Genomic DNA, 72,089 nt, shown 5'->3' with positions numbered 1-72,089 from the left:
GTGAAGTACGCTCAGGGCTGGAGGAAGGCCTAAAAACTACCATAATTTGGATGCTACTGTTCTCGAGACCTCATTAGTACCCTAGGCTGAAGAGGCCTGCTGACAGTGGCTTATGTCCTCATAAGGTGGGAGCTGCTATAGAGAACACTTAATTATATTCCTGTGATTCATCTGCTCTCTGCATATTCCACTGGGAGGCAACTTGGAGCAGAAAGATAACGGGTTCTGGGGCCAGATGATCCACTTGTTAGTGTATAATCTTTGACAAGTTGTTTATGCTCTCTGATCCTCATTTCCCACATTTTTTAAAAATGAGAATAATAATAGCAATATCTCTCTCATAACTGTTTTGAAAATGTAAAGAGGTCATTTATAGTGGACTTTTAAGACAATGAAACTACTCTGTATGATACTGAAGTGGTGGATATGTGTCCTTATACGTGTGTCCAAACCCATGGAATGTACAGCACCAAGAGTGAACCCTAATGTGAACTATGGACTTTGGGTGGTTGATGGGTCAATGTAGGTTCATCAGTTGTAACACATGTAGCACTCTGGTGGGGGATATTGATAATGGGGTCTTCCCTATCCACGAGTGGAGAATCTCTGTACCATCCCCTCAATTTTGCTATGAACCTAAAACTGCTCTAAAAAATAAAATCTATCAAAAAAAATAAAAGAGGTTATATCATCTAATACATTCCTGGCTCATAGGGAACCCTTGCCCAGTATTAGCTACATTTCATTCACAGATGACAGAGAACATTTATACATTGTTCTGCTGTCTGTCTATCCTGTGGTATGTATCTGACTTGCCTCCTTGCTATCAAAGGCTCTGGCGCAAAGAACCATGAACCCATGTCAGAAATTCTTCCAGTATTACTAATAGGGGTATTATTATTGCCTAGCCATAATAATCTTATTAATAACAACATCAACCACGGTAAACATGTATTAAATATTAGTGTACCTGCATTTTTCCACAATTTCCATCATATATACTAACTCAATAACCTGCAAAGGAAATTCTATTATTACCCCATTTAACAGATTAATTGAGGTGCAAATGGGTTAATTGTGCAGTGTCACACAGTTGAAAAGTGGGGGGAACAGGAGTTGAAAAACACAGACACCTGCCATGGAAGTGCATCTTCTTAACCCCCGGGCCACAGTGTGATGTCAGGTCACCGTTTTGGTCACTCCCTCAAGAAACACACATTGAACAGTTATTTTGCTCTGGGCACTGACATTCTGAGCGAAGATGGATGAGACATCCTTGCAGTCCTCAAAGAGTTCACAGTGTAGTAGGGGGGGACAGATAGACATGTAAAAACAAATGATTTCCATGTAATGTCATAAAAACACCAATAGAAGCTGGGGCTAAGGACAGCAGAAGCACCGATATGGCAGGTCTCCGGGTCATGTCCTCCTGAGAGAGGAAGGGGCCCCTTGAATGAACCAAATAGATGAACGGCCTTGCAATAGTAATGAGCACTTAGCGACAGGTGTGGCCCGTCAGACACAGGTAACTCCCGATAAACTTGGCCTGAAACCTACCTGGAGATAATTTAGGTTTTCGTCAGTCACTCAGCCCATTATTTTACTGCCGGGATTATCTTTGCAAAAAAAAAAAAAAAGAAAAGGTAATAAAATATTCTGTGACTTACAAGCAAGGCGGTTGCTGATATTTGTCCTGAGTATCAATAGAACTGATAAACCGTGAAGCAGGTACTCAACTTGTTTTATAAAAATTAAAAGTGCGGTCCTTTGATGTTTATGTCTTCCGACGAGACTGTATTTTCAGTATTAGACTGCAACAGGGTCTCAAGCTTTGTTCTGACTGGAGGAAATTAGAAAGAAATGTCTCAGGTTATGTCCTTCTTCTGTGAGGCCATCTTCTATGTTTCGGATACTCGTTTTCTGAGTTTGTTAGGGAAAATGTGAGATGGCAGGACACTTTCAGGAAGGTGGCCCACCAAGTATATTTGTGCTCTTCTAATTTTCACTGATGGCCTGGGAGGGAACTGTGGTCTCAGAGAAAAAGCCATTATTCTAGCAATGCCCGCAGGGGGGCTCCGACAGGCAGAGAAGCAGGCTCCCCGGTGAGCAGGGACCCCGATGCGGGACTCGATCCCAGGACCCTGGGATCACGACCCGAGCCAAAGGCAGACGCTTAACGACTGAGCCCCACCCAGGCGCCCCAGCACTGTGGCTTTCAACCAACACATCACTTAAAGGATGGAAAACTGGGATGTGTACTCAGCACGCGTGGCTTTCCTTCCATCTGAGGGGAGAAGTGAGCTCCCCTGGATTCTAATGTTGCAATTTGGCAAAACAGGCCTTTCCCCACCAAAAAAGATTATGAATTTAGGGAGACTTCTTACGTTGTCGGATCTCCTAGGTAGCTGGATTTAAAATATGTAGGAGGAGTTTTAAGCATTTAGAAAAAAAAGCCAATAAGAGAGGATTCCAAGCATAGTGAAATTGCCCTCGTTATGAAACGAGGTCTTGTGCTATGAAAGGAGATATTCCGCGGGGCTGTGCTGGTGGCCCTGGAATGACCAGGGGCTGTCAGGGGACCAGAGCCCTGCTGAGGGGGGAAGCGACGCGTGTCCACTCCCTTCTCTCGTACTAACAGAAGGCTTTTCAATGATCCAGGGCAGTGCCTCTCAAGCCTTTTTTTTTTTTTTTCCCTCTGTCCCAAACCCCTGGCAGACACGAAATATTTATAGTAAAAACCAGGGTTGGGTATCAGAAACTCTGGGGAGAGGGATGAGGTTGGCAGGAAGGGATGAGGTGGGGAAAGCAAGGCAGTTTTAAAAGAACAAACCCAGCAGGTGAGTGGGAATTAACATCCTCAGCTGTGAGGAGACACGGCTGTTCCAGTGAGAGCCACTCTCCTTTGGGACACCTGTGACGGAAGCCACCACCCGCAAAGGTTATACTGGTTCAGACGTAGGCCGCTCCTACATATCTGTTGGCAGGCTCCCTGGTGAGCAGGGAAAGTCCAGAGAACAAACTCTAACATGGCTACTATCCCTTTCCGCGTGACTGTTCTTCAAATACTGGGAGTCAGATCCCCTCACACTTCTCTTTTCTAGCTTGAACTTCAGCTGTTTTTTTCTTGCCCATCCTACATCTCTTCCTCAGGTCCCCACTCTGTGCCAGGTGAAGCCAGGTAATCTGAAAACCAAATCCATGATAGTGTGTCACCAGCGGTCGTAAGTTACTCCTATGTCTCCAATCACAAAACAGGAAGGGACCTTGGAGGTCAGCTCTAACCAGTTCCGCCAAAGAACTAAAGAATGCCCTAAAGGAAGAAAGGGCAAGATATGAATAGGCAACTCACAAAAGAAGAAAGAGAAATTATTAATGTTCAAATTAATAACAAAATGAATGCTAATAAAAACAACAAATGATCACTTTTTTACCTATCAAATGTGTAGATTAAAAAGATCCTCAAAACACAGAGCTGGCAAGGGTAGAGGGAAATGGGCACACTCCTTCACTGTTGATGGCAGCATAAATTGGTATATACTTTATCCATGGAAAACAGTGGAGACTCCGTGTCACACAAGTAGTTGGTGGGTAAATTTGGACCAAAATGCAAGTTTCCGAGCTCTCAGCGTAGCAGGGTTTGTGCCAGACCACATTCCTGGGAAACATTCTAACGGGCAACAAATCAAAGAGTAACTAACTAGGATAAACTAACAATACAATAAAGAAACCAGCCTGCTGTAGCTTTCTGCCTATTTCAACCCACTCCATATCATTTAATTTTACAGAACAAGATCATCCTCAGATCAGTGGGGCTCCCGTTTGTTTCTTCTTATTAAGATAATCGTTTGTTATTATTGTTTTGTTTGATGAAATACACACAAAAAGTGAGATGCTTTTTCTCTTATTTTCGGTTGGTAATATTTTAGCTTCAAAGATGTAATTCTATGGATGCAACTAATTTCCAAAATTGAAGGATCCTTAAAGGACCAAATAAAATTACATAGCAGCCATATCATTTACTAGGAAGGAAGCAGAGGGAAAAAAATTCAAAGCAATATTATTGGAGTGAATATTTTGCCTGGAAATACACAAAAGTTCATTTTTTAAAACAAACCCTTAATTTTAGAATAGTTTAAGATTTATAGCAAAATTGCAAACATAACAGAGAGAGTTCCATATACCCCACACCCAATTTCCACTATTATTAACATCTTACATTAGTATGGTACCTATGACACAATTAATGAACTAATATGGATACATTATTATTCACTAAGGTCTTTTCTTTCTTCACATTTCCCTTGTTTTTATCTAATGTCCTTTTTCTGTTCCAGGATTCAATCCAGGATATAACATTACATGTAGTCATCATGTCTTCTTAGGTTATGGTATGTTTGGTTATGGCAGTTTCTTTAACTTTCCTTGTTTTTGCTGGCTTTCACAATTTTGAGAGGTATTGATGAGGTATTTTGTAGAAGGTCTCTCAGTTGGGACTTGTCTGATTTTTCCTTATGATTAGACTAGGCTTATGAATTTTATGGAGGAAGACTAACAACAAATTTTATCAGGAGTATATGCTATCAACATGACTTGCAGCTGTTGATGTTGACCTTGATCACCTGGCTGAGGTGGTGTTTGTCAGGTTTCTCCACCATAAAGTTACTCTTTTTTTTCCCCTTTTCATAATGTACTCTTTGGAAGGAAGTCACTACTAAACGTAGCCCACACTTAAGAGATAAGGAGTTATACTCGACCTCCTATGAGCCATTTTGAGTTAATTTTTGTGAAATGTGTAGGGTCTGTGTCTAGTTTTATTTATTTATTTTGCATATGAATGTCCACTTGTTGCAGCACCATTTAAAGACTATCCTTTCTCCACTGACTTGCCTTTGTGCCCTTGTAAAAATCAGTCAACTAGATTTGTGTGGGTCATCCATGTGACACTGAAGATTCATTTGAAGGTGATTCTTGAGAAAATTAGGTGGCTTTTATTTTATTTCACTGGTTTATTTTATTTTAATAGTTTATTTTAATTCACTAGTTCACAAATAATTTAATTTTATTGAAATCTTCTATCTCCACATATGGAGTTATCATGGCAGCCTTTGAAAATGGCACCTCTTAATAAGAAACAAGAAGTCTTGGGGCACCTGGGTGGCTCAGTAGCTTAAGCGTCCAATTATTATTATTGTTTTTAAAGATTTTATTTATTTTTGACAGAGAGAGAAAGAGTGTACAAGCAGGGGAAGCAGCAGGCAGAGGGAGAGGGAGAAGCAGACTCCCCGCTGAGCAGGGAGCCCGATGCGGGGCTTGATCCCAGAACCCTGGGATCATGACCTGAGCTGAAGGCAGATGCTTAACTGTCTGAGCCACCGAGGCGCCCCTTAAGTGTCCAATTTTTGATTTTGGCTCAGGTCATGATCTCAGGGTGGTGAGATCAGGCTCCATGCCCCGTGTGGAGCCTTCTTAAGATTCTTTCTCTCCCTCTCTGTCACCTCTCTCTCTGCCCCCCCCACCCCGTGCTCACATGCAAGTGAGCGCTCATGCTCTCTCTCTCTCTCTCAATAAATAAATAAATAAATAAATAAAATCTTTAAAAACATTAAAAAAAGAAAGAAAAGGTCTTTAACTTCAATTTCCTCTTCTGTAAACAAGATTAGCAGAATGTTAGGGTGAGAAAGGGTATTGAGAAACCCTCCACTGTAACAATATTGTTTGTCCTGTGAGAAAGGCAAGATGCTCATGAATTACATGCTCAAGATCAAACACCTGGTAAGTGATTAGGCCACTGACCAATGATCAGTGACTCACTGAGTAGTCCAGTCAGGCCTGTCCCCCTACATGGTATCCTAGTATAAACAGAGACTCTGCCTTTCTGGATCTTTCTCTCCAGTCACACTAATTCATGGATATACACGCTTCTTAGCTGACTGAGCAAACATTGCATCATCCACAAAGCTAACCAGAAAACTAGCCCAAGTATAATCATTCTGAGAAGCCACGTTGGTAAGAGCATGGCACTAATGACGTAACTCCTGAATTCTTGCACCCTGGGAGACAATTGGCTTATTTTTGATCTGTAGCCAAACTACATTTTGAAAACCTCTTAACAACCTTGAAAGGGTTTGCTTCTGGTCACAAATGGAACTCAGTGAGAAAATGTTGGAGTTTTATATATAATCTATTGCTGTTATTGGAAAAAAATAGCTCACCGGGCATATCCTGCTGATAATAAATCAGGAAGATAATTTGCATATGAGAAAAACAATAGTGCACCTAACCCTTTGGTTAGGTTGCCCATCACGTGTCGGTGGGCGTGATGTTAGGTGATTGCTTTGTTCACAAGTAAATAGACATATGAAGAGATCGTGGATTACTGGATAAGTGGAAAGGAAAGATTTTAACTATAAACTTGACGTTTTGGTTCCACCAGAATTTCTTAAATGATTAAATGGATTTATAAATCTACGAATATTTGCATGCTACGAAGGTTTGCATGCTAAACAATGAGATCACAAGATGCATCCTAGTCTTTCATACATCATCCAAAGTGGCAAAAATGATGTTGGACAGTGACAGCTAGCTTTGTGAGTTGAGGGTTTCATTTGACTCTTTCATTAAACTTCATTCAGATCTACTACCGTAACTGTCTTGCCATCTTTTCAAACATATTTGATTCCTTGAAATTTCTCCATTATTGCCAAAGCCATCATAATTAATTATAAAAGCCATCATTTATTAAGCACCTACTGTGTGTCTCATATTATCCTAAAGCGTATTTATGCTCATTATGTTCATGCAATCTTCACAACAATTCTAAGAGGTAGATTTTATTACTGTCTTCATTTTGAGTGATTAAGAAAACAATAGTCCTGTACTTTATGTTCAAAAATTGTCATGACTTGTACTTACTGCATCCCAGTCAAAACACCAACTTCCCGTGTCCCTGATCACAGCTGGCCATGCATGAGATTGAGTCATTCATTAATTCATACTAAGTAAAAATGATGACAAAGGTTGATTGACTGTTTAGAAGAGACTTGGAGAAATCAAGTCAAATGGTAAATTTTTCTGGTAGTGAAAATACATGGTTGGAAAAAGAAGTGCAGGAGTCAGGGAGGAATTTCATGCTGAGGAGTCCACTGTCCTTTCAAGTACATTTCTTAAATGTTTATCTGGTAAGATGGTAAACCATCTCTTCTGTCAATAAGAACAGTGTGTACCAAAGAATGGAGACTTGGTTTATTCAGAGAGTACTGCTAGAAAAAGTAGAGACCTATGTATGTGGTGGAATTTTCAGTCCAAATTATCCACCCACAGGTGGGATAAATGAATTAGCTGTAGTTCTGCAGCTAAGAATTCACAGGTGGCAATTATAATAATTAAAGCCTGTCCAGGCAAAAGCGTACAAAAGTAATTTAGGTGATGGTTAATACTGAGCACTATTTTTGATCAAATTTCACATACTTGTTTTTATTTTCTATTTTTTGTCTACCTAAAATTAGACACATTTCTTCTGAGTTTCTAGTACTTGCAGACAAGCATTATTGGGAGCATGGCTTCAAGAATACATCTCTGTGCAATTTTGGCTAAACTGGACTGCTCACATTCTCATGGTTTGAGGCCATGAGAAAACAGAAAACATTTTGGTGACCTAAATAATTTGAACTGTCAGGGTCCTACATCTCTCTCTCTTTTTTTAAAGATTTTATTTATTTATTTGACAGAGAGAGAGAGATGGCAAGAGAGGGAACACAAGCAGGGGGAGTGAGAGAGGGAGAAGCAGGTTCCCCGCTGAGCAAAGAGCCCAAAGAGGGACTCGGTCCCAGGACCCTGGGATCATGACCTGAGCTGATGGCAGACGCTTAACTGAGCCACCCAGGCGCCCCAGGGCCCTACATCTCTTTACCCAAAACATGATCATCTGTGGCTGTAACAGTTGGAGAAGATGGATACTCTAGATAGCATTGTGACTCAAAGCAAGGGCTCTGGGGTTGGACTACCTGAGTTCAAATTCTACTTCTGCCATTGACTAGTCATTTGACCATAAGCATTTATTTAACCATCTTTTACCTCAGTTTCCTCATTTGTAAAGTGAGGGCAATAATAGTATAGTATTTATTTCACAGGATTGTTGTGAGAAATTGAAGAATCACTTAGAACAATGCTTGGCACAAAATTAGCATTCAATCAATGTGAAATACTATCATTGCTAGTTTTTTGATATATGTTGCACTCCACAGTTCATATCTATATTTAAACCAATAATATACATTCTTTTCATCTGTTTTTCCTGAGTACACTCATCATACTTATTTTAAATGTTTTTGACAACTAAAATATCTGGATTAATATGTCTATTTCTATTTTTTCTTTATGGTTTTTAGTAATTGTTTCCGTTTCCTGGAATGTCTGTCAAATGTCTCCTGAATATACTAGACATTGTATTTTAAACATTGTAGAGGCTTAGGGGTGAAATCTTTCTCCAGAGAGGCTTTACCCCTTCCTCTGCTAGGGAGCTGACCACTTTAATCCAATCAAAGATAGATCTGACTGCAGGCTGCATTACAGGGTTTTTGTTTTTTGTTTTTTTAGCTTTTATTTTTTGGAACAGTGTTAAGTTCACAGAAAAGTTGAGCAGAAAGTACAGAGTTCCTGTATTCCCTCGCCCCTACACACGCATAGCCTCCCCTGCTATCAACATCCCTTGCCAGAAGGGTGCATTTTTTTTTTTTTTTTTTTTACCAAGAGTGACTCTACAATGACGCATCATTATACTCAGAGTCTGTAGTTTACGTTAGAGTTCACCCTAGGTGAGTGAACCCATTATCTGGGTTTTGACAAATGTATATGACAGGGATCAACCATCATAGTATCATAAAGAATAGTTTCACTGCTGGGGCACTTGGGTGGCTCAGTTGGTTAAACGTCTGCCTTAGGCTCCAGTCCTGATCCGTCCCTGCTCAGTGGGGAGTCTGCTTTTCTCTCTGCCCCTCCTCCAGCTCGTGCTCTCTCTCTCTCTCTCTCTCAAATAAATAAATACAATCTTTAAAGAAACAAAAAAAGGATAATTTCACTGCCTTAAAAATCCTCTGTGCTCCACCTATTCATGCCTCCCAAGCCCAAACGCCTGGCAACTACTGATCTTATTTTTGTCCTCATAGTTCTGTCTTTTCCAGAATGTCACACAGTACATTACAGTTTTTGTAGTTCTTTCCCATCTCTGATCTATCCCTGTTTCTAGAAAGGAAGCCTTTGCTATAGAGTGAATGTTTATGTCTCCCCAAAATTCTTATGCTGAAATTCTCACCTCTAATGTGACAGTATGAGGTGGGGGCTTTGGAAGGAATTAGGTCCCGAGGGTGGAGTTCTTATGAGTGGGAGTGGTGCCTTACAGAAGAGACCCTGGAGAGCTCCCTCGTCTCTCCCACCGTGTGAGGACACAGCGGGAGATGATTGTCTATGAACCAGGAGGTCAGCTCTCACCAGACACTGAACTTGTCAACGCCTTGACCTTGGACTTCGCAGCCTCCAGAACTATGAGAAATAATGTGTAATATGTTTGGTATAGCAACACACCCTGCTAAGATTCCACCTGAGGATCTGGGGTGCCTACTGTGACCTTTGCCTCCTGGTGACTCCTTTGAGACTGCAAAATCTCAGCTGTACCTTCACAGATGTTCTGCTCAGTTTCTTTTTTTTTTTTAAAGATTTTATTTATTCATTTGAGACACAGAGATACAGAGAGAGAGAGCATGAGCAGGGAGAGAGGCAGAGGGAGAAGGAGAAGCAGGCTCCCTGCTGAGCCAGGAGCCCGATGTGGGGCTCGATCCCAGGACCCTGGAATCATGACCTGAGCCGAAGGCAGATGCTTAACCATCTGAGCCACCCAGGCGCCCCTGTTCTGCTCAGTTTCTTACTACTGTTCAGGCAGCATCGGAATTTGGGAAAATAGGTCAAATGTCAGGCTCAACGTTCCACCCACCCATCTCACCGGCATCCCAGACTCATAAGATTCCAATTTTTCTCTCCAGCTCCCAAAACTGCCAAAAATTCTGTTGCCTTCTCTGCCTCTTGGTGACCTCCTGCCCACATCCATGGCCTGGTCCTTGGCCTCGTGCTCAGTGCCCGGAGTACGCAGATGCTATCTTACCAGAGGAAAAATCAATCGCACAACGCCAACTCTCTTCTCCAAGTTTCTTCTTTCTCCGGAATCTTGTTGCTCAAGGCCAAGTTTCCCCAGAAGTTCCTTAATGCCTTCAAGCAGATATTGTTTTGTGTACTTCATGCAGCTTTTGCAGCCATTCTCGGAGAGAGTGCTGGCCTTCACCTTGGCTGGAGGTGGCCGTCCTAACATACACTCCTGAGAGAGGTTTCTGTATTCCTTAGTTATTCCATTAAGATTAACAATATAAACAGTTTAGCCAAGTAATCTACCTATTCTACAAACCATTGGTTGATTTCATGGATGATTTGTCATTTGCAAGTAAATCTGTACTTCAATTTAGCATGGTGTTACCTTAACATATTTGTTCATCTCATGTATAAATACTTGTGAATTTTTAAAGAATTTTAAGATGAATAATATGGTGATCATCATCACCATATTTGTTCAGCATATATGAACTTCAACTAACCAGTACAGATATTGTGAAAATGTAATTTTATTATTTTGTAAGTCAACTTAATTTCAATCTTGGGCTCCCATTTTACTCGGGTGGCAGAAATGCAGTCTCAGTTCATTTGTGGATTTCCCTAGGATTGTGTTTAAGTAACAAGGGACTTACATAGTGCCAAAGCATCCGGGTTGGGAGGAATCTAATGCTCAATGTCATCTGTCCATGATGTATCCAGTGACATAAGCATCATCCTGTCTCTCCATTCAGTGGTCCAGTCTGGCATTTCTTAACCTTCACTCTTATTTATAAGGCCCCTTTAGATCTGCGAGCTTTCTCCATTTACCTTGTTTTCATTCTTGAGTGTGCAAGAAACTTTCCGGTGCTCCTGAGCCATTCTAGTGGAATGAAATTGTCCTGACTCTCTAGACACACTGCCTGTTTTTTCTATAGGACTTGCTGCCTCCCGGGGAGCTAAGCTCTGACTCTCTTTTGGATCAATCTTCCAATTCCAGGGGAAACGTAGAGGGATGCTTCACAGTATTTTGCCCCAATATTTTGTTTATACTATGAGGCCTTTCAATTTTCCCAAACACTTAAACTTTTGAAACTCAAAATCCAGCAATAGTTTGCTTTCTGTTGTCCCACGCATTCCCTGAAACCATGACAACACGTTAGCCTAACTGGAAAGGGGAAAATGAAATACTGGTGAGAAAAACAAAGCAAAACATTGGTTAATATTTCAAAAAAAAAAAAATGACTGTACTACATTCATTCAGTAAACTCTTACTTACTGAGCTCCTAATGTATGCCAGGCAAAATGTTGGACACTAGACTGCAATGATGAATGAGATGCAGTCCTCAACTCAGCTGCCTCCAGAACCAGCAGGGGACACACATGGACAAGGAAGAGACAGTTTCAAGACTTTTGGTGAAATACGGCAAAGTAACCACACATTTACTCACCCTCCCTCCCCAAATTGCATAAAAGTGACAGTATAGAGTTTTTTGTTGTTTGTCTGTTTGGCACAAACCTATAAAGGCAAAGAAAAAAAAAGAGAGAAATACCTATAAGTAGAAGATATGGTGGCAATGGAATATTGGAAACTAGAAAGCAGATGGACTAGCAGCAAAGCTGAATTAACAATGAAAAGCAAAGCTGGTGGGAAGGAAAGCTAAGAAGGCTGACTGAGCTACAGGAGCCCCTAAAGGTTTAGAAATATCAGAATAGGGGTGAAGGTGGTGCTCACAGTGGGAAGGTTAGTTGCAGGTCTGTAAGAGAAATGAATTGTCAGTCAAACTTCTACTTTCCAGGTGAGAATGTGGTTGAGTCTGCTATGGGAAGCTAACTAAATACAAACACAAAGAAACAAACAAAAAACAATAAAACAACCTAGCCAGAGCACCCTACAGAAATGTGTACCTGCCTGTTCCAGTCAGATTCTTTTCTTCCTTTATTTTTAAATATGAACAGACAACCAAAGATTACCAATTACCAAGGCAATTAAGGAAAGCCTATGCCATGACAGAGAGAACCAAATCAAACAAACATGTGAAGAAAATAGAAATTATGGATGGAGCAGAAAAAAACTTTAAAAAACAAACAAACTTTATAGTTCATATCCCCATGTGGTAGGAAGAGATATAGCATCTGGACAACAATGACAAAAGGCTATAGAATGAAACTATTCAGAGAACAAAAATTGCTCTTTGAAGTTAAATAGAAAGTTTTGGAAGAAAGTTTAGAAGATACATTTGAAACAGTCTTCCAGAAAGTCAATCAAAAATAAAGAAATGGAAAATGGAAGAGGAAAGGAAAAGATTAGAGTTCAGGAGGCCCAACACTCTAATAAACAGGAGTTCTAGAAAGAAAGAATACAACAAGATTAGGGTAGGATACTTTTGAAGAAATAATCAAGAAGATTCCCTGAATAGATGATATGAGCTTATAGATTGAGAGAGCTCACTTATGCCCTGCATAATGCATGCAACAACAAAAACTCACAGTAAGGCATGCCATTGTAACATTTCAGAACCTTGGAAATAAAGAAAAGATCCTACAAATTCTCAGAGATTAAAAACATACAAAAGATCCAGAATCAGAAAAGCACCAGACTTCTCACCTGCCCCACGGAAAGCTAGAAGTCAGTGGAGTAATCCTTTCAACATTCAGATGGAAAATTATTCCAAATCTTGATTTCCGTTCTGTCAAATTTTCTAACAAGTGTGAAGGCAGAATAAAAACATTTCAGACATGCAAGTTTTATTTATTATTTATTTATTTATTTATTTTTAAAGATTTTATTTATTTATTTGTCAGAGAGAGAGACAGAGAGCACAAGAGGGGAAGAGGCAGGCAGAGGGAGAAGCAGGCCCCCCGCTGAGCAAGGAGCCAGATGTGGGACTCAATCCCCGGACCCTGGGATCAGGACCTAAGCCGAAGGCAGCCGCTTAACCGACTGAGCCATCCAGGCATCCCCAGACAGGCAAGTTTTAAAACTTTTTACCTCCTTAAGATATTTGCAAATGACTTATCAGATAAAGGGCTAGTATCTAAAATATATGAAGACTTATCAAGCTCAACACCCCCAAAACAAAAAATCCAGTCAAGAAATGGGCAGAAGGCATGAACAGACATTTTTCCAAAGAAGACACACAAATGGCTAACAGACACATGAAAAAATGCTCAACATCACTCAGCATTAGGGAAATCCAAATCGAAACCACAGTGAGATACCACCTCACACCGGTCAGTATGGCTAAAATTAACAAGTCAGGAAATGACAGATGTTGGCACAGATGTGGAGAAAGGGGAACCCTCTTACACTGTTGGTGGGAATGCAAACTGGTGCAGCCACTCTGGAAAACAGTATGGAGGTTCCTCAAAAAGTTAAAAATAGAACTACCCTATGACCCAGCACTTGTACAACAAGGTATTTATCCAAAGGATACAAACAGTGATTCGAAGGGGCACATGCACCCCAATGTTTATAGCAGCAATGTCCACAGTAGCCAAAATATGGAAGAGCCCGGATGTCCATCAACAGATGAGTAGATAAAGAAGATGTGGTATATATATACAATGGGATATTACTCAGTCATCAAAAAAAAAAAAAAAAAAAAATCTTGCCATTTGCAACAACATGGATGGAACTAGAGGGTATTATGCTAAGTGAAATAAGTCAGCTAGAGAAAGACAAGTGCCATATGATTTCACTCATATGTGGAATTTAAGAAACAAAACAGATGAACATAGGGGAAGAGAAGGAAAAATAAAATGAGATGAAAACAGAGAAGGAGGCAAACCATAAGAGACTCTTAACTGTAGGAAATGAACTGAGGGTTGCTGGAGGGGTGGGGGTGGGGAATGGGATAACTGGGTGATGGGCATTAAGGAGGGCACGTGATGGAATGAGCACTGGGTGTTACATGCAACTCATGAATCGCTAAATTCTACCTCTGAAACTAATAATGCAGTATATGTTACCTAAATTGAATTTAAAGAAAAAAGAAAAAAAATTATGTCCTTTTTAGGAAAACACTGGAGAATGGGTTCTACAAAATAAGGAAAGAAACCAAGAAGAAGAGATAGGATCCAGGAAACAAGACCTGAACCAAGAATGAGGCAAAGGGATGTCCAGGTAGGTTGACCAATTGTTCCAATTTGTCTGGGCCTGAGGGGGGTGCCAGATGTGAGACTTTCAGCTTTAAAACCAGGCCAGTCCCTGGCGAATTGGGATGAGTTGGTCATCCTATGTCTAGGATAGCAGTGAGAAGTCTTGGGCAGAGAGTGGCAGCAGACATGAGACAACTGGACCAGACAGGGAGGAGGATGGTCTGGAAAATACATCCAGGGGAAAACACATACATACATACTTACATACGTGTGTGTGTGTGTATTTCCTGGTGAATTTGAATGTATTCAATATTAAAAAAATTCCTCTTTTGGGAGGGAGTTTAGAGATCAATAAAGGCACACAGGCAATGAAACCAATGAGGGTAGTGGAGACAATAGAGAAAACAAAAAGTTATAGATGAAAGAAAGTGAAATTGAGACATTTACATGGCTCTTTTGTGAATTATATTTCCATAATCATGCTAATGTAAGCACGGGATATTGCTCCACTTCTAGCCAATAGATAGAAGTTCTATCTATTGAGATGGTGGACAAAGAGGAGCAAGAGAGTGTGTGTGTGACGAAAGCTCATAAATCATTGCCTTCAATGGTGTGGAGTCAATAGGTACTATCCTAAAAAAAGTACATGTTTAAAAAACATGGAAGCTAATTCCAGAAAAAAAAAAGTTAAAAGAGTTGAAAAAATCTACTTCTGAAGAATAGAACTTAATAGTAGGAGCAAGTAAGGGAAGAGACTTTTAAATTTTAAACATATTAAAAAACTTGGCTTTTAGAATTATGAACACGAATATTTTTGAAACAATAATTATTTTTAGAAGAGGCAATTATAGTCAGCAGCTTACATTTTAACTTCATTTATGTAATATTTTATCGTTCAGAGTTTTTAATTTTAATGCGGTGAAATGGGTTAGTTTTTCTTTTATGATTTGTTCTTTGATGTCTTCATTTCTTCATGAATATATCAAAACATAAGGTACAGTGAAAGAATTGTTAATGTGTAGTAAATTACTAATTATATTAAATTTGAAACACACCAAGAAATACTAAAAATGCTATATATTGTTTTTGATTAAAAACATAAATAACTGGGGTGCCTGGGTGGCTCAGTTGGTTAAGCCTCTGTCTTCGGCTGGGGTCATGATCCCGGGGGGTCCTGGGACTGAGCCCCACAATGGACTCCTTGCTCAGTGGGGAGTCTGCTTCCCCCTCAGCCCCTCCCTCCCCCCTCATGCTCTCTCTCTCTCTCAAATAAATAAATAAAATCTTTAAGGAAAAACATAAATAACTAAGATATATAAGCAGGGAATAACAATGGTAGTACTATTCTGTGTCTGTAACATTTTATTTATTTTAAAATATGTATAATTAACAAGGTATTAATTGTAAGAAGGTTTTTTTTTTTTAAGATTTTACTTATTTATTTGGCAGAGAGAGAGAGAGAGAGAGAACAAGCAGGGGGAGCGGCAGGCAGAGGGAAAGGGAGAAGCAGGCTCCCGGCTGAGCAAAGAGAAGGAAGTGGGGCTCAATCCCAGGACCCCGGGATCATGACCCAAGACGAAGGCAGACTGAGCCACCCAGGTGCCCCTGTAACAAGGTTTTATTGGCAACAAACCATCGTTTTAAACTTTTCTACAGTTTGAGATATTTCACAATTAAAAAAAGAAAATAATCAACAGGCAGCCACAATACACAGAGGCCAGGTTTTACCACAGCGGAGGAAGGTGCTTGGTGCTAGGGAGCCCCGAGTAAAGCACCTAATCCGGGCTAGGGGCGTTGATTAGGAAAGACTTCCCAAAGCAAGGTCTTTGGAGCTACCACGTTAGGGAGACACAGACGAGCTGGAGGTGGGGGGCTGCAGGTAGAGCTGTATTTCCCTGAGAAAGTAAGGGGCATTTGTGATACGCGTCTTGGGGAAAAATAACAAAGACCCTACAAACCGTGTTCCTGAGTCTGAATCTAATCCCGGGGTAAGGGTGAATCGAATTGAGCAGCATGGCCAAAGCGGATCCTGGGAGACCAGGTGAGGAATCTGGTGTCTGTATTTAATTGGTAGAGACTCGAATTCTATACAAAATTGTCCCACCCCCGACCCCCTCAATGATGCTTCTGCCTTCCCCTTCGCAGATGGGAACACCGTGCATTTGTCCCTGATTGCTTTCCCCTTTTGTGGCGCGCAGGCCCCTGGTCTTCTCAGGTCTGGACCAAGTGTGTCAAATGCTCCCTTTCGGGTCCAGCAGCAGCTCCCACGTGCCCCTCTGCAGCCCCACTTCACAACTGTGAAGGCTTTGTCAATATGCTTTTTCCCTTTTAGTCTCCTTTCTGTGCCAGAACCTCTCCTCCTCCGCACGTGTGGGATTCCTGGACGCGGAGTCACGCGCGCGGCGCGGGGACACCTGCCCACTGCCGGCGACTTGTTTGCTGGGCTCCGCTCCATGCGCCTTTCTGGAGGGTCCGCTTCCTGTGTCTACTGTGTGTGTGCTGAACAGGGCAGTCTCAGAAGTGAGCAGAAGTGAATGCTTTTCTACCCAAGTCCAGCCTGAGAGGAATGGGCTGGTGCTAAGAATCAGCGGGTAGTTATCCTGGCTCTGGCGGCTGAGGTTTATTTTCCTCAAAGGTAGTTTTTGGAAATACTTACTTAGGTTCACTTGTGTGATGTAAAGGCTCTTTCAGTGTGGTGTTCTGAATCCCCTGTTTATACCTTCTAAAAGAGAGGTTATCCTTCTAACGGGGAAACATAATTAGATTTTGGTATATGCACTCTTTTTTAATGCTGTCTTTTTTAGAATGAGGTAAAATTTACATACAGTGAAATGAACATAAGCAAATCCTAAATCATGAGTTTTGATAACATATACACCCATGTAGTTGTCACTCAAATCAAGATGAAGAACGTTTCCATCACTCCCAGAAAGTTCTCCTGTTCCTTCTTTTAGTCCACTTTACCCCTACAAAAACTGCTCTTGGTTTCTATCACTATAGCTTAGTTTTCATGTTCTTGAACTTCATGTAAGTGAGATCAGATAGAATGTATCTTTTTGTGTCGTCTTTTGTTCAACATGTTTTTGAGATTATTCCATGTTGTTGTGTTCTTTTCTATTGCTGAATACCATTCCATTACATGAATATTCAATTCATTTATCTATTCCCATTTTGGTGACCATTTTAGTTGTTCCTACACACTGAATTTTAAAATAAGTAAAATGTTTTAAAAAATTTAGAACTTTTCTTTATAGTGGAGAGTTTTTTTTTTTTTTTATGAAATCAAAATTACATTCCTAACTGATTAACTAGAAAATTGGAATTAGATTCTCTGTCCCTATTCTGTAGACTGTTTCTTTGAAAGACAGAAATTTGAATGTAAAGGAAAATGTGTCTGGATGATCCCTCAGTTCCCATTCTGAATCTTTAAAGCCACATTAAATAATAATAGAATTTTGAACTCTTCCTTTGCAAGTTACTCTATGAATATTGAGCAGCTAATTCACTCAAACACATTTTTTAGAGGCAGAAGGGGCAGAGGGATAGGGAAAGAGAGAATCTTAAGCAGGCTTCATGCCCAGCGTTAGCCGCAGGAGTGGCTGGATCTCACAACCTTGAGATCCTGACCTGAGCTGAAATCAAGAGTTGGACACTTAACCGACTGAGCCACCCAGGCGCCCCCATTCAAACACATTTTTTAACACAATTATTTTTCCTGTGTTTCAAAATGAAAGTGGAGAAATAAAACAATTCATAGGTATCATTCAAAAGCAAGGTGAAGCTTGAGCTAGAAAGATTGAGCCCCTTAAACTTGGAACTTGGGTCTAGAATTTCATTCATGTTGACCTCTGTGACTAAACTATTTGAATTAATCATCTGTTGCTCTGTAACAAATTACCCCCAAACTTGGCAGCTTAAAATAGCAAATAATTTTTTGACCTCACCATTTCTTTGGGTCAGAAATTTAGGAGCTGGTTAGCTGGGTAGAGGTGGCTCAGGGCCTTTCACGAAGTTGCTGTCAAGATATCAGGACATATGGTTAAGAGGAACCTTAAGAAAGAAAAATAAGAGAAAAGATGTTTACAACAGGTCTTGAAGGAGGAATAGGATTTCACCCCCTGAACTAAGAGAATGTAGGGGAAGGTAGAGGCAGGCAGGGGAGGTAACAAATGCAAAATCACGAACTTTTAAGTAGTTTGTTAGCAAGAAAGCAAAGGGTGGGAGTAAAACTGGAGGAAAAGTTCAGAAAGGTCATTATGCACATTGCTAAAGAATTCTATTTTCCACAAGCAGTTTGGATCTGCTAAAAATCTATCGATTTTTCAGCATGGAGTAACACAATCGGATTTGCATTCAGAAGGTATTAGAGGAGAAAGTAAGAGGCTAGTAGAAGACTATTGTAATAGTAAGTGGGGAAAGGGAGCCAATGCAAGACAAGGAGAGCAGTTATTAGCATCTGCTCCCTCACATGTGGTGGTAGATGGGGTTGATGAGGGAAAGTGAAGGATCTAGAAGTACTGCTAGGATTCTGCGTGAGAGATTGACCCCGATGTCTTTAACCAGGGCAGAGAATGTGAAAGGAAGAGTTAATCTTAGAGGGAAAATGATGAGTTAGGTTTGGGCATGTTGGTTTTGAGTTAGCTTTAGGATGTCCCGGTTGAGATATGAGTAGCAGATGGGTAGATAAATGAGTCTAGAGTTCACTTGGTGATTCAGGAGGGTAGTTGGCGATGGACAGGCTGCTTGCAGGCTGGGTGACATGGGAACAAAGGGAACACGGAGCTGTGGCTCAGCAAGAAATCAGTGGTTCTCAACTGGGGACAATCCTGCCCCACAGGGGCCATTTGCCAAAATTGGGAGATATTTTTGTTTGTCACAACGTGTGTGTGGGAGGGGCCCCTGACAAATAGTGGGTAGAAGCTGGAAATGCTGCTAAACATCCTACAATGCACAGGACAGCTCTCTTTGTCCCCCACAACCAATAATTATCTAGCCCAAAATGTCAATAGTGCCATGGTTAAGGGATGCCTGGCTGGCTCAGTCAGAAGAGCACGTGACTTTTGATCTCAGGGTTGTGAGTTCAAGGCCCACATTAGTTGTAGAGATTACTTAAAAAAAAAAAAAAGTGCTATGGTTGAGAAGCCATGATTTACAAAAATAATCTCTTCTAGGAAATACTCCACCAGATCATGTGATTATGGTGGGTGGGGGGTGTGACTAGGGTCTGTGACTTTGCTGGTCAGTCAGATTTTTCCAAGTTGAACTTGGGAAAGAAAGCTTTTGTAGAGCTGGAAGGACGTGATCCTGAGGTAATGGTAGCCATGTTCTTGCCATAAAGAGAAAGCTGGTGTATGAGAGAGAAAAATGAGACAGAGAGAGCTGTGCGTATGTCATCTGTCATACTTCCCCTTTATTGGCATTTCTGGCTTTTTTCTTTTCCCCCTATGAACTTAATGTGGGAGTGAAGTTTCCTGCTTCCATAAAGCTGAAGCTGCAGCTTACTTCCCAGGCACCTTAAGGTTAGAGAGGGCATGTGATTAGGTTCTACCAGTCAGAACCGACTACGGGAGACTGATTCAGGAGAGGGTAACCTTGTCAGGGCTGGACCAGGCCTGCCTTCTCAGTCCCCCTTGGCCCCTAAACATTGTGTATAGTTGCAAAATGACTGTGTACCTCATGGGAAAATTGTGGACAAAGTAGCAGCAGGCTCATGATAGTGGCAGAAAAAAGAAATCATCCAGAGCTTAGAGGTTAGATCCCTGTGGTTTGTGAAAGGGAAAGATAACGTGCTGTGGTGTCGCAGTGATATGGTTGGATCAGTCTGGCAGGACGTCGCCCTAAATAGACAAAATGCCATCACCGCAAACCCAGGCATGTCTCCCATGAGGCCTGGGGACATTTGAGAAGCCCCCTTCCCCCCAGACATCTCCCAAATTGCTGTCTCCTGGTATGTTTTGCTGATGGCATCTCCTTTATGTTATTTTACTGTAACCGCCAAATTTATGCAGCAGCATGCTTATTTTTGCCAAGGCTCCAACTCAGTTGAATCTGTGTGGGTTCAGTTAAGAAAAGAAAGGCCACTCTGTTCAATACAGTTATGAAAAGCTTACTATAGGGTATTAGTGGCTTCACCAACTGCTGGAAAGACAGCGGTGCAGATCAGGGAAGTGCCACTGAATACCTCAGTCCGAAGTGCCAAAGACAGTAGGGGTTCTCAAGAGCTGGCCAGGAAGCTGCCGCAATCCTCAGGAAGTCCACTGTCTTGTTCTGCAGCCCTGGACTGGGAGCCACCGGTTCACCAGACCTTATCGGGAACTTGCTAGGAATTTCACGTCCGGCCCATGCCTCTGAGTGCAACTCTCACCTCTGCTATTTTCCAAATCTTGGCAAATGCTTCTCATTGACAAATTCTAGCAAAGCGTTCTGGGGAATGTAGTTCCAGGCTCTTCATCCACGGTGGAGCAGAGACCTTGTAAAGAGATGTGGATGGTGCCCAGCACTCCAGTAGTGTGCACGGTATGACCGGGCTGTGACCACTTCAGCAAAGTAAGGACACAAACGTTCCACGGATCCACCTTCTGAGATCTTGGCAGAGTAGTGTGGAGAGATGCAAGCTTTCAGAGGCAATAGGGCCACGTTCTAGCGGGTTTATGTGCAGCATTAGTTTGCCGGCGGTAGCTTCTTTCCTGGAGAAGTTGGCAGTGTGATTTGGGCATTGTCCAGCCGGCGTGCCCATCAAGGATGATTTCTTAGTCTTGCCAGACATTGTGCCAAGGTGCCTAAAATCCTTTAATAATTCTTTGCTGACCATAGTTAGAATGGGTTCTTATTTTTTACAGTTAAAGATCTTGCCAGACACCTTAAAAAAAAAAATCCCTCTTTTTACCTAAGCTGGCTTGAGTTGGGTTTCCGTCACTTGAAACTAAGAGAGTCCTGATTTAAACAGCTTTGTTAATTTGGGCTGAGAGGACGAAGAGAGTAGAGGGAAAAGATTTAAATATAGGTAAGAGTAAGATCATAATCCTGGAGAATGAACCTTAAACCTCAGGGAGGAAGAGGATCTTCTCACCCTCTGAGCAAGAAGGGAAGTAAGAATGGGTGTGGACACGACGCATTTGTAGGAGAAGGATGAGAATTCAGGGCAAGTGGGCCTGTTGAGCAGGAATTATGGCCATCTGCTGGGACAAATGGGAAAGCTAGGATCTTAAGGAGAACAGTGAAAGACTAAAATCAATATCATGCCAGGTGGGGAAAGAGCTGAACAAGGACATATTAAAGGGTTGCTAAGAAATGCTGAGGGTCCCACTGAGACTGATAACCCCATATGTGTTGCAGGGCCAATCTGTGGTATGATTGGTTGTGTCCAGTGACACTCAGCAGCCCACATGTTGGGCAGATGATGGTGTGGTCAGGTCCATGGGGCATGTGAAGACAGTAGACAGGACAGAGAAGGGTGGGAACAATGACAAGATGGTGGCTGTTATGACTCTGACTGGCTGTGATGTGAGGCTGGGGGCTGGACAGAGAAGACAGTGGAAGTAGAATGGTCGGTAGGCTGGGTGGAAAGAGAGGAACTAGAGGTTTGCGTGATGTCCGAGAGTAATAGGAGACGTGGCTGGAATGGTGGGAGAATGTGGAAGACAGGAGGAAGCAGCAAGGGAGTGGGGATTAGATTGGAAGATTTTAGAGGAGAATGGCAGTGTCCGGGGTGTGGGGGTGACTATTACAGCATCCTTCAGAGGGTGGGTCCTCTCCCTCGCCTTTCTCAGGCAAAATCCCTCCTCAGTTGTTCTTCCCCGAATGTTCATTCTCATCTTATCCAAGTAATAAGATTGCATAAAGGGGAAAAAAAGAGGAATATTGTAGTTCCATCCATCACATGCTTTGATCCATGCTAGGCTGACTGCTGGGACGGGCATACACCCATCCTGCAAAGGCTTTCCTTGTATAAGCCTACCTCCTACCCTCTTACCTCTACCCAGATGTTAGTAGAATTCTGCTTTGTCACCTCATTTAGCCTGTTAGACGGAGTGCTCTAACCGGACAGATCCTGTGTATCTTTTTTTTTTTTTTTAAATCACTGTATACTCAGTTAATATGCCAGGGGTTGACACAGTACATTTGTTGAAGGAGTGAAGAAAACCCCCAGATAAAGAAACCAATGCTGAGAGGACCATAAATTGACCCCAGGAGTGGGAGTGGCCTGGGGCTGGGGGGGTGAGTGCTGAGAAATTGGAAAGTCCTGCAGCAGTGGGGTAAAGATTCATGGGGACTTAATTTTGGTTTTTGAGTGGGATGGGTGGGGACTGAATCATCAGCATGGAAGATGAGGGTGGGGTTTAGCGGTGAGAGTTTTTTGGAAGAAGGAGGGATGAGAAATTAAAACCAGTCTTCCTGTTTATTTTTAGGCATTAAATAAGTGAACTCATCTAATCCTAACCACCACCCCATATTAGGAAAAATCAAATCATTGTCCAAGGTCACACACTAGTGAAGTCATAAAGCAAAACTTTACCCACCCAGGGACAAGTCTGCTCTAGAATTCAGAATCCTTGTCTGAGAATATTATCTATTTCTCTGGCAAAATTCTCTTCCAAGGTTTCCTTTTAACTTTTTTTTCAATCTTCCTCATCATTCTGAATATCAATGATTTTCAGTTAATAGCAACCACTGTTAAATTGTAAAAACCCCACAGCACACCACAATGGATTCATTCATCCATTCGCTCATTCTTTCAAAATATTGAATGTGCAGCTACTAAGTGCTGGGCACCATGCTAGGTGCCAGGGATTCAGCAATAAAAGAGAAAAAGAGAGTCAGGATGCTTGTGCTTTTATAAGTAGGCTGAGTATTTTTACTCTTTGTTACTACTAATAGCTCTGAAGGTTTCAATCAAGCTTAAAACATTCTGTCTGAAAGATTCCTATGAGAATCTTCTTTACCTAATATTTATCGAAGACCTACATTCCAGTCTCCTGCTAAGGAAATTGATGTACATTTTACTGGATAAATAGAAATATTGTTTGGAATAAAAACAGTGGAAAGACGTCTATAGCTAAACATCTCCTGGGAAGTCTCTGCTTTTAATTTCTGGTGTGCACATGGATCTCAGTAAGGGTAGATTAAAGGATCTTCTAATAATTTAGCACTGTTGGCTCAGGACAAGGTTCTGAAAGTAAATCTGGACCTATTTTCCCTAAGGACACTACAATCACTTTAAATCTAAAGGGCAAGGATGGGGGGCCACCAGAATGCTGGCTGCATCCCAGTGTTACTGCTGGGATGTCGAAGTGATGGGGGAAAGAGCAAAATCTGCAGACGGATGCACCTCCTTTTCTCACCCCAAGATACTCATGGATGGATGAGCTGAGGCCAGGTGGTGGCTTGAATTAAATTCCAAGTGCTTCTGGTGTCCTTGCACCATCTGATGGGGACCGTGGGGGCTTGCTTATGGAGCAGAGTCTAGTTTAGCTGTATGTCAATAGGGGCCACTGATGGAAGACTCTGGATGGAAATGGTACCAGGAATTACCAGGTTGGCTCCCAAATGTTGGGGGCTGCCAGGCATGAATCGGCAGGTGATAGGACAGGTCCTGCTGCAGTAGAGCTGTGGGACCACAGGAGATTAATTTTGTTTTCATTGTGAGGGTGGGGGCTGAATCATCAGAATAGGAGCTGAGAATCATAATGTTTTTGGAAGGAGAATCAACCATGGAAGAATGAAACTGAGCTAACAAATTGTTAGGCATTTTCACAATTTAGCTCATTTAATCCTAACCACCAGTTTAGATAAGGAAACCTAGGATCACACACCTGGTGTGCAGCACAGTGGGGGTTTGAACCCAATTCTCCCTGACCTCAGCAGAGGTGCTCTTTCCAGCTCTAGTCTGAGAGGTAGGGCATTCCTACTTTCACTTGGTATCTATCCCCTATCTTCCTTCTCAGGCAATTAAGTAATTACAATTTGTAGCAACTCTATTTATTAAACAAAAACAATTTTATTTTATTTCTTTAAAAGATTTTATTGAGAGAGCATGCGTGAGCAGGGGGAGGGGCAGAGGGAGAGAGAGAGAATCTCAAGCAGACTCTGCACGGAGCGAGGAGCCTGATGCAGGGCTCGATCTCATGACCCTGAGATCATGACCTAAGCCGAAATCAAGAGTCTGATGCTTAACCAACTGAGCCACCCAGGCCTCCTTAAACAAAATCAATTTTAAAATCAGAGTAGTTGAAAATTTTATAATCCTTTAAAACATAAGACTCCCACTCTTCTAAAATTAGGGAAAAGTTGTCTTGTATTTACTTATGCAAAGCCTATTACCCATTTTTCTCTCTTTATCGATCATTATGTTTAAGGGAAACAGTGGGTCAGTGGATATATGATCAAAATATTAGAGTTGGAAGGTGTAGAAACTGCAACACCAAGAAGCCTAGTGACTTGTTTAGAATAAAATAGCTAATTCCTGAATGATCCAAATAATGGAGGGCAAGAGTGAAAGTGGGAAAATCCTGAGTTTACAAAGAAAATTGAGTTTCAAAAGTTTGTTTGTAAATCAGTTATTCGACATTTAGTATATTTCTTCAATGAAAAGAAAATTTTAGGTAGGAATGCCACCTGATTATCTCATCAGAAAACAGCCGAAATCTATTATTTGTACCCAAGAACAGTACAACAATCAACCCCAAATTATTATGCAGTAGTTAAATTTAACACAATATAAAGACAACACACTGAGTGAGAAGGATTTTAATTTTAAATGCATGAAAGAGAAGCTTAGGAGGATGAATGAGTTAACTGAAGGGTCTGGTGGAGATTCTGAGAATGACTTTTGGACACTGATCAGGGCCTTTTGGAAATGGATAATAGATATTTGTTTTTAAGAGATATGAAAGGAAATTTTCTGAGTGCCCACTATTTATTATAACCAGGAGTTTAAAAAAATCAGTCATTCAAAATCCATCAGTTAAATATACCATTCAAAGCAGCATCTAAGTGGCAGTTACTCTTTATGCACTTTTCCCTCCATGCACAAAAGAGCACTTTCCTTCTTTTGGTTTTGCTGTTCACCTAACCAGGGACCATCCTTTCTTTTCTTCATTGCCCTATAAAATATCCTCCAAGTCCAATTCAAATGTCATATCAATTTTTAGAATCCCCTGACAAGATATTAGTGGTCCTTCCTCTGAAACCAGTTGCATTTTGATTGCATTTCTTTTATGATGTACAGTTTGTCTCCTGTTTTAGTTTTGGGGTGCCCCGTAAATAGTGGTCAAATACAATTAAATTGTAATAATTCAGGTTTCTCCTCAAGAAATGCCTTCAGACCATCTTTGCAAAATAATGTTCCCACACCCTCAGTCCCTAGCCCTGCTTTATTTTCTTTATAGCATGTATCATACTGGACATAATAGATATTTGTTTATTGCCTGTCTCCTCCAACAGAATTTCTGACCTACTTTGTTTCATTTCCCCAGCACCTAGAACTGTGCCTGGTCCAGAGTAGGGGTTGAATAAATCGATGTAACTGGAAGTGAAAGAAATACCAACTGGGATATATCAAGACACTGGATCTGATCATTCATTAGTTCTATCAGTACTTAGCTGCAGGACACAGAGTAAGTCATTAACCCATGATGGGCATATCCTTATAGAATCAATAAGATTGTTAGGTCTTATGTCATTTCATTACTCTGAAAGCAGGACACAAGAGAGGCAATGAATAAATGGAGTTCAGGTAGATGTGTGTGGGAAAAAGAATGTTCTAGGTCAGTTACAGGAGCTACCCTTGGTGAAAGGCAGAAAGAAAGGACAGAGCATAAGTGAGGAGAGAAAGATGCGAAGAAAGGGCTGCCTTCGGGTGCATGGGCCTGTCAAGAATGCTGGGGGAGCTGTGAAGTGGAGAGCTGGGGGACATACAGAGATGTTGGGCTGCTTGAGGAGAGGCTCCCAGAGACAGGGAAGGCAAGCTAAAAGGGGAGGGTATGTGTATGTTGCAAGCTCCACATACTTTTCAATTTTGGCTCCCTTTCCAGTAAACAAGCCCTCTGCTGTGACTTTGTCAGGGCCTGATTAAGCAGGTGGCTCCCATGTGAAAGCAAATGAGATGTTCTATACCAAGAATCACATTAGTTCTCCATTTAATTTGACAAGGCTTCTTCTTTGTTCCCCAAAGCAGACTAGGTTCTAATCTCTTATCCTGAAACCTCCACAGCATTGCTCTTCTCATCTGAGAGTATGTGATCTTGTCTAGTGTTGCAAGCTTCCCCTGTTGCCCTGTGCCCCCTGCCCTGGAGCCTCTCCTCCCCCACACTAGGAGGCCTACGGAGGGCACTATCTTTGCTTTTTCTGTATCGGCCTAGTACAATATCCTGAGTCAGTCTCTGTCTCTCACTCTCTGTCTCACACTTACATATTTCACACTCATACTTAATATAGAGTATACCTCGAATTTAAGTTTCATTAAAGTTCTAGGGTGGTTTGTAAAATAGGAACTGACCCAGGCAGAGGTTTTGAAATTTCCTACATAAGCTACCGAAGGGCTATATACATTTCAGAGAGGGCCCTGTAAGAAGTAGCCACTGGCACTTTTTTTGTTTGTTTACTTAGACACACACTCAAAGCTTCACTCTTTTTTCTATACCGTAGTCAAAGAAGCCCTATCCTTGGCCACAGCGACCGTCTCGCCTTGCAAAAAGTCGGCTACGCCAAGCTACGTCGGAGCAGCTCTGTGAGGCCACCGTTCCTGCGGCCACGGAGGGAGGAGAAGCCCCAGAGACCCAAAACCCAGAGTCCTGGACAGAGCCCTGACGCCCTTCCCGCTGCGCGAGGACAAGGCAGTCCTGCGGCCCTTCCGGAGCCGCGCCTTCTCCCGCTTCCCGAGCAGCGGCCGCCCGGCCCCACCCAGGCTGCTGGGACTAGGACGAGCAGCGCCCCACGCAGGCGCACTGAGGCCGGGGAAGGGGCGAGTCCGGGGAAGGGGCGGGCCCGGCTCGCGGGGCTGGCTGCGGGAGGGGCGGGGCGGGGAGGGGCGGGTGGCGTTTCCGTTGCTTGGAGTGGGCTGAGAGCTGCCGCCTGGAGCCTATTCTGCTCGCATCCCTGCCCTGCCCTGCGCGCCGCCGCCCCGCGCTCCGCCGCCCCGCGCTCCGCCGCCCTCTGGGAGGTTCGGGGCACTTAGGTCCCTCTGTCACCCTCGGGTGAGTGCTCGCCTAGCCGGGGGTGGGGGCTGCGGGGAGGACCGGTCTGCGGCTCGCTAAACCCGCGGTGTCTCTCTTGTCTTGCAGTTTGCATCGCCTTCTCCTGACCTGAGCAGTCGCCATGGCACAGGTAGGGCCGTGCGCCCCCAGCGCCGCGCTCGCATTTGCCAACTTTGTCAGCTGTGTCAAGGGAGTTCTAGAATTTGTCTGAAAGCCAAAAAAGTTTAGGAGTAAACAAAATCTGCCTTCGAGAAATCTGTTACACCTTTCCTGTTTCTCCTTTCGTTGCTCCCTCCTCCAACCCCTTTTCTGTGTCCCCGGCTTCTTCCCGTCCAGTGCCCGCCGGAACCTGCCGCGAAGCAGCCGGTGGGGCGCAGCAACCGGTGACGTGGCCGGATTTGTGTGCATTCCCTTTTTGTGAGTGAATGTGTAAAAGTGCGCTCTCCCCCAAATCCAAAGAACCGCTAAAATTAGAACCAGAGCAGGAAAAGCTCTTAGCGGTCAAGTGAGACGAACGCGTTTTTTTTCCATGTCTGTCTTTTTCTTTCTTTGCATGCCTGCCTTCTTTCCTTCCTTCCTTCCTTCTTTCCTCTCTTCTTCCTTTACCCCCCTTCGCCTCCCTTCCCCTCTCTTCCCCTCCCTTCACCTCCCCTCCCCTCCTTTCCCTGCCTTTTCCTGTATTATTTTAATACTACAAGTGGGCATGGCTTTTTCCAGTAGCGCTCTAGTGAGCTTTTTCCAGTTGCTCAACCCAATTTTACTGAAAGGAACTGTTCCTTGTAGGCACTGCTCCCCCCACCCCCCGGGCAAAAGATTAAACAGAAGAGCGGCGTTTCTTAAGTAACTCGTGGAACGAGTTCTAAATTGAATTTGCCTTCGGATTGTTTCAGAACTTGGTTACCTAATATTGGTCTTTTTTGCTCTTAACATTTGTCAAAAATACCAGAAAGAAAAAAATCATTCATATAGCAGTCTTAAAAAAAAAAAAAAAAAAAAAAAAACCGACCGTGTTGTACAGTATTTTGTGAATTAAATATCAGTGCTAACAACTCCACCGCAAAACTAATTTTACAGATCTCAGCAATCAAATTGGCTTGTCAGAGTCCAGATAATTTTTTTAAAACCAGTTTTTTAACTGCTCAGACAATGTCCTCTCTTTATACTCTTCATTTATTAAATCAAAACAAAACAAACAAAACTGACATCAAAATTGAGTGAGGTTTCAGGGTCCTTTCCAAGAGAACTTGGGAGGATTATGATGACCTGGTAACTTTATTAAATTTCTACAGTGCTTCCATTCTTACTTCCTCTTTTGCACTTAGGAAATATTACAATAAACCAATTCTCCTATTACTTCAAATGGAAACTTTGGTTTAGGTTCTTCCCCATATAAAGAATACTTTTATGTGGAACTAACTTTCCTTCACTAAGAGTTGTTTTTCTTATCTTGATATGCTGGTGTGGTGATGTAAATGATGACTGATCAGGCATCAAAGAATAATTCCCTTTATCCTTGCTCATTTGGCTGTTTCTTGAATCTCTTTTGTAAGTTCACCCAGTGATGTCTGAAGTTTTTCAATCAATTCCTTCTAATTATGTAGACTCCAGATAGCACAAATGAACATGCTTTTCCAATTGTGGACATTAATAATTTCAAACTATGAAAAGTGTAAAGGATGTTATATATACAAAACCTGGAAGAATGGTGGTTTGCATGATAAAATTGGGTGCATGATCTCTATCACAGTACAACTCCAGGACTGTTTTCTATCAAAACCACAGTGTTTAGTCATCATAAAAGTTACAAGTAATGTTAAGAAAGATACAGTGTTGAATTTTGCACTTTGTTATTAGTTCTCCTTGGAAACCATGGAAGTAAAACATTTTGTTAAAAGGTTTTTTTTGTTGTTTTTTAAAGATTTTATTTATTGGGACGCCTGGGTGGCTCAGTCGGTTAAGCGTCTGCCTTCAGCTCAGGTCATGATCCCAGTGCCCAGGGATCGAGTCCCGCATCAGGCTCCTTGCTCAGCAGGGAGCCTGCTTCTCCCTCTCCCTCTGCTGCTCCCCCTGCTTGTACCCTTGCTCACTCTCTCTCACCCACTCTCTCTCTATAAGAAATAAATAAAATCTTTAAAAAAAAAGATTTTATTTATTTGACAGAGAGAGACACAGCGAGAGAAGGGAACACAAGCAGGGGGAGTGGGAGAGGGAGAAGCAGGTTTCCTGCGTGGAGCAGGGAGCCTGATGTGGGGCTCGATCCCGGGACCCTGGGATCATGACCTGAGCCGAAAGTAGACGCTTAATGACTGAGCCACCCAGGCGCCCCCAAATTTTGTTAAAATATTAACATTAAGATAGAGTTTTGTTGTTTTTATACTTACACATTTGATGGGATGCAGAATGCCCACATTAAGGACTTGCAGTTTTACTGTCAAAAAATTCCCGGGGCACTTGGGTGGCTCAGTTGGTTAAGTGGCTGCCTTTGGCTTGGGTCATGATCCCGGGGTCCTGGGATCGAGCCCCACTTTCTTCTCTTTGCTCAGCCTGGAGCCTGCTTCTCCCTTTCCCTCTGCCTGCCGCTCTGCCTACTTGTGCTGTCTATCTCTCTCTGTCAAATAAATAAATTAAATCTTAAAAAAAAAATTCCCTTGGACCCCAGTGTAATGGTAGGAAAGCTGAAGTAGTTTCAGTGTTAGGTTTCAAACGGTTTCTATGGTAGTGTGTTTTGTTGACCTGTGGTTATGGGAACCAGAGACCTCTACTCTAGCCATTTGGAAAGTAGTGAAATCAGATCTAAGCCTGAGACTTAGAGGTGCATATTTCAGCCATTTAAAATGTATCATTAAATATTGTCTCTTATTTATTTAAGAATGAAAAAGACTCCCACAGCAGTAATTCTTCATGTTTATAAACTGTACCTTCCATACCAGTGTTTTGTCTTTTTACTTGACCTTGGGACCACCCTGCCAGTCACAGCCTGCAAAGATCCAGGAATCAATTGTATATGTAGCTCGTGGGCGTGACTGTCTTGTTAAGAATTTAAAGAGAAAGCACTGACTGATCTTCAGTAGATAATTGGAGTTTCTGTTTGTATATGAAAAATATTACTAGGGATATTTTATACTCTTGTGTATATTCGTATTAATATTTTTTGTTTATTTGTTATATAAATAAATTATAAGTTTTATCTCATAATTAATATAATTCATATCATTGTAAATTCTTAAAATTTTACCCTAATGATGTCAGTATAGGGGGACAAATCCATAACAGATATTGTGAACTACATAAAAAGTGATTTATATTATCATGGTGAGTAAATACATTCAGAGCTGGGGGTATTTGTGGAATAACCACCCCTTGAGCTCTGCCCTTCTCTCTCTGGTCCTAATCCTCATCCACTAGCATTGACACATGTAGGGGTCTACCAGTTGACTATTATTATGGAGAGAAGTAGTCTAACATGAAGCTTCCCAGTCTTTCTCAAAGATAACACACTGGTTGACTGTATCTTTTCCGTGACATGCAAGAAAAATAAGAATCACAAATGTACCTGCATGTAAACAGTTCCTGGACAATATTTATTTTTTTTTTATCTTTGAAATCATTCATTTGAATGGTTTTGTATTTATCTGATTTGGAACCACAGCACCCATATTGTTTTAGAATAAACTTTGCTAAATGAATGATAAATTATTATGATTCTTAGATCACTAATGTTTTCTAATGTACTAAATTTGGGTACAAGCTAGTTCAAGATATTTACTAAGGAATGGCCAAAGAGCTGTTAATTGCCTGAATTATCTATATAGAGTATAATATTTTTGAATCCTTTCATCTTTTTCTTCCAACGGTCAACTTGTGATTATATAAATGTGACTTTTTAAAAAAATTTTTATTGTTATGTTAATCACTATACATTACATCATTAGTTTTTGATGTAGTGTTCCATGATTCATTGTTTGTGTATAACACCCAGTGCTCCATGCAATTAAATGTGACTTTATTTATTTATTTATTTAATTTATTTATTTTTTATTTTTTTAAAGATTTTTATTTATTTATTTGACAGAGAGATAGAGAGAGAGCACAAGTAGGCAGAGAAGCAGGCAGAGAAGCAGGCAGAGGGAGAGGGAGAAGCAGGCTCCCCGCAGAGCAGGGAGCCCGATGTGGGACTCGATCCCAGGACCCTGGGATCATGACCTGAGCCAAAGGCAGCTGCTTAACCGACTGAGCCACCCAGGCGCCCATATGTGACTTTTTTTTAAAAATTAGTTTTTAGGGTCATTTTTCTCTATTTGACTTAACCATATTTTGGGTTGGATTTCTTAAACTGGATCCTGACCTATTTCTCTCTTATTGCTTAACTTGCTCATGCAGGTTTTTAAAATCTCACTATTTAGCTAGAGCCAAATTATTTCACAGATATTCTAATTTATTTTAGGTACTTAAAAGTACATTCTGTACTTCTGTATTCTTTGGTTTGGAAAAATCAGGAGTTGGCTGTATTTCAAAGATTAATGATCCATTTAATATATTTTAATTCAATTTGAGTCTGTATAATTTTGTTTATGATAACCAAACTTTGAAAAAGATAGATTTTGGGGAAGCACCTGGGTGGCTCAGTTGGTTAAGCGTTTGCCTTTGGCTCAGGTCATAATTGCGGAATCCTGGGATGGGAGTCCTGCCTCATTGGGCTCCCTGCTCAGCCGGGAATCTGCAGCTCCCTCTCCGTCTGCCCCTCCCCCCTCCTCATGCTCTGTCTCTGCCACTCTCTCAAATAAATAAATAATTTTTCTTTAAAAGATAGATTTTGGGCAATCTGAACTTAGCTTTATAATGTTTATAGAGTTATATTTAAAGCAGCAGGAATGTCATGAAGCAAAATCAGGCAACATAATTTTTCACTGGAAACTTCATGAACATCAGATTTCTCTCCTCCATGCATAAATTGTGCAAGGTTTGCTTAGAAATTTTTTTGGTTTGAAATCATCGTACTGTGATAATTTATAAAGTGCCTGTGCAGAACAAGCAGGATCAATGTAAATAGATTTGAGATGAGTTTCATTCTAGAGGAGTTGACCAGATACTGATTGTATCTTTTCATGCCATTCATTTTAAGGTCAACTCTCTCTTTAGAGATCTCTCTTGGGATCTTAGATCAGGATTACCTATACTGCTTTGGGTTAGTGTCTCTCAGTTCCTGATACCTCTGACTCTTGTTTACATTTTGGATGCTGAGAACTAGACCCAAAACTGCTTGGCTTCTTGGGAAGCCACTGAGCAATTCATTGGCATTCAGCAAATCTTAATTCCCTTATCTAGATCTGGTCCCTTTGGACACAGTTGGAGAGCTAGTGAGAGTTGGGCAATCTATGGTTTTCTCCTCTTTAGTGACTTAGAAATTTAAAATGGTAGAAATATAATATTTTTACATAATAGATCAATTTCTGAAATAAACTTTATTCATATAACCTGTATACTATTCTAAAACTTCACAAACACATTAGTTGATCTTTACAAAAATTAGTGCTCCTAAGACCTTTGCTTAAATGTTTTTTTTTTTGGACCCATCCTTTCAGTTTAGTAGTTTATATAATATGTAAACCTGTATGCAGTTGATTTACTGGAATGAATGCATATTCCAGTTGGTATCATTTCTTTGGACACCTGCTCCTAACTGTTCTTTTTACTTCCCATTCATGCGTGCATTTATGAATGGATGAAGCTTTTGAGTTCCCACTATGCACCAGGTATTGTTAGACATGGGAAATAAAAAAGGAAATGGGACAAAAATTTATTGGTATAACAGATGCATTGCTAAGTCCGTTGTATGCATTATTTAGTGCTCACAGTACAGTTTTGGAAATCAGTATTACTATTTCAATTTCACAGAAGAGAAAACTGAGGTCACTTACCTGGCAGGGGTCAGGTGGGCCAAGGAGGAAAGGCATTATATGCAGAGGCAACACCGGCCAGGGTGAATGCTCAGAGGTATAAAGGAGTTTGGCCTGGCCAGGAGCCACAGGCAAGATGGTATGCTGGAGTGAAGCGGTCAGGTGGGGAGATGGAGCCTTGCCTTGGAAAGGGATGCCAGAAAGAGCTAAAGAATATGAACCATTTTGTAGGTGAGGGAAGCTATCAAAGAGTTTTAAGTTGGGGTGTGCCATGGTTAGATTTGCATTTAACCAAGATCACCCTGGTTCTGGTGTGATGTTGCATTTCTGAGGGCAGCAGAAACCGCATGATGGTGCAGGGGGTGGGAGGGAAGGAGAGAGAAGTGGGCTAGTGGAAGACCACTTAGGAATCTGCCCCTACGATCCCAGTGAAATCTTAAAGACAAACTAGGCAGTGGCTGGGACTTGAGATAGGAGGGGACTGTCAGAAGAGTAGGCAGATTGGGTGCATGAGTGGGGTGGTCCTTGGTGGTGAAGGGTCCGGTCAGGGTCAAGATGAATGGCTTGCTTGACTGAGTGGTTGATTTGTGTTTTTCTCTGAGAAAGGAATACAGCTTTGAGGTGGGGGGAGAAGGTAGAGTTAGTAGTGGATCTGTTGAATTTGAGTTCCTTATAAAACATTTAAGAGGTGCTGTCTAGTAAGCAGCAGGGTATATATGATCTTTAAATCCTCTTTCATCTCTGTAGGTCATTTATTTATGTATTATTCCTCTTCCTACAACTAAAAATGGTTTGAGGCTAACATTTCCTACCTTTGTGTAGGACCAGCCATGTTTATTAGATTTCTGCCCCTTGTTTAGAAACAAAAGGAAAAAAAAGTTGTGAATCCGTGCACACTCTTCTCTAATATGAGAAGTCTATAAGCTTGTTTCCTGAAGCATTGGTTAATGAATTGGTTAGTGATACAGCTTTTCAAGTACTATTCATAGAATGCCCAGTTGAACAGTTAGGTAAAACAGAACTGCCCCCCCCCCCATTCCCCACCTCAAATGTGTACTCATTGGAGGCTAATGCATTTGCCCACTTCAACTAACTCAAGGCATCACCATTATTCATGGACAGTTTAACTTTCCATTTGTTGGTATTTGCCAAGGGAAGGCATTCTTACACTGTCAGGGAGTCATAGTCATGGGAGCATTAAAGAAACAACAAAAACCTAAATCATACTGACAAAACTTTTATTTCGTTTTCAAAACTTCTTTTCTACCTTTATGTGTAGAACTTAAATTATTTATAGTGATACTTTTCCCCTCTTACACTTGATTTTAAGAAAGGGGTCAAGGTAATGGCTAAAAACCAATTTGAATTTAAGGCTTTGAACTTAACTTTCACTTTTTTTGATAAATTTGGAGCAAGGGTAAGAATTAGGGCTTGAGATCTTATTTCTCACCCCCTATTGTCTATGTTTATACCCCTCAGTCCTCTTGGAGATTCTAGGTTTTTTTTCTTCTGATATTTATTTTACCTTGCAACTTCGATCATAATCATATCATGCTGGTTTTTCCCTCTTTTCTTGCTCATTTTATTTTTCTTGGTACAGTGATTTTTAATTTTTTTTCTTTGCTCCTCAGTGGGACGCATTATCACAGGAAATATTAAGGGGCCTGTACTGTGTACGTCAGATAAGACCTGAACTGCTCTGGCTGGGGAGTGAAGGCAGAGTTCTGCCATTGGACTTCCCTGTTCCCCACCTTTCTGGGCAGCCTCCAGAGGATTTTTGTCAAACCTGAGCCTCAGAAGAACCATACTTAAAAATCACCCTCTGGCCGCTTAGCAGTTGCTCAGCTGTAGTGGTTTGCTTCCTGGTTTCTGGCTTCCTGATTAGTATTATGAGGAATGCTGGGTAGGTGTTTGATTAAGTATTGATTTCCTTAAACTGGAGGACAGATTTAAAGAGGGTTTCGTTCTCTTCTGTGCCTTCAGGAAGGCTTCAGTTTAAAAGGTTCCAGGCAGGTGAATGTTTTCTCATCTTTAAATTTGAAGTTGTTGTTTCTGTTGTTGTTTTCCCGTTTCTTTAAATTTTGTCTAGAAAAGCAACCCTTCACTTTTTTTTTTTTTTTTTTTTGGTTTAATTGTGTTCATTTTATTTTGGCACACCTAGTCCTTGACGGTAAAGAACTTTCTCATTTAGAATAAAGGAACAAAAAAAGACTACAAAATTATAGAGCTAGGAGAGTGGATAATTTTGAAGGTGAGAGTTAAAAGAGTGAATTACATGTTTTGGCCATGTATGGCCTGAGAATATATACTAATGCACTTGAGAAGACCTTGGTGGCAGGGAGTGAAGGTAACTGACGAGGAACTGGGGATGGGGGAAGGGAGCAGTACCTACTCACAGTTGGAATTAACCTGGGTAAGGTATAAATGTTTAACTTGAGGCTAGTGGGGCTATAGGAAAAAGGAGAAGCCCTCTAGCATGAGTCGTGGAAAGTCACATTTCCCCAGTGCAGACAATTTTGTGTGGACTGGGATGGAGTTTGGACAGGATGTCCAAACAAGGTTTCTGCCCTTGTGACTCACGTCTGTGATTCACTTCTGGTCCCTTACTACCACTACTTGGCTTTGGCTAGCTTTGACAGTGACTCGGATCGTGTGGAATGTAGCACGTGTTTCCCAATTTCTAGAAAGCTTTCAAAAATACAATCAGTTATTTCTTCTTCATAGTCAGTCGCTGAGATTCTGAGGATACTTCCTTCCATCTTTCACCTCATTTCCTTCAGTCTCAGGGGTCAGATGTCTTTTTAAGGCAAATCTCTCGTCTCCTCTGTTCTTAACTTCTCGATCTACTAGCAACTCCATAGCCTATAAACTGGATAAAGTATTTTTTTTTTTAAAGTGAGTTTTTTAAAAGAAGAAAAAAAACATCATTTGTAAAATCGGAGTTCATGGAGATGCTTTGCCTCACAATTCGCTTTTTTGGTGTTCTCCAGTCATGCTTTTTACCACCATCAAAGACCTCCTCGTTATCAAGTGCAGTGGACCCTTTCACTCTCACCTCCTGTTTGACTTCTCTGTGATATTGGACACTGCCTTTTCTTCTTTTCTTCCTGGAACATTTTTCCCCTTTGGCTTCTCCATGCCATCACCACCCTCTTTGGAGATTTCCTTTTTGTTTTTGGGAGACTATGCACCATCATGATTAATAGCCTGCAGTTCTATGGCCTGTCTTCAGGTACTGACTCTGCTGGTTGCTTGATGGTCCCTTGGATGATTCTCCAAACCTTTCTAAGCCAATGTGTATCTTCACCTGTAAAATGAGATGATCCATGTGAAGCTCTGAACACTGTGCTTGGCTCATTGACACACTGAGCAAATATTAGGGGCCCAATGCAGGGGCTTGAACTCATAACCCTGAGATCGAGACCTGAGCTGAGATCAAGAGTTGGACGCTTAACTGACTGAGCTACCCAGGCGCCCCTTAGCTGCCATTCTGATTGTAGGGGACCTTCCCTTCTCTGCTTGTTCTCCTTGCCACCCCACTAACATTGCCTTTTGTGATAGCCTCCTCACACAGCTCCACTGACCACTTATGTACTCTGGTAACTGACAAAGCCTGCTTCTCTTCAGTATACCTACTGGGGAGAAACGTAAGACCAGTCATCCTATTGCCCATCCAAAAAAGGAATCATCCTAATTGGTTCCCTTCTGCCTTGGTTCTGTTCCTCTCTGTCTTCTCCTTTCCATTTCCACCGCTCCTGACTTGGATCAGGCCCTCTCTTCTTCCTCGGTTAGTTGTTTTTACAACAGCCTTCCTGTCTCCACTCTTGCCTAGTCCATTCCGTTGTCTCCACTGCTGCCCCAGTAATATCACTGGGCACAGTCGACATTGTTCTTCCCTACTGAAATGTCCCCTAATGACTTCCCCTTGCCTACAGGATGAAGTCAGCACTTCTTAGCATGGCCATGCAGCTCCTCCTTACCTCCCACCATGACCACCATTTGCTTTTCTCTGCATACTTACTGTTTGTTTCAGTCTGTTCAAACTCTTAATCCTTTGTCCAAAGCACCAGATTTTTTCATTCTTTCATGTTTTTATGCATGCTGGATTATACCTTCCTGTACTTCTCTACTTTCTTGAACCTGCCTTGGAAAATCACAGGCAACTTTCAATACATTTTTTGGGAAGTTTTTCTGATATCTTTTCTTTCCACTCTTCCCAACTCAGCCCCTCCTTTATGTGTATATGTACCCTGATGAAACCTGTGTGTGTGTATACTCTACTGTACTTGATTATTTACGTGCCTGGCATGTTCTCTTGGCTTTTAGAGATCATCACTTTTTCCTAGTGACTAGTACAATTAGTCCGCATGTGGAAAGCATTCAAAAAATGGTTATTGAGTGAATGAATAAACAGACAAGAGAACGAAGTTATCTGTCATGTCAGTCCTAGGTTCTCACACTGAGAGAACCTGTGGTATTTATTCACTTTTTTTTTTTTTAAAGATTTTATTTATTTATTTGACAGAGAGGCACAGCGAGAGAGGGAACACAAGCAGGGGGAGTGGGAGAGGGAGAAGCAGGCTTCCTGCCGAGCAGGGAGCCCGAGGTGGGGCTCGATCCCAGGACCCTGAGATCATGATCTGAGCCAAAACCAAGAGTTGGATGCTCAACCGACTGAATCACCCAGGCGCCCCTCTTCAGTTTTAGATGGAACCTTAACAGGAGTTTTGAAGGACTGCAAAAGCATTTATTAGTAAAAGTTAATGCTGGGATCCTCCTTTTATCATAAGACAAAAATTTAGGACTCAGTATTCATAAAGCCTTCTGATTCTAAAGAACTAATGATATTGCAGATTTTGAGGGGGAAGCCTTAAAATATTTTGATGATTAAAAGCACTACATGGGGACGCCTGGGAGGCTCAGTCGGTTAAGCGTCTGCCTTTTACTCAGGTCGTGATCCCAGGGTCCTGGGATCAAGTCCCACATCGGGCTCCTTGCTCAGCGGGGAGCCTGCTTCTCGATCTGCCTGCCACTCCCCCTGCTCGTGCTTTCAATCTCCCTGATAGATAGATAAATAAATAAATAAATAAAAGCACTACATGTATGATAATATAAGCATAACAGCAAACCTTATGAAGAATGTCTTCCAATATATTTTTATAAAGTTCTTTTTTTTAAAAAAAATTTTATTTGTCAGAGAAAGAGAGCACGTGCACACAAGCAGGGGGAGGGGCAGGCAGAGGGAGAAGCAGGACCCCTGCTGAGCAAGGAGCCCGATGCAGGACTGAATCCCAGGACCCTGGGATCATGACCGGAGCTGAAAGGCAGACACTTAACAGAGCCACCCAGGTGTCCCTACTTTTATAAAGTTCTAAATTCAAAGATTTGGCATATGAATTACCAAATATCTTTTCAGGCTTTACCAGGTTATCTTAAAATCCCTAAGTAAATATAAAGAAACAGGACTAGATGAAAAGTTACGTAGTAAAAATACTGCTTGGAGTTGAGTGCCTAGGGCAGGGCATCAAGTTTCAATGCAGGTTCAGCATGCCCTCGATCAAAGTGGCAAGAGACTTAAATGGAAGGAATCCTGCAAGGAAGTGCCCTCTGTGAATCTGGGGGTGTCACCGGGGCATGGACACTGGGGGCGATGCCCAAGGGACGAAGGCCTTGGAAGCCAGACCTGCCCATTAATGGTATTGCAGGTGGACCAGGATAGCTCATGCACTGAATTGGTTCTGCTAATCCAAACTGTAAGCGGTCCTCTTCCCATTTCAAATGGGGTTATCAAATGGTAAATTTATTTAAAGACTGAACATGATATAGAGCAATGGCTTGCTTTGTTATTATTTGCTTTGTCTGTATTGGTCATGCCATGAATAATATCACTGTGTTTCCTGTCCCAGGTTCTTAAAGGCACCGTGGTTGCCTTCCCTGGATTTGATGAGCGGGCTGATGCAGAAACTCTTCGGAAGGCCATGAAAGGCCTGGGTAAATTCAACCTTCCTTTTGTTCTTAAAAAAAAAACAACAACAAACACATGACATTTGTTTTTCCAAACAAAAAGTCGCTGATTTACAGTAAGATTAATTTTAGAATATTTTATCTGAAATGTATAAAAGGAGGGAAGATACATGAAGGTAACAAAATAATATGACTGATCATCCCTAATATTCAATCTCTAGAACTGAACAGGAAGTTAAATTTGGCCTCTTTGCTTTTTAGCTTTTCAGCTTTACCTGGGAGGTAGCTGACCAAGTAGATAAGCAGACATTCCTGAGAGTGATCAGCTGTGCAGGCCTTTGTCCCCTTTGCCCGATCAGGTGTCTAGTTCTGCAGTCTCTTGCATTCAACTATCTTCTCTTTCCCCAGTCTCCTTTCTAGCCATGTATAAACCTCTCATCTGGAGGATTTCTACACAGAACTGATCCTCTGTCCTCAGGCTCCTTCTATATTAGTGTCCATGAGTGGGGATCCACCTTCTTCAAATTTGGTTCTGACCCCTTCTCTCTCCATTCTGAACATCTTGTGAGATTTCCGTTGTAGCAGGATTAGCGTTAGCTTTCTGGCCTTGCACGCCCTTCCTTAGTATCCCAGCCCACATTGTCGGACTCAGCTCATGTTACCACTCCGTGTGTTCTCTGACCCAACCATGCTGGGTTATCTGCTATTCATGAAAACCCTGTATTTTCCTACTGCTGAGCTTTTCTCTCATTTTAAAGGCCTGTCCTCTTTCCCTGTATCATCGCCTGATAAAACCCTTCCATCCTTCACGACTCTTTTGAGTGTCACCTTCTCCATGAAGTTTTCCCAAAACTCCTTCCACCTATCAGCTAAGAGAACCTCCTCTGAAACCCCATTCAACACCTGGACCTCTCCTGAGGCACTTGTAACAGTCTGCCTTAGCTCAAGGTTGTCCATGTGTATTTGTATTTTTTACCCTAAATTGTAACTTGAAACCAGGGTCTGTATCTTTCTCCTCTCTTAATCTGCTATAACACTCAACACCGGCCTTGTGAATATCCATTGTTTGAGTAACTATCTGTTGCAAGAAAAACTAGGTGCGCTCAGTTTTTAAAAAGTCAGGAATATTTTTCTACCTACTTCACAATGCATCAGGAATAGGGGATAGTTTATATTGAAAATATAACATGTTATATGTTGTGCATTTTGTAGCTTAATGAATTATTTAATAAGTCTATTTTATGAGGTAAGGAATCAAAGTGACTGGGGCGCTGGTCCCAAAGGTTATTGAGACAGTGGGCATGGGGGAGCCAAGATGTAATTCTTCTAACATAAATTGCAGGCACTGATGAGGAGAGCATCTTGACTCTGTTGACATCCCGAAGTAATGCTCAGCGCCAGGAAATCGCCGTGGCTTTTAAAACTCTATTTGGCAGGGTAAGACTGCACTTCATCCTAAATGAGAATGTGAGAGCCCCGATATGGTTTAAGGCTAGTTTGAACTCTACGAATATTCCTTTGTAAACATTATTTATTCTATTATTCTGATTTTACTATTCCTTTTCTCTTTTTAAGTTTTTTTTTTTTTTTAAAGATTTTATTTATTTATTTGACAGAGAGAGACACAGCGAGAGAGGGAACACAAGCAGGGGGAGTGGGAGAGGGAGAGGGAGAGGGAGAAGCAGGCTTCCCGCGGAGCAGGGAATCCGATGTGGGGCTCGATCCCCAGGATCCTGGGATCATGACTTGAGCCGAAGGCAGACGCCTAACGACTGAGCCACCCAGGCGCCCCATTTTTTAAGTTTCTTAATTATCAGCTATTGGTTTACAGTGTTCACCCAACTTATCCCCATAATTGTTTTCCCTTGCTTGATGCTACCAAAGTGCCAAAAGATCCCATGGTGATAGCTGCCTCTCTTCTTGTCTGCTTCCTTCTCAGGATTGTTTTATTAGCTATTTTCTAGATGCAAACCTGTATGATAGTCTGTTTTATTGTGACATAGTTACATTCTTGGTTCCTCGTGGAGTGGTATTTTAATAAATGTGTTTTTAGTTCATTGATTTAAATGCTCTTATTTGATTAACAGATCAAATAAAAATTAAATTTATTACTTAAATGAATTACTGTTGCTTAAATGAATTACTGTGTATATGAGAAACTTAAACATAATTTTGTTATTCTGAAAATTTGTGTTTATCATTTAATTAAGAAACAAATGCAAAGCAAACAAACAAACAAAAAGAGTATTCTGAACATAGTCTCTGGTTTCCTATGTGCTGAAACTGGAATGGGTAGGGAATACTGCTTTTCTTTTCATAATTATATTTTCTCCATAGTAGCAGCTGTCTCTTGGTAGTCAGGAGCATAATTATAAACATAATTCATTATGTATTGGAATATTAATAAATATTGAGAGAAAAAATTATTTTGTTTAGGTATGATAGGCTAGATTTTGTCATCTGTAAAAATGCGTTTATGATTTTATTTTGGGAAAATTGTTTTTAAAGATACACATGTTTCTCAAAACAGTATTTTTAAACTTTCTTTAACCTATTTTTATTCATTTTTTAATTGTTGAAGTTCAGAAAAACGTTTCTTAAAAACAAATACCTTGACACATAAGTGGCTTTGTTTTAGCTTAAGCTTTAGGTCAGATGTCAAAAGTACATTATTCAAAACTGGGGTTTTGTTTAACTCACATGTCTTTTGTCTGCTTGGAGATGGCAACATAAATAATTCATTCGTGCAAAGGGCTATGCTTTATATTTAAGAAGAATCTCCTTAAAATTTCTGCCTGGTTCACAGATTTGTATTTTCTGTAATTTAGGACCTTCTGGATGACCTGAAATCAGAATTGACTGGAAAATTTGAAAAATTAATCGTGGCTCTGATGAAACCTTCTCGGCTTTATGATGCCTATGAACTGAAGCATGCTCTTAAGGTAAAAGAATTAGTGAAAGGAACATTCTTGTCATGAAAAATATTATTTTGTGTTGATAATTACACTTAAAAATTTTTGAATTATTTCTGTGAGGGTTTCTTGGAGGACAAAATTGTGTAGGAGGCAATAAGAAGAAAAGGAGGGAGAAAATTACAAGTGTGTCATTTAATCTTTTTGTATAGTTAACTCAGTAATAGTGGCTATTTAAAATTTTAATATTTTTTGTAGCTCTTTGTATTTTATCTTCATGCCTGTTTTCTAATTTTGAGATGTGTTTAAAAAATGTTACAGGTTAAGTGTTTTATCTTTTAAAATAGAAAGTTGCCCGATTATGAAATAATAATATTGTTAATCATTTTAGGTTAAAAAAATAACGCTACAGAGAGAATTTTCAGATAGGAAGGATTTTCTAATACCCTTCCCTTCTTTCCTATACTTCTAAATACTAAAATAGTATATATATAATACCAAAATAGTAGCTGATAATCTTATTATAATTTCATTGTAGCAAATAACTAAATGTACATTCCCTCGACTGGTGTTTGGAATATTGTATAAATATGACTACTTTGAAACATTTGTTTAGACTTACGGGACAGGAAGTAGTACAGTCAGTGGTAGATTTTGAATGGGCAAAAGGAGATTTAACAACAAGGAGATAATATAGCACAGGGATTCTTACTTATGGAGTGAAAGGAGAAGAGACCTTATCAAGTTAGGAGCTTTTCTGTGCTTATTCTCTTCATTTGCCCACAGTGCTTCTTTTGGAGTAGACAAAATCTCAGGTTATTGAAAAAGGGCCTTTTTGTGGAGTACTTCTGAAATGTCAGTAGTAATTGAAATTCTGCCAGAGCATAAACATAGGTTTTTCAGTGCTTGATTTTTTTTTTTAAAGATTTTATTTTATTTTATTTATTTGAGAGAGAGAGTGAGAGAGAGACCACAAGAGGGGGTAGAGTCAGAGGGAGAAGCAGACTCCTCCCCGAGCCGGGAGCCCCATGCGGGACTCGATCCCGGGACTCCGGGATCATGACCTGAGCCGAAGGCAGTTGCTTAACCAGCTGAGCCACCCAGGTGCCCCTTGTGCTTGATTTTTGAAAAAGAAACAGAGATATAAAGAGAATAAGGCTTAAATATGCTATTTTTAAAAATTAAGTTCAGCTCTGTCATTGCTTGTAGCTTCTAATTTAGCAGTGTAGATAGACTTTTATCAGAAGAAGAAAGAAAACCAACTAAAATTACAGTTAACCTTTGAAGGACACAGGTTTGAACTGTGCATATACTGATTTTTTACAGTACAGTATAGTTACTGTATTTTCTCTTCCTTATGATTTTCTGAATAGCATTTCTTTTCTCTATCTTACTTTATTGTAAGGATACAGTATGTAATACATATAACATACACAACATGTGTTAATCAACTGTTTATGTTATCAGTAAGGCTTCCGACGAATAGTAGTAGGCTCTTAGTAGTTAAGTTTTTAGAGAGTCAAAAATTATACACAGATTTTCGACTTGGGAGGTGGTCATTGCCCCTAACTCCCACGTTGTTCAAAGGTCAACTGTACGTTCCAAAAATCCAGAAAGCATGTTTCAATTCCTTTGTACTGATCCAGTTCCTAGTAACTAAGCAATGCTACATTTATTATTTCCTTTGGTACAGAATTGGAAATTCCGTGGAAAACTTAATTTGAGGGCAGGGGCTTTATGTTTTGAGACACAATTGTTTAAGTATCAGTGCTCCTCCATGTAAATTTATGTAAAGTTTTCATTTTTACTCTTTCAGTCTTCTTAATTTCATGTTTCATTAACATGTTTTACTTTCAAACTATTTAGAATGAAACTATTTAGAATAAAATTAAAAATTTATATAATCTCTTATGTGTCATATATCACATACATGCAATAAACGTTTTTCATTAGACAAAAAAGGATAAAATTGTCTTTGGAGAGAAAATAAATTGGAAATTTTTTAATTCTGTAACTAATAGAACTTGTATACAAAGAAGTAAATATTAAGTTGGATAGTTTATATAATTATATAATTATGCAATTTGGGTAACATCTATTCTAGGAAAATAACTCTTTCATCTTATTGACATATGTTCTCTATTAAAAATAAATTTCCAAACAGGGAGCTGGGACAGATGAAAAAGTACTGACAGAAATTATTGCTTCAAGGACGCCTGAAGAACTGAGAGCCATAAAACAAGTTTATGAGGAAGGTAAACATTTGGAATTTTATTTCCCCTTCATCTCCAGTCACTTTTACACTTTTCTAAAGTGAGTGCAGTTCTTCATGGTTATAGGAGGCAGGCCATATGTGATTGCTGAATAAACGAGTGAGCGAATGAATGAATAAGCAACAATTTAAGCTCGTTTTCCTTCAGTAAGGAAAAGACTGCTTTTTCCTAGACCTGTATCTATTTTGGTACTTAAGAGAAGCTTCTGATGAAGATAGGAGTTTACTTTTACGTAGAATTTGCAACTAGTGTAGGGACATACAGGTTGTTTTTCTTTTACATGAACTTCAAGATGTAGGTGGTTTTTCTTCCTGAAAAAAAAAAAAAAAATCAGTTTTAATGTCACTAGAAGTTAAGAGTTACCTAAAAGGCCCTTTTGGAATTTGGGAAAAGAAACCTTGTCCAGACCAGAGTTGATGAAAATGTTTGAGTAAATGTGTGTCATTTTAGTCAATGGCAGTGCTTGAATACTCTGCATTTTAATTTTTCTCTTTGGTGTGCCTTACTTTTTTTGTGAAAAAAAAATCTATCATTTCAATCTGAAGTATGTTCTATGAATGGAACCAAACAAATGAAATAAAAAGTAAAGGTAGAGTGTTCTTTGCTCGTCACATTTTCTGTACCAGACCCTTTCCCCTACCTGACTGAGCAGACTGTTGAAATTATCAGCTCAGTCAGCAGACCAACAAGCTGAGTGCCTTCAGCTAGGAAAATGGGTCCCTGTCTTGGCATTAGTTTATTTATCTTAGAAATGACATTGTAACTCAGCAAGTCAGAACAGTGTGAAATTTAAATAATTAACTTTCTGAAGTGCTGGATCTTCTTTCCTGCTTCTCTTGTTAAAGTTGGATAGGTCCCAACCACTAAGGCAGAGGGGATACATGTAATGTAACTGCAGAAGATCACCTCTGCGTTTTATTTGATGTAATATTCAAAGATCTCTCTCTGGGGATGGTGACATTTGTGAGGGAGCCTTTGTGTGCTGGGTGACAGACGGGGTGCTGTCACGTACTGCGCCCTGGCTGTGTGTCTGGTGGTGCGCTGGCTGTCAGGAATGACACAAAGGGTGCCCATACCATAGCTCCCGTACTCAAGGAGTTCGCAGTCTCTTTAGGGGTGACGTGATTTGGAAACTGACTGCGGCTGTTCAAGGATAGCAAAACCCAAACTAAAGTCAAATACCAAAAAATGTTTCATGCCAGAATTCATTTAGAGCAGAGAGGTCATCCAGGCTCTTGCTGTTAGAGGAGGCCCTGTGGTGCAGTCAGACAAGGCTTCCAGACGAGGTAGGTTTTGGGGAGGTGAAGAAAACACTTTTGGCGTGTTCGTCCCTGTCTGGAATGGCATGGGGACTAGAGTGAGAACAGTATATGGAAGGAGTGGAAAGAAGCTGGCTGTCATGGAGGGTTTGTGCGTGTCTCGTGCGGGAGATAAACAGAGTAAATGCAGGCTCTGTTGTCGATGGTTTTACATGACTGGGTGAGAGCTTTGCACTTGATTCAGAGGTGGTGTAATGGGCGGTGGAGTACTGAAGGGAGGAGATTTGAATCAAGAGGCTGATTAGACAGCTATACATGTGGGGAGGTAAGCTAGGCCATTAAGGCCCAACCTAGGTGGGCCATAGGTTGGTGGGAGGTATGACGGGGATAGATTAGAGGGAGGGGAACTATGTGAAAGGGTTTGATCGTTAATCACATACAGGTTTTGTAGTACGCGAAGGGATAGAAGAGTCCTTCAACATTTTGTATTTAGGTAACTGGTTGAAATAAAGATGGAGCTCTTCTAGACATTTATTTATTTATTTATTTAATATTATATTATATTATATATTATATTATATTATATTTAGTTAGCCAGCATGTCATAAGTTTTTGATGTAGTGTTCTAACAATTCATTAGTTGTGTATAACACCCAGTGCTCATCACCACATGTGCCCTCCTTAATACCCATCACCCGGTTACCCCATCCCTCTACCCCCCTCCCCTCTGTAACCCTCAGTTTGTTTCCCATAGTCTCTCATGGTTTGTCTCCCTCTCTGATTTCTCTCCATTCAGTTTTCCCTCCTGTCCCTGTGGTCTTCTAGATCTTTTAAAACAGAAGTGTCAGGCTTTTAAAGTTTGTCTGCTTTCAAATAATGATTTTTTTTTTTTTTAAGATTTTATTTATTTATTTGACAGAGAGAGACACAGCAAGAGAGGGAACACAAGCAGGGGGAGTGGGAGAGGGAGAAGTAGGCTTCCCGCAGAGCAGGAAGCCCAATGCGGGGCTCGATCCCAGGACCCTGGGATCATGACCAGAGCTGAAGGCAGACACTTAACAAATGAGCCACCCAGGCGCCCCTCAAATAATGATTAAATATTTAAATGTCTTAGAGCTGCCTTCAATAGCAGCTGTTTGAGTTAGTGAAGAGGGTGCGTAGACTTTTGTAGATTCCAGTTCTCCCCTTTCCTGTGGCATTATGTGGAATAACTGGAAATAGAGCTGGGAGGGGGCATATTTTAAAACATCACAGCTGTCTCTCAGAGTTAACTTTATTTGCTGCAGAGGAAAAAATATCTTATTAGGGGAAAGAATGGCCGTGCCTAAAGAAAGAAAAGCTCAGAATTTTAGAGAATAGAAGACCTTTGGAAACTAATCATGTAAAATTTGTGAAAGAAAGCATTACAGAGTTTAAAATTATGATCAATTGTATGTTAGAGGTTTTCCTGTACCCATCACATGTCTACAGAGTATTAATTGCATTGGTTGAGAATGTTTCTGAATGGCTGAGTCTGGATTTAGGCTTGAATTGAGTGCTTTTGAGAGACTTTAATTTGTTTTCTACCAGTCATTCATTTAAGCGTTTGCCTTTAGTCTTTAGAGCACTCAGAGATGGAGTAGAGAACATTTATACTAATCAAATATTCCTTCCTTTATGTCTCCTCCATTTGATTCATGGCAGGATATCTTTTTTAGTTGAAAGAAGCTATAAATAAGTATGAAATTATTCTGTTGCAGAATATGGCTCAAGCCTGGAAGATGACGTGGTGGGGGATACATCAGGGTTCTACCAGAGGATGTTGGTGGTTCTCCTTCAGGTATTGGGTGGAGACTATTTACAGTTTGATTAAAAAATCTGAAGCTGGACTTGTCTGAATCTAGTTAAGTAAGGTCATTTAAAATTCTGTAATCATTTCTCATACTTGCCTGATTGTGGTTGTCTGTTGCCTGTGTTTGTTTGTTTTTCAGAATATCTGACCTAAACTCTTAATAGCTAGCTAACTTACGGTTTTTTTTGTTTTTTTTTTTTTTGCTTTTTTTATTTAAGATATCACTATTCTCTTTCATTCATAGGATTTAAAATCAAAAGGGTCAGATTGGTTTTGGACAGTGCTGTGTAATGATGTGAAATATTGTAGAATTGCTATCTTAAAATCGTATTATTCCTAAGAGAAAGAGGTTTATGTGCACAACCATCAGGTGGAACTAATTTTCCTTTTGAATAAAAATGCTCATGTAATTCAATAATGTGGCATTATTTCTTGTAGGCTAATAGAGACCCTGATGCTGGAATTGATGAAGCACAAGTTGAACAAGATGCTCAGGTGAGATGTGATATGTGGTGACTTTATTATGACATATGAATGAAAAAAAGAATCCATGATAATGGAAAATCATAATATAGATTGTGATAGCATCTAAAAATAATGTTATTTATGGGCCCTTTACAAATCATAAGACTCATAAGTATATTTTTCTCATTTTGATCTGGCCAGCTAAATGTTTTGTCCCAAAAGGGAAATGAAATAAAATGAGTTACATATAAATAGTGAATTTTGCCTAGATATATATATTTTTTTGGTGATTATGGAACTTCACAAAATGGGTAATTTTACCAAAAAATACAGGTATTATTGATTCCACTGCTAGTGAGGCAGTAGGTGTCTTGGCAGGAGAGGATAAAGAAAAAAGAATGAGGTATTTTAGTGATAAATGGTGTTTTAATACATAGTAGATTATCAGTTACCGTAGTATTTGGGAATTCCTCCACCTTTCTTTCAATAGAATTCTAAATAAGATTGTTCTCTTGTCAGCTGCTTTTAAGTGACTTCCAAATGAAATTCTGTACTTAAGTGGCTTTTAAATCCTAGTATAGTCTCACTATTGTTAGCAAGTAATCAAATCTTAACTAGAGAGAACAAACTGATGGTTACCAGAGGGAAAGTGGGCAGGGGAGTAGGTGAAATAAGTGATGGGGATTAAAGAATACACTTATGATGAGCACGGAGTAATGTATAGAATTGTTGAATCACTGTATTGTACGCCTGAAACTAATATAACATTGTATGTTAACTATACTGGAATTAAAATATGTTTAAAAAACTTAAAAACATAAGTAGTCAAATGTGAGAAATAAATATTAGGAAATTTGAAACATGAGACTTGAAAACTGGAAATTGGTAATAAAGGAATTATTTGCATTCATAGAATCACATACCGTAGTCCTGTTTCTCTGGTCACATGTTTCAAGTAATAAACGATTCTTTTTTTTTTTTTAAATATTTAAAAAAGATTTTATTTATTTATTCATGAGAGACAGGCAGAGGCAGAAGCAGGACTCTGGGATCACACCTGAGCTAAAGGCAGATGCTTAACCGACTGAGCCACCCAGGCGCCCCAAGTAATATATAATTCTGATTGTTAGTCATACACCATTGAAAAAGGAAGAGCCATCTTCACTCCTCCAGTTGACTCTTCTCTATGAAACAACAATTGGATGTGTAATCTGAATTTGCTAATGGGAAAGAGAGAGCATTATTGTTCTTTTGGGTGGGTAGATTTTATAATGGTTTCAGAATGCTGTCATCTCTTTGCCTTGCTGGAGACAGAAGGAAAGCAAATGGACATGTACTGGGGACTGTCTATGCAGTATTTGATGCTTCCCTCACTATCCTCCATAAAATGCAAACCTCTTGTGTCATGTCCCTATATAAAACCTTAAAACTTCAGTGGATACCATTATCCTCAGAATAAAGTTCAAGCCCCTAAATGTGATTTATAAGCCTCTTTGTTATCTGCCCCTTGCTTGCTTTTACCTCCAGCCTCTCTTGCTCTGTCTCCACCTGCCCCTTCCTCCACCCATTCACCTGACTACTTCCTCTTCAGGAGTCAGTCCTCAGGTTAGTTGTTTATCAGGTATCCCTGCCTGACTCTCCCCCCCGCCCTGCCCCCAAGTGTATGTCAGGTGCCCCTTACAGGGGCAGTCCAGCTGCCTTATATTGAAGCTGTCTATTTACTTGACTGCCTGCCCAGGGCACTTGGAGCTGTCCGTTCAGTTTGTATCCTTTGGATCTAGCATACAGTAGGCACTTGGTATATAACTGGTGAATGGGTTAGTGTATACCTCTGAAGTACAGGGGAATAATTTCGCTTTTATAGATAGAGAAACTGAGGCTCAGGGATTTGAGAATCAAACCCATGGCCACCACTGACCAGTAGTGGAGTTGGGATTCATACCTGGGCCTGTCTAACCCCAAAGCCCTTTCTCTTTCAACTAGACAACAGTCTGTGTTCTTGCCTGCTAGTTCCTCTCCCCCCAGCACCTACACCATATAAAAGGCTTATTAAATGTAGATTGGAAGCACAAATCCAGCTTAACTCTGCCTTCTTGGAGGAAGGAATTTGTGTCCTTGAGGAGAAAGTGCTAGATCAGGCCTTCAAAACTGTACTCCCAACTGTTGGAGACAACGTTATTTCTTTCCAAGCATTAATTATTTGTGGGCTTCATAGGAAACGGTGTGATTCTCACCCTCGGACTCTCAAGAGTAGTCTAGCTGTTTTTTGGTGGTCACGGTGGAAGAAGCCAACTCTAGTAGTCTCAGATGACCGCAATGAGGCCTACATTGGTGGGCAGTGGGCTCATTTCCCAGCACAGTTGGTGATGCAATGAGAGGATTGCTGCAGTGTGAGGCCAGGGAGTGGAAACAGTGCATCTTCCCCTCATTTTCATTGATTTCTCTCCTCAGAGCACTCAGTGTATAGCAGTGCTTCTCAGACTTTCAAGTGCTTGTGAATCACCTGGGGATCTCCTTAAACTGCAGGTTCTGACTCAGTGGGTCTGGGTGGGGCCTGGGATTCTGTGTTTCTAACAAGCTCTCAGGTGATGCCTCTGGGGTCTTGGGACCACACTTTGAGTGCCGGGGCTGTATAGGTGTCACCTACCTGTTGTGCAGAGCATATGCCCATTCAGGACCGTGAAGGGGAACCTTTATACATCTGAAAACTGTCTTATGAAGTTACTTTAAAATATCCCTTGAATAGCGGGGCATGTGGGTGGCTCAGTCGGTGAAGCATCTGCTTGGCTCAGGTCATGACCTCAGGGTCTCAGGGAGCCTGCTTCTCCCTCTTCCTCTGCCCCTTCCCCTGGCTCGTGTGCTCTCTCTCTCTCTCTCAGCTCCCTCAAATAAATAAAATAAAATCTTTAAAAAAAAATCCCTTGAATAGAATTCAGGTTTTCTTTACCCTTTCGGTGATCAGGAACAACAAAGAACATGCTACACTGGCTATTAGTCTTTGATTCTTTAAAATGTATTATTGGGGCACCTGGGTGGCTCAGTTGGTTGGGCATCCAACTCTTGATTTCTGCTCAGGTCTTGATCTAAAGAGTCCTGAGATGGGCCGCCTCAGGGCCTGGGGCTCTGTGCTCAGCGGGGAGCCTGCTTCTCTCCTTTTCCCTCCCGGCCTGCCTCTCCCCCCCTTCACACTCACATGCGTGCCCGCGCGCACTCTCTCTCAAATAAATAAATAAATCTTTGAAAAAAATGTATTATTACTAATGAATTCAGCTTGTTAAAAATAATTTTCCTTTTGGTGTTATGAAAAAGAACACACCCATTTCTTTCTTGTAGCAAGGGCAGCTGGACTGTTGTCACTAATGGGAATTTAAGTTTTCTTAACCGAGAGTAAGCTGAGACAAACAAAGGGCCCTTTGAATTTTTTTCTCTGCTGATACCTGGCACTAAGAGGATTCCTTTTATTTCAGGGATTTGATAAGCCACAGTGAGTCATTCACCTGGGAATTCAGCATTTTGTAGATAATCCACTTTACTTTCTTACATTTTTATTTTGATTCATTTATTTATAGTGGGTTTTTTTTTTTTTACTTTCTTACATTTTTAATGTGTTAAACTGATTTTACCTCCTCCCTCTCTAAAACCTCCTTTCCTGATCTTGGAGATAAACCTGAAGGAGGCGGAAGAAAGGGGAAAGGGTAGGGAATCAATGTTTACTGAGTACCTGCTATTGATTACCTGACACTCTTTGATGCATTAGTTATATAAGTTGCATAATCTCCATTAATGACTCTGTAGAAATATTAATCCTATTCTAGGTGAAGACACGGAGACTCAAGAGATTAACTCATCTAAGATCTCACAGATAAGGATGAGGCCCAGGTCTTTTTGACTCCAAAACCTCTGCACTTTGCACTGAACCAGAGGTTATCAAACTGTGCTCAACTGTAAAGCCCCCTCTGAGGGAAGAGGGGAGGGTGAGGAGGTGTGAGGGGCCCTCATCCAGAGCTGCTCCGTGGATGTTCATCATCCTCATTTAGAAGAAAGCACTCTTACATTAAGACAAGACAAAACAAAACTTTTAAATATTCCACATGAAGATTATCATTACTGCATATGACTTACTTAATAGTTTTAGAGTAGATATTGATCTCAAACATAATTCTTTTGATAAAATGAAGAGTTATAGTTTAAAATAGCCATTTCACAAATTATTCCATTTAACAGGCTTGACTGCTGTACCTACCAGAGAAAATTTCTAGAAATATGGAGTAGTTGTTAAGAAAGGAGTGCTTCAGGAATGCTTGTAGTATACTAGGGGATGCACCCTCTCTCTCTTTTAGGTGCTAATGTGTGTGTATATCTTATCTATGTGTAGAAAACATATTAGAGGTGGTAACCAATATCTTTGGGATATTGGCCTTCATGGTAATTTTTTTCTTATTCATGTTTTATCTCGTACAAAATTTTTCAGTGAACACATGTTATTTTTGTTATTAGATTTAAAAAGTTATTTTAAGACGGGTCTATAATACCATGATATAGTTCTAAACTTGAGATACTTGCATGCCTTTCATAGTAAGTCTCTTCTCAGTTTTGAAGAACATGCTCACATAACCAGGATTGATATTATTTATTTTTATCGTTAAATTAATTTCAAAACTGAGTGTAAAGATGTGATACATTTTTCAAAATTCCCTGGAAATACAACAAAAAACAGATATATATCACCCAAATCTACATTCTTAAACGCACTATGATCAAAATTTCTACATCCAAACACGTGCTATGATCACACCACCTTCTGTCCTTACTTGGTTTGCCGCTTATGAGCAGAAAGGCCGCTCCGAGTAGCAGGCTCGGCAGACTGCATTTGTCTTGGTTTAATAGGTGTACTTAACTAGAAATGAACAAAAGGGTAGTGTAGACATTTTAAAGGTTGATTCACTGGGTTTTAATAAATTATCCACATCTCAATAAGTGGACTCAGGTTTAATGATGGTGTTTGTATATAATTTTATTTTTTCAGCAATTATAGGAACACTAAAAAGCATATATTTTCCATGTAAAAAAAGTAAATATAGACACTCAAACTATTCAAAAAGTATGTATTAGTTGCCTACTACATGCCAGGCATTGTGCTATACCCACGACCTTTTAAAAATTCATTATGATCTTTTAGAAATGTGAAAACTCTTTGTAGCTAGTTTTGGTTAAACTGTAGTTGAAAAGAGAAAATATGGAGTTTATTTTTTATCATGTGTTGCTGAACAACTGCCGAGTAAAGAAAACACAAAACATAGTTAAGCTCCTAGTTAAATTCTTTTCCAGTCTGTAAGTGGATGTGTCAACAGTGAGGTAATCAGAAATTTCTACCAACCACACCATTGCCCCCGAAAGCCTGGAAGTCCCGTAGACATTTTGGGAACATTTAATCTTGCCCTGTTGCTGTGATTTATTGCTTTGACTCATTAATCTTCTGTGGCACAGTTCAGTGGCAAGCTCCAGATAGCTCCAAACTCACCTCACAGAGTTTAGGCAACATTAGAATTGAAAAGTAGAAGATGATGAATCAGGCTAATTAATGTACAGGGAGTGAAACACCGGTGTCATTCAGAACCTGGAAATGAGATGGAGAAACGGCTTACTAATTGAGGTTGAAATTTTCACAGGCTTTGTTTCAGGCTGGAGAACTGAAATGGGGGACAGATGAAGAAAAGTTTATCACCATCTTTGGGACACGAAGTGTGTCTCATTTGAGAAGGGGTGAGTGAAAAGAATGTGTATGGTACAGGTACTTCGGTTAATTTTGTAAGTACAGAAGCCAGTATGCCAAAATACGTGCTTTATAATAGGCACTTCCTGAGTGAATCGGTTTTTGTATTTCTTCCTATTGGTAACCTTGAAAAATCTCATCATTCTCTTTGCTGCTGTTGTAGTTTTACAGAACTAGAGATCCTTAGTCCCCCCTTTGCTATCAGGGTGATGAGGGAGCTAGGCCTCTAGATTGTTAACTCTCATAGTCACTGATCACTGAGCTGTGGCTCACTTCAAGCATTTCGTCCTAAATAGTGGCACCCACGATCTCTTCGCTGGGTATTCATCAGTTCTTGTGGTATCAGGTGGGAATGAGTTCAAGTGACAGGAAACCCTACTAATTGGGGCCTTAAACACGTGGCTGATTCGGCAGGACCTGGGTGGGCTATCTCTGTTTTTCTGCTTCACTGTCCTTGGTGTTTTGGGGTTTTCTTTCTCATGCCCTGTACCCGATTGTCACAGGAGGGCTACTGTAACTCCAAATTTATCAACATTAGCAGCAAGAAGAAAAGAAAGGGGTAAACTAATCATATCTGTTTATCATTCTTGATAAGGAAAGATTACTCAGAATCCTCTCTGGTAGATTTACCTTTGGGTTACATTGGTTATAACTAGTAAGTAGAGGCTGGGAACTCAGTGAACAAAGAACCTTTATAATCCATTATTTAGGGCTTGGGTATATTGAAGCTCTGTGACAAAGTCAGGGTTCTGTCAGCAAGGAAAAAGGGGAGATTTGTATTCAGTGGGACAATACCTGGTTAGAGTAAATATCTTCTTTCTGTACAGAATAATCCTTACATGATTGAGAAATCATTTTCCTTTTTTATAGTGTTTGATAAGTACATGACTATATCAGGATTTCAGATTGAGGAAACCATTGACCGAGAGACTTCTGGTAATTTGGAGCAACTCCTCCTTGCTGTTGGTAGGTGGTGTTACAATGTATATAATATTAATGGTGTTAAGAGCTCAAGTGTTTCATTCAGTTGAAGCTGTATCTGAAAATAACCACTTCTTTGTGATATTTGAGCGAAGCAAACTCCCACATTTCCAATTCAAAGTCTGTTTTGATATTGGAAATACATGATTATCTGGTTAGTTCATGTAATCCTATGGAAATACTAAAGCAACTGTTTATAAAAATCATTTTGAAGCTTTATTAAAAATATTATTTTGTTATGAATCTGAAGTGTGGGCATTATCGCAGAGGCTTGTAAATATTGTTTCTGATACTGGGTGGAATTGTAGTATCCTTTTGGATACTGTCCTCACAGCTTTGAGGCAGACTGAGAAATTGGCATCTGAGCTAGAAAAAGTATCTTTGGTATGATGGAAGATGTGATGATGGTTGTTTTCACATACTTTGGAAATTTATTTTAGCTAAATATTCAGAATGATCTGGAAAAATTGGAGAACTGAGTTTGTGCAGTTTATGGTAGTATTATGTACTGTCCAAATCCAGGGAGAATCTAGTCTGTGAGTTCCCAGGGACCCTAGTTTTCATATGGATTTGTAGTGAACCTCTGTTTGTTCTGAGTATTTGGCATTGAGCTTGAGTTTTTGTGCTGTCTTCTGGAGAATAAGCTAAAGTTGTGCATGAACCGGCACTAATAGTAGTCTTTGATTTGAGTTCCACACTTAATGAATTTTAATAGAAAACTTTCACACAACCCCTTCATAATTAGAATACACTTAAAATAATGGCATTTTTAGTTACTGTTTGAGTTTTGTTTAAGCACTGGGAGAGAGATTAACTCCACCCCCCAATTAATGAATTGTTATTTCTCTATATTAAGGAATTTTTATAGGGATAGTTTCTGAAGCTGAGCTGACTGAGGTCTGAGCAGCCCTAACACAGAGTAGATACATACACGTTCAGGGAAGATACTCTTTTCTGTTACCAGTTTATCTGGGTGTCTCTCCTGAATTGCATAAGTCTCATGCTGCTCTATGTGAATCATGGATAGTAAGGAATCTGGAGAGAATACCTAGGGTAAGATTACAGAAAGATAGTCCCAAGATTTGTCAAAGATTAGATGGAGTGGGTACCTTGTGTTATTTGCTTGAATATGTTGGATCAAAAACTTTCAGGATGTTTGTATCCTTTCCTGAGGGTGAAGAAGGTTGTGGTGTAATAGCCCAGGCTGCCCAAACTCTGATAGCAGAAAGGTGCTCAGAACAGAGGGGTGTTGAAAACCTCACAGGCCCTGTCCTACACGACTTTCTCTGCAGAACTTGGAACTTTAAGGAAATTCTATCCCAGTTTTTAAGAAAATACTTGGTGAATATGGAGATCAGATCAGCCTGCAAATGAGCAGTTTTTTAGTGTAGGTTACTTTTATGCTTGTAAATAAGTAGAGCAATAAGCATGAAGCAAGTTTTGATTTTTAATCACTAATTCTTTTCCTATCAGTATAGCATCTGACCATATTATTTATTTTCTTAGTGAAATCTATTCGAAGTATACCCGCCTACCTTGCAGAAACCCTCTACTATGCTATGAAGGTAAGTGCGTATCTTGAATCTTCCATCTAATTAATTTATCTTTCTAGCTATCTTTCCCTGTGTATTATTATGATTTAAATGATAGACTTTGGGTTTGTTTTTTTTTTATTTCTCCTTAAAACATGCAGTTCAATTCTACCAAACTGTTTTACTTTCTCAATTCATCTTAACTCAGGGAAGTTTGATGCTGTGTTTGACATTTTGAAAGTGTGCCTCCCTTTTTTTCTTTCTGACAGGGAGCGGGGACGGATGATCATACCCTCATCAGAGTCGTGGTGTCCAGGAGCGAGATTGATTTGTTTAACATTAGGAAGGAGTTCAGGAAGAATTTCGCCACCTCTCTCTATTCCATGATTAAGGTAGTAGAACCTTTGTTTAAACTATGTTCAGAAATTCAGAGCAGACCAATAGATAGCATGTAAGACAACAGATGGGAGAACCCACTTGTGTAAAGTTTCAAATTTTAGTGGCGTGATTAGAGCCATGACTTATAAAGCTTGGCTTATAATATTTCCTTAAAGTACAGATGATGGCTCCCAAGTGAAAGATGGGCTCTTGGTGGGGCTGAGGCTCTTGGGGAGCTTAGGAACATTATTTAGTAGTGGTGACAGATGACTCATCAAACCCAGCCCCCGCCACTGAAGATAATGTGTTTGTTCTTTCTCTCTTTTATCAGTTCCAGCTGTCCTTATCAGTGCCTCCTTCCTTTCACTTCGGTCTTTCCTTATTGTCTGTTATCACCTTGTCTCTGGTATTAGTTCGTAGTTCAGGAAAGAACCAGCCAGGTCATATCAGAAATAAGTAAAGAGTTAGGTATTCCTATCATTTTTGTCTTTAAAAGCTAGGGAGACTGTGGCCTATATTTAAATTTGGCTTAAGGCCTTTTGACTTTCTTTTCTTTCTTTCTTTCTTCCCCTTTCTTTTCTCTCTCTTTCTTCTTTCTTTTGATAAAAGGGAAAGTGGGCCATATGCAAAGCAGGATCTCAACTAAGCAAGCTTTGAACTTTGTGTGTAGGTGTGGCTGGGTTGAAGGGCACTAGAGACTTCTCACATGCACTCTTTGCTTGAAACATTAATTTATCACATATATCTATGTGTGAGATAAGCTGAGGTAAAGCATATCCTGCCCCTCTGTCTTTGAAGCAAAAACATAAGAGCCACACAGTCCCAGGATTGCCTCCCTTAGCCAGACACATAATATGTGATAGTAACTTAAAGGTTTAGAAAGCTCGGTTTGAATGTCATTGTAAAAGCTTCCTTGTTCTCTGCATTACCAGAGGGACGAACATACTTCATTGTCTCAGAGCTGTGCCTTTAAGGGGTAAAATTAGAAAGTTAAACACATGTTACATTGGTAGGAAACTCCTTGTATAACATTCCTAATGTGAAAGTCACATACACAGAGATTATCCACTTGGGAGCAAAGTCACATGAATAAAACTTGTTGCCAGACACTTAGTTTTTGATTTTCTGTGGCTTCTATGACTCATGGAGGGTAACGGAGTACATTCGGGTTTCAGGATGATACGTCTGGGGACTATAAGAAAGCCCTCTTGCTGCTCTGTGGAGGAGAGAACGACTGAGATAACCAGCTGGAGAGAGATCCTGCGCCGTGCCTGCCTCGGCCGCCGCGACCTTCCTAAGCCTCTCGCTGTGCTTGTTTGTATGCCCGAGCCTGACGCATTGCCTTATTCATACTAGCATGCTAATGACCAAAACATACATGTTGCAGAAGAAAAATAGCGGTGCTTCTTGCTGATGTTCAGTAAAGCTCTTTCTCTTTGTCTTTTGTAGTACTGAAGCATACTTACGTTACTAAAGTCTAAAGTCTGGGTCAATTAGATTTTCTTTTAGAAGATCCGACTGCTTTTAGCCTTTTTAAAAAACTTCATTTATATTAAATTGATAACTGTATTTCCTTAATCGGAACCTTAGCCTTAAAATGATGAACTCCTGGAACTGTTATTAATCAAGTTTGCTACTAAACTAAACCTGAAAAATTATGGTGGTTGCATTCAAAAGATTAATGAGAAATAAACATTTCCTTCCCCCTGACTCATGTGTGGGTGTGTGTTCAGAAAAACTTTTTTAAAAATTATTTTTATTTGATTTTGGTTGATACAAGGCTCCTTTAGTTTCAGGTGTACAATATAGTGATTCAGGTTCTCTGTGCTGTGCTCACCACAAGTGTGGCCACCATCTGTCACCATGTGACACTGTTCCAATATCATTGACCATAGTCCTTATGCTGCTGCTTTTATTCCTGTGACTTAGTCATTCCATAACTGGGAGTCTGCGTCTTCCACTTCCCTCAACCATCAGTTTGTTCTCCGTATTTATAGGTCTGATGCTGTTTTTTCATTCAAACAGTGCTCCAAAGACAGAGGGGGGCAAGATATGCTTTACGTCTGCTTATCTCACACACAGGTGCTGTTTGTTCATTCATTTGTTCTTTAGATTTCACATATGAGTGAAATCAAATGGTATTTGTCTTTCTCTGTCTTATTTCACTGAGCACAATACCATTAACAATGATACCTTTTTTCAAGCTATATATATGTCACTGTGTAAGTTTAAAGTATACAGCACAATGAATTGATTTATATATATTGCAAAATGATTACCATAATACATTTGGTTAACACCCGTCATCTTATAAAAATTAAAAAAAATTTTTTTTCCTTGATGAGAACTCTTAGGATCTGTCTCTTTCAAATACACCACATAGCAGTGTGAACCATAGTCATCACATTGTACATTACATCCCCAGTACTTATTTATCTCAAAACTGGAAGTTTGTACCTTTTGACCACTTTCATCCAATTACCCCATTCCCCATTTGCCCATCTCTGGTGACCACAAATCTGATCTCTTGTTCTGTAACTTTGGTTTGTTGATGTTGTTTTTTTGGATTCCACATGTGAGCTCATAGAGTATCTTTTCTCTGACTTATTTCACTTAGCATAATGTCCTCAAGTTTCACCCATGTTGTCACAAATGACAAGATTTCCTTCCTTTCTGTGGTTAAATAATCTGTTACGTATCACATTTTCTTTATCCATTCATCCACTGATGGACAATTAGGTTGCTTCCATGTCTTGGCTGTTTGTAAATAATGCTGCAGTGAACATGGGTTGTCTCTCAAACCTTTGTGATTGTCCAAGCAGCCTACTTTTGTTCTTAGTGGCTCCCAGGAGTTGAAGGTGTGCCGAGACCTATTAGTGTCCTAGAGTGGGGGATCTCAGTCATTACCTAGATTGAGGCTGATTGGAATCCAGACTCTCGGCAGCTTTTAAGGTATGCAAAAATACCTTTGTCAGGGGAAGACTGAGAGATGGGCATTTCTGTTTGCCTCTTTGCTCTTTGCACTGAGTCCTAGGGTATGGCCAGTTAAGAACTGTTTCTTAGTTTGTTACTCTCCCATTGAACTGGTGAACAGAGCCTTTCTGGCCTCCAGAGCCAGGTTATCAAGGGATTTGTCCTCTGGAATTGGCCATGAAAGCTGGTGCCCCAGGCGTCTATAGAAACTCCTTTCTGGAGTGTTAACCTGGAGTGGGGCTGAGGGAGGAAATGAGGATGGCACCTGCCAGTCTGCCTGATTGGTGGAGAGGATTGTAGTCAGCCTCTAGGCGTCTATTTGATTAGAAGCTACCCCATAGGCCACAACTATAAAGATAAGCTAATAGGCCTCTTTCACAGAAAGACTGGGCACGTGTTTCACTCTGCTACCTCTGTGCTATGCCCTGGGGCGGGTAGCTGGTGGAAACTATTTCTCCATTTGTAACAGCTCTTCAGGCCCTGTGAGCACAAGCCATGCTGGCCACCAGAGCCAGGTGATCAAGAGGTATCCCCTGGTGGCAGCTGTAACAATCAGACGAGTGCACCAGCTCCCACCCAGGAGCACCAGTGAGCCCGAGCAAGGTGGTGGGAGGCGCAGAGAGAGCGCCCATTGCGGCCTCTGTCACCCAGAGCACCTTGGTAGGCCTGGGGGCTGCTAAACCAGAAGCCTGCCCCTTAGGCTGAAGCTCTAAGACAAGCAAATAGGCCTCTTTCACAAAAAGATTGAGGGTGGGTTTCAGTCTGCCCTCCCTGTGCTTGGGTGTGGTAGCCGGCCCGCACCATCTCTTCCTTTGATCCAGACCCGGGCTTCCCACAACCCCTAGCCCTGCTGGCTGCCAGAGCCAGGTGATCAAAGGGATTGTCTCCTGGGTGGCAGCCTTGAAAATGGGGGCAACGGAGATCCTGATCACACAGGGGGAGAGTGAGAAGACAGTGCCAGTCCTCTGAGGTCTTTGGAGAGGATTTTTAAAAAAAATTTTATTTAGGGCGCCTGGGTGGCTCAGTCGTTAAGCGTCTGCCTTCGGCTCGGGTCATGGTTCCAGGGTCATGGGATCGAGTCCTGCATTGGGCTCCCTGCCCCATGGGAAGCCTGTTTCTCCCTCTCCCACTCCCCCTGCTTGTGTTCCCTCTCTCGCTGTGTCTCTCTGTCAAATAAAATATTAAAAAAAAAAAATTATTTAAATTCAATTAATTAACATATAATGCATTATTTATTTCAGGGGTACAGGTCTGTGATTCATCAGTCTTCTATAATACCCAGTGCTTTGGAGAGGATTATAGTCAGCCCTAAGGGTGTGTGTTTAATTTAAGCAAGCCTGCCCCTCAGGCTGCAGCTGTGATGAGACCTACTAGGCCTCTTTCACAGATGAGGCTCCCCTCTCTGTCACCTCTCTACTGTCCCCTGGGGGTGGTGCGCAGTTAAAAACTCCTCTGTTGCTTACAGTCCTTTGGGACCTGCGAGCGTCAGCCCTGCTATCCACCGGAGCCTGGTGATCTAGCGGTGTCCCCTGGGTGGCAGACGCACACAACGGGACTTCCCAGGAGTGGACACGTGCCTTTCTGGGAGTTACTGGGGACCTGGAGTGAGGCAGAGGGAGAGTACAAAAGTGGTGCCTTGCACACCTCCCTTTTTGGAGATGATTTCCTTAGATGTGCGTTAAATTAGATGCCTGCCCCTCCGTGCTGATGCTTTAAGATAAGCAAAATAGGCCTGTTTCACAGAAAGTCTCGGTGCTTTCCGGTTGGCTGCCTCTGTGCTGGCTCCCGGAGTGGGTGAGCCCCCATGAGCCCTGTAAGAACTGTGTCTCGGTTCGCCAGAGCCTTGTGGGTCCTGTGGATGCGAGCCCTGTTGGCTTTCACAGCTACATGTTTTGGGGGCTCATCTCTCAGGTGCAGGGCTTAAAAGTTGGAGTGCCAACTGTGGGGTTCAAACCGTGTGCTTCCCAGGGAGAGGCTCAGGGTTGTGAGTTCCCTTGCGGCTGTGGGTTGTAGCTTCTCCTTCCAGGGGTGTGGTTTACGGGGAGATTGTGCCGGTCTCTCCTGCCCATTCCCAGGTGGGTTTTTTCTTGTTTGCCCAATGTGTAGCAGTCACTCAACTAGTTTTTTGTTTTTGTTTTAGAGGAAGAGAGAGAGCACGAGCAGGAGGAGGGACAGAGGGAGAGGGAGAGAGGAGAGAGACTCTTGGATAGACTCCACGCTGAGCTTGGAGCCTAACTCGGGGCTCAATCTCACGACCCTGAGATCATGACCTGAGCCCAAATCAAGAGTCAGATGCTCAACAGACTGACCCACACAGGCGCCCCTTTGTTTGTTTGTTTGTTTTTAAGAGGAAATTATTCCATATATAGTTGTAGATTTGGTGTGTCTGTGGAAGGAGGTGAGTATTCTTTTTTCTATTGATAAGGTGAATTATATCAATTGATTTTCCAATGTTAAGCAATCTTGAGTTCTCAGGATCAATTCCACTTTGCCATGATGTATTATCATTTTAAAATACTGCTGGATTTGTTTTGTTACTATATTTTTGAGAACTATTTCTGTGTTGATGGGGCATACTGGCCTGTAGTTTTCTTTTCTTGAAATATTTTTGTCTAGTTTTGGTATCAGAGTAATACTAGCCTCATAAAATAAGTTGGGAGTGTTTCTTCCTATTCTGTCTGTGTGAGAATTTGTGTAGACTTGGCATGAAAATTTTACTTATATGTTTGGTAGATTTTCCAGTGAAGTCATTTGGGCCTGGAATGTTTTTTGGAAAGTTTTAAACTGAAAAATCGAATACATATAATTTTTTTAATTAAAATGAAATGTTTACTAAAAATCTATCTCAAAATTAATCATTGCACATCACTGGGTGTTGGCAGAATAGTTGAGAAATAAGATGCCCTAAAATATTCTGTACTCTATTTCCAATTGTTATAAACAATTTTGATCATGTCAGTCTTTTTTTTTAAATTTAAATTCAATTAATTAACATACAACGTATTATTTGTTTCCAGGGTACAGGTCTGTGATTCATCAGTCTTATATAATAGCCAGTGCTCATTACAACATATACCCTCCCCAATGTCCATCACCCAGTTACCCCATCACTCCACCCCCCTTCCCTCTAGCAACCCTCAGTTTGTTTCCTATGATTAAGAGTCTCTTATAGTTTGTCTCCCCCTCTGGTTTTGTCTTGTTTCATATAATTTTTAATACATAGACATCAAATATATATCTATATAGATCACAAACTTAGTGGCTTAAAATAACACAAATTGTCGTATAGTTCTAGAGGTCAGAAGTCTAAAATAAGTCTCATTGGTTTAAAATAAAGGTGTTGACAAGGCTGTGTCCCCTTCTGGAAGCTCTAGGGGAGAATCCCATTTCCTTGTCTACTTCAGCTTCTAGAGGACACCTGCATTTCTTAGCTCTTGGGTCCTTCCTCCATCTTCAAAGCCAGCATTCACTTTAATTTCTGCTTTCTGTCCTCACATCTTTCTCTTACTCTGCCTCTTTCCGTTTTGAAGGACCCTTGGCAATTACATTGCCCTCCCCTACCCCCGATAATCGAGGATAATCTCCCCATCCCAGGATCACATCTGCATATTCCCTTTTGTCATAGGAGGTCACAGATTCTGAGGGTTAAGACAAGGACACATATATTTTTTGGGTGGGGGACATTTTATAGATGGTTTCAGGAAATGATTTTGTAGTATACACAGGATTGCCTCTGTTAGGGCAGTAGTGCTGCTCCACATTCTCCGTGTGAACAGAACTGCCACATAGTAGATGCCTGGTTAATTCTGCTGACATAAATGGGGAAAAGCATTTCTTTACTAGATTTTTTTTTTTTTTTTTAGATTTTATTTATTTATTTGACAGAGAGAGAGCGCGAACGAGAGAGTACAAACAGGGGGAGCGGCAGGCAGAGGGAGAGGGAGAAGCAGGCCCCCTGATGAGCATGCAGCCTGTCCTGGGGCTTGAGTCCAGCTCATGACCGGGAGCCGAAGGCAGACGCTTAACCAACTGAGCCACCTAGGCGACCCTCTTTACTTGATTTTTTGACTTGTATTTAATTTCAATCATCTAAACCCTCCGGGGACAAGTTTTTCCTTCCTCATATGCCTGTGTGTGTTTGTATTTCACCTAAGTTAAGAATCAGTTTGTCAGTCTGTGTGTGCACACTCTGAGGCCTCTCCTGCCAGGCCTGTGCGGTCTATCTTATGCCCAGTGGGTGGTGCTGTTGGCATAAACTTACTTTCATCACATTCAAACCGCTTCTATTTCATAGTAGCAAACTTTAAAATTTTTCAACATCAGATGGCTTTCCTATACAATCGTCCTCACTCTAACACACAGACAAAAAGTCAATCTAAATTTTAACCCCCTTTTTGATTACTTATCTGGCACTTGGTTTAGAATCATCCTGTTTTCCTGGGCTTAGGGCATTTTCTCCCCCCGCAATGCACTGGTTTATCCTTTGCCCCAAGATTTTGAAGTCTAATTCCTATCTTTTTCCCAGGTAGTTCCACCCATATTCCTGTGTGATATATATAAACTACTATTTTCTTCTTCATTCACGTTTTTCTATTGGTTCCTGCTATAATAGATGACTATTTAAGGTCATTTACTCTATTCCATCTTCTCTTCTACCTCCTCTCAGCATACTTAAGTTACTCTGTTTATCTATGTAACTTTAAGCAATATGTTTACATTTTTATTTCTTGTTCCAACAATTATAGAAAGAATCTCTAGACTCCTCATTTTGAAAGGCTAGGGTACTAGAGACTACCTTTCTTCTCTCCTTTCCCCTTTCCATCTTCCAACTCTGGTCAACTGTAATTTTGCTTTTCAAATTGTCAGCATTGATTCTGTTTACGTTCTATTCTATAATCCCAATTAAGTCACTATATTTGTCAGTATATTGATTCTACAATTTGAGAATAAACAATTTCAGATTATCAACTCATAGCTAACCTACCTTCATTCCATGATTTCATTTCCCTTCTTTTGTACTTGTATGTCCCGCCCTCATTTATTGTTTCTTAAGTGTTTGTACCAATGCTTGGATGTTGCCCTCACTACCTTCTCCTGGAAATCTAGCACCTTCCCCACGTTTCTCCTCCTGGGATTTCTTTCCCGCAGCTCCATCCTTTGATTTGACTGTTTTCTTTCTAGGCCTACTGCCTATCTGCTTACCTTCCTTCCTTCCTACTTTCCTTCCTTCCTTCTTCCCTCCCTCCTTATTTCCTTTCTTTCTGGCTAAGTATAGGGGTAGGAAGTTGGTGAGAGAGGTTCTGAGCTCCAGGGTATAGTGTGTAACTGAGCCTTGTTTCATATACAGATTTACAATTAATTCTTCTGTTTTAGGTCCTGCATGTCATCCTGCATGTCATCCTTACCTCCATGCTACTTGATATCTGTGTCACAGGCTTTTCTGGGGTGCCACAGAGAAGACTGCCTTTCTTTACACTTGCAGCCTCTTTTCTGTATATTTTCAGTTAGGGCTTCATCACTTGCCTTCACTCTTCTTTCAGCTTTCCATTTCCTAGAAATTTGATGACATTTCTCTTGTGCTGATGGCTTCCCTGTCATTCTCTTTATTGTGAGATTTTTAATGCCTTGATTCTCATTTTAATAGTGTCCAGGGCTCATAATTGCTCAGACTGCCATCTTGAACTGGATGTTCTAAAATGACTTCTCAAGTGCCCATGCTCTTTACAGTGCCTTTTACCAGTCCTGCCTCATCCCCCATGTCCTTCTCATCCTTGTTTCCCTTTGTGAGACTGCTGTGACTTCTTTCCAGAAGCCCAGTCCTATTCCTATTACCAGGCCAGTGTATGGTTGACGCTTGAACAACATGGGTGTGAACTACATGGGCCCACTTATGTGTGTATTTTTTTCTATAAATACAGTACAGTACTGCTAATGTATTTTCTCTTGATGATTTTCTTAATAGGAGAATGTCTTAACATTTTATTTTCTCTAGCTTACTTTATTATAAGAATAAAATCTATAATTCATGAAACATACAAACTATGTGTTAATTGACTATTATGCGTAAGTCTTCTAGTCAACAGTAGGCTATCAGTAGTTAAGTTTTTGGGGAGTCAAAAGTTAATATACAGATTTTTGACTGCACAGGGGTCAGTACTGCTAACCCGCACATCGTTCAAGGGTCAACTGTAGTATTTAAACCACCTTTGTACCTCCCTCACTGAGGATGATCCTAGTTGCCCTGCTGGGCTATAGACGGCAGTCCTAGTTCTGATCTCTGGGTCCCAGATTTGTCCTGAAGACATGACTTCTCCTGCCCCTTATACCCAGACTCCTGGGACTTCACTTCTGCTTTCTTTCTGTTTCTAACAACTTTGTCTTGTGTTGGCCTCTTCTCTTTGCCCGTTGGTAGTCTCACGAGTCAACCAGAGCATAGCACACCTGCCAGATGATCATGGCCAGTGTGCCCCAGTCACCATCTCAGATTCCCTGTTACTGTGGACCATCTGTGTCACTGGGCCCTCACTACCTTCTCCTGGAAATCTAGCTGCAAGTTGCTGTCTGTTTGTCCGCTAAGGTGGCCACCTCTTTGAACATTTCCTTGTCCTCCTGGTTGCCCTTCCTGCTGTTCTTTCAGTCTGCCTCCAACTGTGCTCTGACCTAACACATTTTCTGTCATTAGGCACCATCTTCTCTCCACTTATTGCTTGCTTGGGCTGCTACAAGGATAACAGAGATACTTGGTACTTTCATCTCTTCACATATCATCCTCCAATTCTCCAATTCCTACAATCTATATATCCTCAATGGGGGCAATATCATCCCTAAGAGGATAGAAATTGGTTTTGGGAGCTGAAAAAAATTTACTCTTTTTGTGTCTAAAGCACAGATATATACACACAGTACATGAACAGATAAGCGGCATATCTGTGGTATTAAAATTTCATGGGCAGTGGGCATTAGGGAAAAAATGGCTATGAAAATCCCTTGTGTGTTGGGGGGCAATAACTTTTTTTTATAATTCATATTTTATTTTATGTTTTGGGGGTCTCTTTCTTTAAACTTTATTCTTTTATTATTTTTTTTATTATGTTCAGTTAGCCGCTGTATAGTACATCCTTAGTTTTTGATGGAGTGTTCAGTGATTCATTAGTTGCATATAACTCCAGTGCTCCTTACCACACGTGCCCTCCTTAATACCCATCACCCTGTTACCCCCTCCCCCCACCCCCTTCCCTTCTGAAATCCTCAGTTTGTTTCCCGGGGTCCACAGTCTCCCATGGTTCGTCTGGGGGGCAATAATTCTTTAAAAAGGTTAAGAAACACTGCTATGATCTTTGCCAGTTTACTTCTCAGGTACCATTTTCATTGTTTGCACTTACCCAGAAACCTTCAGTAGTCCCCATGGTCAACCTGATAAAACCAGAATTCCTTGTTTTGTAGTTTGCTGCTCTTCATACTTTGTTTCCAATCATCTTTCCAGTGCTAGCTCTCACTTCTGTTTCTACATAAGTCCTCCTCTCTAGCTAAATTGCTAGTCCTACCTCCTAACCACAGCCCTTGCTTTCTTACTTTGCTGTTGCCAGTCTCTTACCTAAATGTCTTTCCCTCATCTCTTTCCTATGAAAATCATTCAGCTTTCAAGGCCCAGGAAAACTCCAGCTCTGTCTTTAAGTCTTTCCTAACCACTTCAGGCAAAAGCAACCTCCCTTTCTTTTATGTTTCAATAGTTTATCTTACCTATATCATGATGTAGATGGGAATTTATTACTTTGTGATTTTAATCTACTTAGATCTCTCCCCAATAACTGTCTTATACTAGCCTTATACTCTGCTCTACTTAGAATAGTCCATGTGCAGTTGGCATTGTTACTTTTTTGTAATTGATTTAATTATTTCTAATTTTGATTAACAAAAAGCCCAAGTATATATATTAGAGGAAGACATAATAGGAGAAACTTTGTTGATAGTGTGAAGACATTGATTTATGTGCTTTTTTTCAAATACAATTTCTTTATCTTTCTAATTAATATACTAAATACATTTATCAATGCACAGAACAGTGTGTGGTAGACATAAACCAAAACTTTACAGAAGCCATAGGTCATGGTATTCTCATTTCTCATTGTTAAAAAAAATGATTATATTAGCTAACCTGGAGTTGTTGGTTGCAGTCAAGTAGTTTTAGAGATCATAAGAACTTTAAGAAGTTTCAGACAGTGGTTGATACTGAGGCTCATCTCTCTTTGTGGAGAGCAATTATCTCTGCTTAAGAACTTGCAGTCTGGTGGAAGAGTCTCCATTGATGGGCATGACCTGAAGACCCTACCCAAGTCCATCTTTGATACTGGGCCAGGTTGAACTGGATTACCCACATGAAGACTAGACTTGTGTAAGAGTACCAGAGAGAGAGAAAGAGACAGAGAGAAAGAGAGAGAGAGAGAGAGAGAGAGAGAAAGAGAGAGAGAGAGAGAAAGAGAGAGAGAGAGAGGAAGAAAAGAAATAGAGAGGGGAAAGAAAAAAGAGAGAAGAGATATTGATTGAGCTTCAATAAACTTTTGTAGAATTTTTATATCTAAAAATTTCAAACAGAATTATTTTCTTATAGCATAGTTAAGTTTATCATAAACTTGTGTTTTTCAATACATATTGGGTGGGGACATCCACCAAAACATGCTTAGGATGTTAGAGATTTTATCTTGTCTGGAGGAAGTAAAGATCAAGGCTCTTATTTTGGAGGATCCTGGAGGCTGGGCTATATCTCAGTTAGATGGGCCTCAGAGGAAGGGATGCTGGCAAGGGAAATCCCAGGGGGCAGCAGTGGATCTATGAATGGGGGTTCTGGCAGTTATCTGCTCATACGAATGCTGTATGTAAGGAGGTACATAATATATGTCAGTAGGGTAATGATTAAGAGCATGGCTCCTGAGCCAGGCTGCCTGAGTTAGAATTCCTTCTCCACCATTTACTAGCTGTCTGACTCTGAGTAGGTCACTTGATTTCTCTGACACAATTTCCTCATGTGTAAAATGAGAATGATAGGTGTGTACTTTATTAAGAATTACATGAGTTAATACTTATAAACATCTACTGGGCAGAGTAAGTTCTCAAGCATGAAGGTTTTTATATTCCCTGGCTCCAGTGCCACGTCTGGCATGTAGAAATCATGATATTAAATATTTGCTAAATAATAAATGTGTCACCACCTGTGAGAGGAATGAACTAAACCTTTTGATAGTCTTTGGAGAATGACGATGCAAAGATCCAGATCCTAATAGCTCTTTATTAAAAGATAATCTCAAGTAAAATTACTAGGGTTTTTTTTTCAAGATTTTATTTTATTTATTTGAGAGAGAGAGAGAGTGAGAGAGAGAGCATGAGCCGGGGGAGTGGCAAGCAGAGGGAGAAGCGGGCTCCCTGCTGAGCAAGGAGCTGCGGGGCTCGATCCCAGCACCCCGGGATCATGACCTGAGCCAAAGGCAGACGCTTAACCATCTGAGCCACCCAGGTGCCCCTAATTTGTGATTTTAGTTAGCCCCTAGTTTTAATTTATTAAAGTCTATTGCTAGGTTCTATTTTATGTATATGTGACAAGGGGACTCATTAGTTGTTTCTTGTTTTTCCTCGGTGATGGTGTTGCGGCTGAACTCTCATTAGGAAAGAGCAAAGTTTTCATTTCTTCACCCCAACCTAGAAAGGGAAGGCTGGGATTTGTGCTCCTCCAGGTTTGAGCTGTGAGGAGCATCTGTTTCATGTGTTTTCAGCATGAAGGAGGCAGAGATGGAAGTGGGATGGGGAGATTATGCGGGATCAGTCCTGAGCGGGAAGGCCGCCTTTCAGGAGAGGGAGGTGAGAAAGGCGTGTGGAGGGTGCGGACGGAAGGGGCCTTCTTGAGGGAGTGGGCTGTGCCCTCCTCCCGGGTCCTGGGAGGTGCCCTGGAATGTGGCAGCGCCTTTGATGGGGCAGCTGATGGAGGGCAGTAGAGGATGAGGATTAGGTATGTGCTGCCGCTGCTTCTTCAAACCAACCACCTGAACAGCATCATTCAGGAGAATTAGGATGACTGATCACCACAGAAATCCTTGAAACTTTTTTTTTTTTTTTTTGGTATCGTGTAAGCCCTGCTAGTTTCTTGTGTGATATCAGCGGAGGTGGAGTGGTTTAGAAAGCATGATGAAATTTGAAATTCTTATCAATATGAAAGATGGGGAATTTAAATTCACATTTAATTTGATTTAAGAAAAAGAATAGCATGAAATTTCTGCCCCTTAGTGCTGTGGGGCACATTTGAAGCCTCTACAGTATTCAGTTCAGCTGATGATTAGCTGAAGCTGGACATAAATGGAAGATTTTAAAACTGTTTTTGATAATAGACATTGCTTTGTAAATTTGCAGTTTTAAGGTGTATATTCACAGATTATTTTCTCCTTAGAAAGAAGGTTGCTATTTGTGTAAGCTATTATTAAGGCAGACAGATAGTCTGCAACATGCCATAGTGATTTAACAGAGTGTTGTAGTGTTTGCTAGGTCGTTGACTTGGAGGGGCATCTCTAGAACATTCCCCATCCCCTACTGCCCTCCATCAGCTGCTATATCAAAGGACTTGCCACATTCCAGGGTACTTCATGGGGACTGAAAGTGGGGTACAGTGTCAAGGCTGTCAAGAAGAGTTTTCTCTATCCCTCCCCTTCTGTGTGCTCACCTCATCTTCCTCTCCGCTAGGCATGAAAATATATGGCACTCATATTTAAAATATAAAAATACAATTTAGCATCAAATTAGCTAAATATAAAAATGACTAATTTTCAATTTCTATATTTACAAGAGAGATATAATCTAGAAAAGATGTAACATGACTCACTGACGTATGTGCCAGAAACAGAGCCTGGTCTGTAGCGGGCACCCAATGACTGCTTGTTGAATTAATGGACCGTGATACCTATGTATTTTATATAGCCTCTATGTAGATGCTTATAGGAGACAGCATGAGAAAATGCAATGAGCGTGGGCTTTGTTGTCAGAGGCAAGAGATTTAAATTCTGACTCTTCTTGGACAAATCACTTATCTTTAAGATGGTATTAATAAGACCTACTGTATAGAATTGCTATGAGGGTTAAATAAGAAAACATAAGTAACACATTTAACAAAGTGAATAGAATGCAGTTACTACTCAATAAATATTTTCTGATGGTTAGGGTAAATAATCCTAGCTGCTGTAACATACAAACCCACTATTCTCAGATACTAAACTTTATAAAATTCATTCCTTCCTCATTTCCATATGAGTATTTCTGGGTGGGTGGTATTCAGTGTGATCATTTTGGAACTAAGGCTTCTTCCATTTGGTGACTTTGTCCTACTCTATGTCCCTGGAGTTATCGCCATTCAGCCAATGGATGGGGAAAGAGGAAGCAGGATGAAGTGTGGGACGCTTTAGTGACATACATCACTGTCTCCACATCCCAGTGGCTAAAAGTCTGTTATGGATCCAGCTATAATAAAGACTAGTTAATATAATCTTGGTGAAAAAAAAATATATAATCTTGGTGCTCAGAAGAGGAAATGTGTTTGGCGAGCATCTGGTCAGTCTCTGCTACAATTTTATTCCCCTCTCCTCTTCTATTTTTCCTCTCCTCTTAAAATACAGTGGTATTTTAATTTCTATTTATTATTAATTACTACTAAGTCTAATGCTGTTTCTTTTTGAAGGTCTAATTCATTTAGTCATTTCTTGTACATGATAAGCCTTTTTTGTACTTGACTAGACTCTAGGGCAAAGTTTGCATCAAAGCCCTTGAAGAAGTTTAAAGGGTGGTAGGGGGAGAGGGAGTGAATGAGGGAGGGAGGGAAGGACTGAGGGACAGTGAGAGAGAGAGAGAGAGAGAGACAGAGGGAGAGAGAGAGAGAGAGAGAACAAGTGAGAGCGCAAGTGTGCATGAGAGCATGAGCACATATTTAATGCTGGCAAGGAGGAGGTGAAACATGCACTCTCATTGATTCCTGATTAATACCACCCTTCTGGAGAGAACTTTGACTTTAAAATATTTATACTATTTGACATAGTATTTCTATTTTGGGAACATGACCTAAGGAAATGCTTTGAAATACAGATAAAAATTCTTATGTGTAAAATGTTAACCATAACATTACTTGTAGTACAAATAATTGGAAACAATCTAAGTGAGAACCCTAGAGGGATGGTTAAATAAATTACAGTACATATATATAATGAAATGTGGTGCAGCAATTAGATTTCTAAATAACTTCCAGTAACAAGAGAAAATACACTGCAATGTTAAATGATGAAAGTAGAACATACAATTCTAGAGTTAGTATAATTCCACCATAGAAAGAAAATATTCAAGAAATATACTGGATATAACCAATACGTCTATCTAGAGTAGAATGGATAAATTAAAATTTTC

At 40.7% G+C, this 72,089-nt stretch overlaps 1 protein-coding gene across 2 annotated transcripts; it reads left to right on the top strand.

Moving 5' to 3' along the window:
* Window positions 1–27,265: 27,265 nt before the first annotated feature.
* ANXA5 (annexin A5) lies at window positions 27,266–58,400 on the top strand. 2 transcript variants are annotated; one of them, XM_078069193.1, is made up of 14 exons: window positions 27,266–27,425; window positions 27,513–27,555; window positions 33,154–33,178; window positions 39,229–39,313; window positions 40,629–40,723; window positions 42,115–42,228; window positions 44,363–44,453; window positions 47,470–47,549; window positions 48,000–48,056; window positions 53,696–53,789; window positions 54,670–54,765; window positions 56,287–56,345; window positions 56,582–56,704; window positions 57,866–58,400. In XM_078069193.1, the coding sequence occupies exons 3-14, from the start codon at window positions 33,170–33,172 to the stop codon at window positions 57,926–57,928; spliced, it is 966 nt and encodes a 321-aa protein (XP_077925319.1). In that variant the 5' UTR covers window positions 27,266–27,425; window positions 27,513–27,555; window positions 33,154–33,169; the 3' UTR covers window positions 57,929–58,400. The 2 variants fall into 2 exon arrangements, with proteins under 2 accessions (XP_077925319.1, XP_035955107.2); XM_036099214.2 differs by lacking the exon at window positions 33,154–33,178.
* The last annotated feature ends 13,689 nt before the right edge of the window (window positions 58,401–72,089 follow it).

The sequence above is a fragment of the Halichoerus grypus genome, chromosome 3, assembly GCF_964656455.1.
Source record: "Halichoerus grypus chromosome 3, mHalGry1.hap1.1, whole genome shotgun sequence".
Lineage (NCBI taxonomy): Eukaryota > Metazoa > Chordata > Mammalia > Carnivora > Phocidae > Halichoerus > Halichoerus grypus.
The sequence above is the reverse complement of the archived record's forward strand: the minus strand, read 5'-3'. Positions and strand labels throughout refer to the sequence as shown.

What these genes read in the sequence shown, in the direction of transcription:
- ANXA5 (XM_036099214.2), top strand. An exon ending in GAAGGCCATGAAAGGCCTGG is followed by an intron (nt 39,314 to 40,628) that starts GTAAATTCAACC and finishes CATAAATTGCAG; the next exon opens with GCACTGATGAGGAGAGCATC. An exon ending in TGTGTCTCATTTGAGAAGGG is followed by an intron (nt 53,790 to 54,669) that starts GTGAGTGAAAAG and finishes CCTTTTTTATAG; the next exon opens with TGTTTGATAAGTACATGACT.